Source organism: Sus scrofa, chromosome 13 (genome assembly GCF_054392235.1).
Source record: "Sus scrofa isolate SSC_HxYL_T2T_F1_AM1 chromosome 13, Sscrofa_HxYL_maternal_Yorkshire_Landrace_v2.0, whole genome shotgun sequence".
NCBI lineage: Eukaryota > Metazoa > Chordata > Mammalia > Artiodactyla > Suidae > Sus > Sus scrofa.
In genome coordinates, this window is record NC_139395.1 from 175,085,901 (window position 1) to 175,157,989 (window position 72,089).

Here is a 72,089-nt window from a genome sequence, read left to right on the forward strand (position 1 = left end):
AAAGGGGAGATCAGGCCATGAGTTCATATTTCCAGGATTGGGTGAAGCTCCTCTCCTTTCTAGTGGCCAAGTGCTGGTGAATAGGCTCCTAGGTTATCTGGAGCTTCCTGATAACTTCTCCTCTAACAGCACAGCCCCCACCAGCTCTTTGTAAAAAATCCTCACATCATTGCAGGCCTATCATGAGCCACTACTTCTGCTAAAGTGTTTTACAGTTGAGGAAGTAGCTTTTCTGACATAGGCCATATTTTTTTTGGAGCCAATGAAGGCCTGGGAGCTTCAACAATTTACCTTAATCCCTAAGAAAGATAAGCAATAGGACAGTTCATGGGAAAGTCTCCCAGAACACAGTAGTGTAGTGTATATTTTCTGCTAGAAGAGAGTCTTCCTTTACTTCTTGCTCTCCTGAAGAATAGTCAGGGATTGTGGGAATTAATTGCTGTCCCTGGCAGGTTTCTAGAGCTTGTGAGGAAAATTAACTCTCTAGCTTTCTTTCAACAAAGAAAACAAAAATGAAAAATGAAGTAAAATAAGACAAATAAATGGCAACACAAAAACACTTACAGGCCGAGACTCAAACATAAATCTGTATTGTCTCCCCTCACCTTCTTTAACCAGCCACCAGAAGACCCTTAAATGCATAACAATCATTTCTGAAACATTTGCTAATATTCCCATGCCATCCTAGCCCAGATCTCAGACCAGTCACTGCTGTGTGATCTAGGGAAGGTCACACAGACTCCACTCTTAAGTTACCACATCTGTAAAATAGAATGAGTAATGTGTTCCTCTCAAAATTACTGTGAGAAGTAACTGAGATAATGCATGAGAAAGAGTTCTGTAGGCTGTGAAGTGCATCTAGACAACATGTATTTAGTAAATCAGGTGAAGCCATATTGAAGACATTAAAATAAGTGATCAGATATTACATAGAGAATAAGGTAAATACTTAGTTATTACTTTAAAAGTGGGAAGAGGCGTAAATGAGATTAGCCAGGAAGAAGACTTCAGTCACCTACAGTTACACACCTACAGTTACACTTGCTTCCCTCCCAGTGGAAAATATAAATGTTCATGTGTGTTTACAACATAGATAGACGCCTTGGTAAAGTACTTTTCACTTTCTCTGATCAACATCAAAAATAGTGATTTTTTTGCCTTTTTTTTGGGGGGGGCAAACACTTGTCGTATGGAAGTTCCCGGGCTAGGGGTGGAATTGGAGCTGTAACCTATGCCACAGCCACAGCCATAGCAACGTGGGATCTGAGCTGCATCTGCAACCTACACAGGATCCTTAACTCACTGAGCAAGGGCAGGGATCAAACCCTCATCCTCATGGATCTTAGTCAGGTTCATTAACTGCTGAGCCATGAAGGGAACTCAAAAAATAGTGATTATTTTTAAAGGTGAGTAATTTGAGTAATATGATGGAGGAATTTAGCCGAGAAAGTGGAAAACAATTCAGTGATAATTATTTACACATATATGGAAACATTAAATACATATTTTTATATGTATGTATGTCTTATCTGGGAAGGAAATAGCATATTACTCCTCTATGTATTTTAATTCTTTTATGTATCTTGTTTCCCACCTATTGTTTAACTTTTTGATTCTCTTTATTTTTTTTTTCTTTGTGATCAAGCGTATATCACAGACCATCTCAGGTTAGCTGAGAACATTATACTCGTGACAACCTTTGAAAGAATGCCACATCAAAGATGGGCGAAAGAATCTGTTTCTTAACCTGGCTTCTCTCCTCACCTTGAGAGTCTGCCCTAGCATCCCCTACTGCTCCCACCCATAACCACTTCATCCCACTTTGAACCCAGGCCTCTTTAATATCTGTAACTCTTATCTGATTTCTCTATACTACTCAGTAACATTATTTATCTCTTTGTAAATTTAGATTTACACTTAAGTGCTCCATTTCCCCTCACACCAGCTAATATGAATAGCTAACTCTAATAGAGGATCTCCTATGTGCCAGGCACTGTTCTAATATTACACAAGTTAACTTATTCAATATTTGAAAGGATATGAGAGAGGTGCTATTATTTCCATTGAATATGTGAGAAAAACTGAAGGGTAGATGAGTGAAGTAGTTGCTCAACAGCACAGAGCCAAGTGTCCAGCCACAAGTGGTCTGGCTCCATGGCTGCAACTAAACCACTGAGTTACAGACGCTCATAGGTGCCAAGACCTTGCTGCCCAGCGCTAGTACTGTCAGTGTCTCACCATGATTTGCATTCAGTAAGGGATGGTAAATGTCTTGTGGTTTTGCTCTGTGAAAACAAATCCCATTGTTATGGAAAAATAAACAAAGGCTAGGGAACTTATGTTCCAAGAATGCTATTTTCATTGTTTTCTCCTTATCTTTCTTTTCCCATATGAAATTAAAATTTTTTTTAGATTAAGCTGACTTGTGCTGAGTTCAGAATCAAGGAATGTTAATGATATCGAGGCTTTTCTGGCACTGATTTTTTTTCTTAGTATCAGTCTGTGGTTTGGTGACATAACTAGAGAAACATGGATAGAAACTCCCTGTTATGCAACAAACCACTTCCTGTGTCTGTTTATTCATTTTTCTGCAGTATTTTCGCTAAACCATCTCTACTTATAGGGTCCTATGATTGCAGCCATCTCACTACATGGAGCATAAACATTGCAGAGTCCTGAAGAGCGTGGACTTGGTATCCAGACTTTGAGGTTGGAGTCTTGTATAAATCCTGTGTACATAATATGCACCTCATTAGAGTGGTAGAAAGGATTACCTGTGTTAATCTATATAAAGCTCTTAGGATAGTGCCACCCACATAAGCACTTTTAATAAGCAGTTTTTAAGTGTTTATTATCATTTTTAAAATCCCATAATCTCAGGAAATATACTTAATTCAGCCTTGTGCAATTAGAAACTTCAACTCAGTTCAACCCAAAGCATAATAAAGCAAAGCCTCTATCCTCATAGATAAATCAGAACTTGGATTTGAAAGGAAATCCAATTGTATGCTGCTCACATTTTTCTGTTTTTCTATTTATACCCAACAGGTGGTAATTATGATTCTTCTTGAACATTCCCAGTGATGGGGTGCTTACTACCTTTCGGGAAATTACATCCCATGATTGGATAGTTTAATTACAAATAAGCTTATACTTTATAGAGAAGAGAAATCTATCCTTCTGTAAATTCCACTCATTGCTTACAGTGATGGATCAGTGGTCTCTCATTTCCTTAGGCAGAAATGCTTCATGAATTCTTAAAACGTTTGATTCAATTTATATTTTTTTAGAAGTACATTTTTGAATTACTTGCCAAATGGAGATACAAGCTATTAGGAGCCTTCCTAAAAACTCTGTAATTCTATTTTGCTCATGCTTGCTATAGATAATTCTCAACTATCCTCTTCCTAAACCCAGGGGAGGACTTCTTCCAAGCATCGACCCCCAAACTTGGCTTTAAATAGAGCATGGGTTTTCCTGGGTCTCCAATCTTTTCAAGATAATCCATCAGGAGTGATCATTCAACTCCCAGCAGCTACAGTCCCTGAGGATTTTCCAGGACAGGTGTTCACATGCCCCAGGTTTCCTGGTAGCAGATGCTTTGGGAATCCACTGGAGCCAAGTTTTGCTGACATCAAGGCATTGAGACACTTTCCATAGTTTTGTGAACCCATGTAACTGCTGCCTACTGCAAACCCTGCCATTCCTGCACATCCTAGATGTCAGACAAAGGGCTCTGTGGCCTCAAGTTTAGGGAGAAATCCACCAAAGAAAATTTCTACTTTGGGGATAATTCCCTTCTCATGTTAATCTAGCTTTGCAGAGACTGGAGACCTGGACACTGGGAAGATTGGTAGCACTCATTCCTCAATTCAGAAAACCATCTTATATTTCCCCCACTTACCCACTCAGCTCCCCCGAGCAGGAGGTAGAGGCTGGAAGAAGTCAGTCTGAGCTTGACTAAAGTGATATCCCCTTTTATCTATCTGTCCTATAATATCTCTGAAATATATTGTTAACTAGTTTTAAAAATTATAAGTGTGCATAGTAAAAATTTTCAAGCATTTCTAATATGGGTATAAAAGATAAAATAAAAAGTATATATACCTAACCACTCTCGCCTCCAATTCCACTGCCCATTGATAAATCTCTTTAAAATTTTTGCAGAAATTTCATGCTTATATACATGTAATTAATTAGTTGGAGTATATTATAAACATATAAATATGTGTTTCACACACTTCATATTTTGGGCATTTTCCATAGCAGTATATATAGGTTGTTTCCTTCTTTTCAATGGTTCTATAACATTTTTATTAAGTTAAAAACATTTTGGCCAGTACTTTATTAATGAATGCTGAAATTCCTTTTTTTTTTCCTTGTTATTCCACAATGTGTAACTAGTAGCATCAGAAGATGGCCTGCAATGAGCTTCAGCTCTCAGTATCCATGTCCATGTCCTTTTGTATTAACTTCCCTCACTGAATTGGGCTGAACTTTGTAACATGGATATTGTGGAAATGGTGATGCATGACTTCTAGATGAAGGTCATACAAAGCATTGTGGCTTTTTTTCTCTTTCTTGGGTGGCTCATACTGGTGGAAGCCAGCTGTCATGTCATAGGGACACTCCAACAGTCCTGCTAAGAGGTCCATGGGGTTAGAAACTGAGGTCTCTTGCAACTTGTCAGCTATGAGAGTGAGTCACATTGGAACTGGATCATCCAGCCCCAGTCAGACCTTCAGATGACTGCAGCCTCCTCCCACACCCTGACTATAGCCTCATGAGTTACCCACCCAGCTAAGCTGCTCTCTAACTCCAGAGACAGACACCGCATGAGATAGTAATGTTTGCTATGATGTTAAGCTTTTAAGTTTGGGGGTAATTTCATATGCAGCAATAGATGATCTTGTTCAAACACTGCCATAATAATCATCTACATCTGATCACTTTTGTGAGTCTTTGAAAATCTATGAAACAAATTCCTAGAAGTAGAATCACAAAGCTGGAATGAATGCAAATTTTACTTTATTTACTTATTTACTTAAGGTCACACTGAAGCATATGGAAATTCCAGGACTAGAAGTTGAATCTGAGCTGCAGCTGTCGTCCTACACCACAGCCACAGCAACGCCAGATCCCAGTTGCCTCTGAGACCTATGCTGCAGTGTGTGGCAATGCCAGATCCTTAACCCACTGAGTGAGGCCAGGAATTGAACCCACATCCTCAAGAACACTATGCTGGATTCTTAACCCACTGAGCCACCATGGGAACTCTGCAAATTTGAAATTTTACTTAATAATATCATATTTAATTTAACAATGTCCCACAGTAAATGAATAGTCTTCCCCATATCTGCCCTCATTATCACATCCCACACTACATTTTTGCCACTTTATAGGTTAATTTTTTTTTTTTCTGTTTGGACTTTTAGGCATGAGGTTGGGCATTTTTTTTCATATATTTATTGGAAGTTATATTTATATTTCAGTTAACTGTCAGTTGAGGTCTTTCACTTATCTTTATATTGAATTGCTCATCTTTTCCCTATTAATTCATTAGAACTTTTTGTATAACAAGAAAATTAGCCCTTTTTATATGCGTATGTATTTTCATCCACTTTTATATTTATAGTCAACATAACTCAGAGAGTTTTTTCAGAATGGAAGATTTTCACTTTTTGTAGTAAACTGTACCTTTAAGAAATATTTTGGACTTTTATAAAAAGTTTTCTCTACCATCTCTAAAATTATTAACAGTAAAACACTCAAATTTTCTTCTGCTTCTTATTTTATTTTTTTTCCTCCTACCAGGTGACTGGAAAATTGAATCTCAAAAACCAAAAACAAAAGCCCTGATTTGTAGTATTTGCCAATTTCTGAAGTGTAAACACTCTCACCATGCCCAGTTACAATTTATCAATGTAAAATCACTGAACATAGAGTTAGGAAAAGATGGGCACGATTGCTCCTTACTGACAGTTGTGTGCCAGCTCCAGTACCTCACTGCACCAGGCATGTAATTTGACATAAGGAATGAAAGAAATCCAGCTTCTCCCCACGAATATGCGTTTTTTTCCCCCAAGTGGCAAATTCATTTTCTTCTGAACTGAAGTGCTCAGCTTGATCATATTCATATTTCCTATATATATTTGAGTCTATTTCTATTCTCTGTAGTCTCTTTCATTGATTATCTATTCCACCACACATACAATGTAATTACTAGTTTTGCAGCCTCTTATAATACCTGGCAAAGCTAGTCCTTTTATAGTTTTTTTTTTTCCCCCAGAGTTTTCCCTGGCTCTGTTCATATATACATACGTGCCCTTGATTTAGAAAGGTTTATAACTTTGCACTGGTCATTTAAAAAATTAAGCCTATAAATAGGCACAGCTGAAACTATACCAGGATCATGCTTACATGATCATGCTCCTGGCAAGACTCAGGAACGTTTTTTAGTGAACTCTTTCCCCATGAACCAATACGATAAAATACAATGGGATAAACACACTTGAACACATAACTTGGTCATATTTTGATAACATTTTTACACAGATAGTATTAATATTGACAAGACATTTTAGATGTGTGTTAGACTTTTTTGTTTATACTAAAGAAAGCAAGAAAGTTGGTCCCTTCAAAACTTCTGATTCATTTTAATGAAAATAGCCCTAGATGGCATTTTTTTTTCTTTTTTGTCTTTTTAGGGCTACATCTGCTGCATTTGGAGGTTCCCAGGCTAGGCGTCTAATCAGAGCTGTTGCTGCTGACCTACACCACAGCTCACAGCAATGCTTGATCTTTAACCCACTGAGCAGTGACAGGGATTGAACCTGCAACCTCGTGGTTCCCAGTTGGATTCGTTTCCACTGTGCCACGACGGGAACCCCCCTATATGGCACTTTTGAGTTCTTTTAAAAAATCATTTGCAAATATTTGTTATTATGAACTGGATTTTTCTCAATGCCATTAAACTAAATCAAAATTTAAACAATAGACTGGAGGAGTTCCCGTCATGGCCCAGGGGAAAAGAATCCGACTAGGAACCATTATGTTTCGGGTTCAATCCCTGGACTTGCTCAGTGGGTTAAGGATCCGGCATTGCCTTGAGCTGTGGTCATAGATGTGGCTCGGATCTCGCATTGCTGTGGCTGTGGTGTAGGCCGGCAGCTACAGCTCCGATTAGACCCCTAGCCCGGGAACCTCCATATGCTGTGAGTGTGGCCCTAGAAAAAGACAAAAAAAAAAAAAAAAAATAGACTAGATGCTGCCAGTTGAGGTAGATACTGAGATGCACATAAGACTATAACTTTCATAAAAATAGCTAAGCTTTCATGCTAATATAAATGTATATCAATTACATTCTTACTATATTATGTGTAAAAATGTAAGCTTTATTTCAATGTAGGTTTTCACCCTTAAAAATGTTTTGAATCCACTGAGCTGAGTCTTCAGCAAGGTGTGAAGATGGGTGGGGCAGAGAAAGGTGTGTCTGACTCACGAAGTTGCTTGAGTTTCTCTTAAGGTCTTTGATTTCTCAGCCATATCATCCTGTATACCTTAGGACTAAATATGCTCATCTTTTATGTTTTTTGCTTTAATTCCCCTCCATCAAAAATTAATATCACAGTAGAAATTCAGTAATTTCCAGGGGCTAGGATGAAGGGAGGGGAGAATAGGAGAGAACAGAGGATTTTTAGGGCAGTGAAACTACACTGTATGATACTGTAATGGTGGATGTATGTCATTATACAACACCTATAAACCTATAAAATATACAACACCAAGAGTGAACTCTAATATAACCTGTGATTTGTGGGTGCTAATGATGTGTAAATGTATGTTCATCAATTATAACAAATTTTCCTCTCTGGTAGAGGGTGTTGATAACATAAGGAGGGGGAGGCAGTGCACGTGTGGGGACCGGAGGTATATGGGAAATCTCTGAACCTTCCGTTCTGTTTTGCTGTGAACCTGAAACTACTCTAAAAAATGCCTGTTAAAAACAAACAACTGGTCTCAGACCCTTTGTTATACTGAAGTGTAAATGATGGATGGAAAATTAAAACTCTATCTCTTATAAAGACCTATGTTTCTTAACATGGGAAGAAGCTGTAAAACTGATGGGCTACAGCTTCAGTTCTGACTGCAGATGGACCTCAAAGTTGATGAATGTCACAGTCTTCTCATGAATCATAAGGAGAGGAGGGGAACAGAGATGAAAGGCAAAGGGAAAAACTGAAAGAGTAGGAGAATTAAGGGCACAAATCTGTGTTCTCATCTTGGCTCTATCATTTCCAGTATGAGTGATCTTGAGAACTCCCTGAGACCTGTTTTTCTCACCTGAGTAACAAACTTCATAGGAAGAGCATCCTATTCGTGTTTTAAGGAAGACGAACCAAGATAACATATGAGGACAAGCTTACTTAATTGAAAAAATACAAAAATGTTAGTTTTTAGTCACAAAGGGGGCAGATGTGCTTTTGAAACACTTGGACTCCAGATTGACAATGGGATCAGTACACCCGGATTCCATCAGTTTTATTCTCCTTTTCCATTAACTTGGCTTGATGAGTCTCAACTTTCTCATCTATAAAATTGGGATAACAATATTAACTTCTCCAGATTGTTTTAAGGATTAAAATAAATATGCTTGTAAATTATTTAGAATAGTATCCATCCTCACTCCAATCCCAGTAAGTGCTGTCCAAAAGGTTTTTGTTGTTTCCAGTGCCTTCCCAAATTCACATGAAAAGACATGAAGTGTTAAGTCTCTGAAGTTCAGCTCAACCAGCAGTCAAGTCCCATTGGCCCAGGACAGCAGAATCCCTGACTTTCCCATGACTTCTTTTAGGGCATTTATTACTTTCTGCTTCCCTCTACTCACTGTTCCCAATGCTCACTCCTCAACCTTTGCACGGGTATGTGGCTTTTGCCCTTACCACACTATTAAAATTGCACCTGTTTTAGAGGAAGTAAGCTATAAAGGGTGTTTTGGACAGTTAAAAGTAAGTGATGCATTTAGACACTTTAAAACACAGAACAACAATCAATTCTATTTTAACCTGCTATAATATACAGTTGAGACATCGGGTATTGGTGAGAAGTAGAATAATTCTGATATATTACCATTGGTAAGGTATCTTTGAAAGAGAGGTTTATTCTTCTTTTCTTCATGCTTGTATTTTCAGTTACCACCTGTCTTCCTTTCTACAAAGCTGCTGGGTTTCTCTGGGAGTGGGGACTTCTGAACCTTGCGTGTGATTGCTTCCCTCAGTTCAGTAAAGAGATCAGTCACCAAGTCACCCTTTGCTCTCCAGTGATAGCTGCCACCTCTTGTTTTCACTCGAAATGATAAAGCAAATGAGTCAGCCCCAAGGACCCTTCAAGAATGGCACGCAATGCTAGGCCAACCTCAACTTTAATTGGAGCTTAGGAGGCTTCAAAAAAAGCCTTGAGAACCCCTTCCAAAAATACAGGCATGCACCTGGCTTCCTTTCTCTCTCTCTCTCTCTCTCTCTCTCTCTATTTGCCTTACATTTGGCCTTCTGGATTTTATTTAACTTTTTAAAAACACAAAGGTATGATTTTTAGTTTGAATAAAAAAAATGATATAGTAGCCTGTGATCTTCTTCAAGGTAAGATTCTGCGTATTTATGTGTATTTAGGTGTTTTGAATAGTAGAAGAGGGCGGATGTGTTTATTCTCCTAATCATCAGTCACTTTCTAGTCAAGCAGTATAATACTAGAAAGATCTTTTTGCTTATGCTGCATTGTTGGGTTCCTTTTCTTCTTGAGATATATTTTGCTTCAATGATTATTTTCCTAAACAATGTTGTTTTCTCCTCTGTTGTTTTTCTAAAGAAATTTAAAATATCACAACAGTTTTTTTTTGTTTTAAGTCCTTGAAATAATACGTACAGTAAAATAATTGTTCAGTAATAGTAAGTAAGAAAAACAAACTATGCAACTGAGAAATTCTAAACAACACCCAAGTCCCAAATCTAAATTACTTCTTTTGAACATATTTGTACTGTTCATTTATGTGGAGGTGTTCAATTATGTGGTAAAAGGGAGAAGGATTTTTTCCTTTGACCTTTTGTTATTGCTTCTGTATGTCTGCTTTAGAAAGAAAGCAAACCAATGGCATTTTGGAAATATTTACTTATTATTGTATCCATGGGCATTCCTTCTTTTTTGCAAGTGTTCAGTGTATTGTCATCAGAAGGAGTAGAGTGATGCTATGGAGACAAGAACAATGGGCAGCCAGAGAGTGGATAAAGTTGGTGGAAAAGGAAGCTTTGATATTAGAGAAACTGGCTTAACCCAGGATAAGGATAGAAAGAGTCAACCACGAATTTGTCCAAAGTGGCCATCTTAAAAAATATAGAATTTTAATCAAGTGAATAGGTAAGACTTCAGGTGGAATGTTTATTTATGTCTGTTTCTACATTCCTTATAGTCACTCAGATCAAAGGGTTTGGATTAAGCAGCATTGTGGTTATCAAATCAACATCCACAATAAAAATGTTATTAAGACTATGAGAAATGCCATCTGGGCCAGCTTTATGATCCATCCACCCTAATTCCACCTTTTTCAGACTGATCCAGGGTTAAGATGTGCAATGACCCGGTGGTTGCCCTCAAGACAACTTCTTAATTTTAGGAAGAGCCTATAAACAATGCCAATAACAGTGCCTGGCAAATGATTGCCTTGGGAGTAGTTAATATTTGCAGAACAAATGAATGAGTCCATAAAGTCAACCATTGTATAATTATCTACATTCCCTTGAAGCTAATCTTACTTTATGTTACCACTTGTACCTGACAGTTTCTTTGTTTTAATTGCCTTATATTATCTTAAAAATTACCTATCTTGGAGTTCCCGTCATGGCGCAGTGGTTAACGAATCCGACTAGGAACCATGAGGTTGCGGGTTCCATTCCTGCCCTTGCTCAGTGGGTTAACGATCCGGCGTTGCCGTGAGCTGTGGTGTAGATTGCAGACGCGGCTCAGATCCTGCGTTGCTGTGGCTCTGGCGTAGGCTGGTGGCCACAGCTCCGATTAGACCCCTAGCCTGGGAACCTCCATATGCCGAGGGAGCGGCCCAAGAAACAGCAAAAAAAGACAAAAAAAAAAAAAAAAAAAAAAAAAAATTACCTATCTTAAGCATCAAGAAAGAATTTTCCACCAACTTTGGTATCCCAGATTTTTATTTGATTTGTCTTTAAGTCTAAGACAGAGAAGGAGGGCTAGAGCCATGTAGTTGATGTACTCCCTACCTCAGCTGAACCCGTTTCATTCAGATGTGGAAGAATTCTGGCTTCGGTCATAGACAATATTCCTGTAAGAAAACAAACTGTTTACCAGAGTATTTCAGTATGACCAGCCTGAAGGATAAATGTTCATTATTTGTGACTACTCCTTTACATGAGGGATGATACAAGATTAAGGGGAGCAGATAAGAAAAAGAAGCATGGTTTATAAGTAATGCTGGCAGAAGAGTAATTACAGGGAGTGAGCTATTACTATGTGTTAATGATTTATTACAATAGATCCTAACAAAGCTTTTATGGTATATATTCACACAATTTTGAAAGGCCTGGAGGGACGAAAAGAGGGAGGGAACAGAGGCTCATTCCTGTGGCCAACAATTTGTTGACAAGACACTCACCACCATATTTTGCAATTTACAGGAACTAGAAATGGTTGATTTGTCAACAGCTGTTGAGTGTATGTGGGAGTGAAGAGTGGAAGAGCTTTGCCTTGTTTGCTAACCCAGATTAGATGTTGCAGAGAATTTGCCTTATTCTTTTGAGTAGAAACACAATTAAGAGAATAGCTCTAACTGAGGGAGATTTTTAAATAAAGAAACACACCCGATAAAGCAGGACACAGTGTAAGAGTCTCAGATTGAAACAGCTCTGTGAGGAGACAGTAAGAGTTTGACCCTCATGGCCTCCTGAAGCAATACTGGGCATTTAAGACAGCTAAGGTGGGTTCCCTCCAGTTTTGAATCTAGGAATTTGGTCATGGGATAAGTATACTCTCAGAGTGTACCCAAAGCAAATAAATTTCATGTATTTAATTAATGAAAAACAAATAACGAATTTTAGAATTTTTTTAAAAATCTCTGGCAGAGGAGAACATTCCAAGAGAAAGGAATCACGTTAGGTTTGTATACTCACACCTATCCCACACCAAAAAATTTACATTGCTTTGAGAGTGCATTAGTTAAAAAAAAAAAAATCTCCCATCGCTTCTCAGTAGGGATACACTTTCAACAGACTGGAGACATTAAGAGAATTACATCAGAAAGTCCTTCAACTAACAAGAACTGAAATGTTTTCAAAATGCCTTGTATTGGTTTCAAGAGTATTTATTCCTCTGGCTCCCTGGCTGTGGGGTTGCTTCTCCTCTTCCTTTTGGGTATAGATATAAGCTCTGTTGTCACCCATCCCAGGCTACTGCACTCTCCTTTGTAATCACCCTTTATTAAGCTCTCGTTACATTATCCTAATTTGGGGATGCCATCTTTTTCCTCCTAGGAGTCTGATATATCACCTAATATCATGAAAGAGTATGAGGCGTCTCCACTGTAGAGTGAGAGTTTTGTAAGTAAGACAATCTGATAAATAGAGAGAGAGAGAGAGAGAGAGATTCCATTAAAGGATCAGCCAACTTGTGAGGGAGATACCAAGGTCCCAGCTTGCCTAGTGGGACCAGCTGCCTGGGAATGGCTTGGTCTGCTGTAGTTGCAAGTCTTCCTTCTCTCTTTCCATGTAGGATCATTTAATACAGTAACACTTTCCTTAGGAATCTAGCACAAAACCCCTCTCCTTTTCTTTGGTAATGTCACCATCTTTTCAGTCAGGGTTCTTCTTTCTGTTCTTCTCAAAATTAACGTACAGTATGAGATATTGCCCTCTTCTATTGTGAATTTAGAGTCAAAAGCGATAGGATTTTCAAGCTGTTAAGTGTTGTTTGAAGCCAAATAGTACAACTTCCTCCTTTCACACATAAGCAACTGAGGTTTCTGTAGCCAGCTGCAGAAGGTGCTTGTGCAAAGCCACACATCTCATGGTTATTGCCAGTGTTAGAGCCCATGAAACCCACAGCCCTGTTTTCTCCAGTCTAATCTTTCTGTCCAGAGACTTTGGACTTGACATGTGACACCACTCAGATTAGAGGCCTCGGGCAAAGACCTCTGAGGGGAGTTTTGCAGAACAAATAGAACAAATAGACAGAAGAGAAAATACAAAAAAAGGAAACTGTTTCTAACTCCTGTGGGAATTTTCTGAGGTATGCTTTGAGAAATGTGCTTTATCAGGAATCCAACTACAATCTAGCCACCAAAAATTTCTGTCATTTTTTAACAGGATGGACATTTTAAACAAAAAATCAGTATGTTAGGGTTATGCATGAGGCTGGTAGCCCAGGAAAGCAGTTCACTTCCTCCTCTGCTTTGCTTTAGTCACCCCCAGTAAAGAGGGGACCAGTGGGGCTCAGAGGCTGGAGTGTGCAGGCCTGGGCTGGACTTAAGCTTTGACCTGTTATTTACTGGAAATAATCCTGAGTGGAGCTAATAAATGTTGTAGGTTTGCTCTCATTCCTTGGATCCAGGATTATTCATCATAATTAAAATTTATTCCTTTTTTTTTTTTTTTGACTGCCCCCCCCCTGCCCCCGGCATGTGGAAATTCCCAGACCAGGGACTGAACCCAAGCTACAGCTATGACAGTGCCAGATCCTTAACTCATTGAGCCACCATGAAACTCCTTAAATTTTTTTCCTAATATAACATAGCTTATCTCAAACTCTAATAATATTTCACTTTTAGATGTGGCAACCTCAGAAGCAGAATATACTTGTGATCCCCCTTCAGTAAAAGAGATGCTTCCTTAACCATTTGAAATAAGAATTGGGAATACTGAAAGGGCTTCCCTGTCAGGTTCATTTTATTTTCTTTGTAGCTTCATTTTGTGAGGTTTTTCTGTGAGTAAGTTCTTATTAACTTCAAAAGGCAGGCCCTGAGCTTTGACAGGCTATTGGAAATGGGCAGAAAAAAGTACCAGACAAATATTTTAATAATTTGCATGTTTGGAGGGACATACTTTCATAGATGTATTAGATTTCTAGGGTTACCATAACAAAGTACTATAAACTGGGTGGCTTAGAACAATAGAAATTTACTGTCTAATAGATCTGCAGGCCAGAAGTCTGAAAGCAACATGTCAGCAGGGCCATGCTCCTTCAGAAGGCTCGAGGGAAGGATCTGCTTTGGGGCCTCTCTCCTAGTTTCTGGTAGCTTCCGGCAGCTTCTGGCATTCCTTGGCTTGGAGATGGCCATCTTCTCCCCATGTCTCTTCATGTCACATTCCCTCTGTGTATGTCTGTGTCAAAATCTCCCCCTTTTATAACTACCTCAGTCGTAGTGGAATAAAGCCCATCCTAATGACTATTTTAACTTGATTATCTTTGTAAAGACCCTGTCTTGAAATAAGGTCACATTCTAAGGTTTAAGGAGTTAAGACTTCAACATACTTTTTTTGGGGTGGGGTGGGGGGAGGGACAACTCAATTCAAATCATAGCAACACAGTCTTTGAAGCTGAATGGAATTGCTACTCAAGGTTGCTGAGCTACTCAGACCCAAACATTCTGACTGGGACTTTTCATCAGCTCATTTAGGGCCCACCTTTATTTGGTGTGCTGCCTACCATAAGTAAGGATAAAAACATGGGTTTAAAATTAGAGGTCTGGGAGTTCCCATTGTGGCTTAGCAGTAACAAATCCAACTAGTATCCATGAGGATGAGGGTTTGATCCCTGGCCTTATTCAGTGGGTTAAATATCCTGCATTGTGGTACGCAGATTGGATCTGGCATTGCTGTGGCTGTGGCGTAGGCCAGCAATTGCAGCACCAATTTGACCCCTAGCCTGGGAACTTCCAATATGCAGTTGTGGGTATGGCCCTAAAAAGACAAAAAACAAAAAACAAAAAAACAAACAAAAAAAGACAAGTGGTCTTGGAGTTCCCACTGTGATGCAATGGGATCGGCATTATTTTGGCAGCACTGGGTTGCAAGTTCAACCCCCAGCCTAGCATTGTGGGTCAAGGATCTTGGGTTGCCACAGCTGCAGCTTAGGTGGAGACTTCGGCTCAGATCTGATCCCTGGCCCAGGAACTCCATATGCCATATTTGGCCAAATGTGAAAAAACAAAAAAAATAAAATTAATGGTTTTGAGGTATGGGCTGGTGGGGCTTGCTGTGTTCTTTCTGCCCTTTCTGAGTTTCATGTGCAAATGAGATACTGCTCAAAATGACAATGATGTGCTTGTCTTGTACTCTAAGTCATTTTAAGATTGTGATTTCAGGCAGAGATGTAAGAGTTGAAAAATCAAAAAATGAAAATGATTGCAAGTTTTTGGAAATTAGGTTAAAAAATAGACAACTAGAGTTTTATAATTATTATATACTTTTTTTTTTTTTTTTTTTGGTGGAAGTTCCTGGGCCAGGGATCAAACCTGTACCACAATAGGGACAATGCTAAATACTTAACCCACTGAACCACCAAGAAACTCCCAGTACTCATTATATTCTTATTCAAAGTTCCTAATAATGTGAATTTTTTAGAAGTTAAACATCCTCCTTTCTTTAAAAACAAAAGATAAAGATATTCCTAATTATATATCTTCTAATTATATGAAAATGATGTTCAACATTTCATAAAAAGTTTCATATGGCTAAAATACAAGAGGATACAAAAATTATAGTATTATTTAAGGATTCTGGAGGTGTTTTGATTCAGTTAACCATATTTAAATGTATAGAAAATTTTTCTTTTTTATGCCTGTAAAATCAGAAACACATGGATTTGCAAAATGATACATATCTCAATGTAATTAAAACTGTTTGCTGTTTTGCAATTATCACCCAGCAGCCTTGGTACTCTTGCTTATATTGCTATTAATGCTGACATCAGTACTACTAATAACAACAGCTGATATTTATTGAGCACATAGGTTGTGCCAGACACTGTTCCAAGTGCTTTGTCATGTTTTGACTGATTTTACTTCACAACTCAGTGAGGTAAATACCATTATCTATAATTAAAGAAACCAAAGCCTCAAGTTACACAGTAAGTGGCAAGGCCAGAATTCACATCTGGACTCAGAGCTCTCAGTCTTATCACTAAAACAAAACAAAACAAAACAAAACAAAACAAAACAAAACAAAAAGCTTCTTGTGGAGAACATTCCAAAGCCAGTGCCATAGAACATCAAAGTTATTAAAAGCTCCTAAAAAAAAGAAAAAAAGGAAAATGCTTATGCAGCTAAGTATATTTGGGCATTACTGCTATGTAAACCCATAACGTATGCTATATTAAACATTGTAAGAATTTTCCCAGCAAAGAAACCTATAAAATAGAATGTAAGATTGAAATTTCAACTAGGCATCCAAGATAAAGTTAATGCAAAAGTCCCAGGTGAGTTGCTAAGTCACCATATGCAGACTGTAAAATCTTAGATCTTTTCAAAGAATGGAGAAGTTTTGTAAGATCTTCTTGGGAGAGACTAGTAGCTACGTTGTGGGACCCTGACTTTTTTCACTTGGGAAATTTCCTACCTCCTACACCAAGCCCAATAAGCAAGGGCCGAAGTGGGACTGACTGCTGGAGGAGCTTAGTGTATATCCCATATGTTGGGGACACTGCAGACTGGAATCAATTCCCTCCTAGGAAGTGTGGACGCAAAAGTTGGCTCATCATCAATTTGGTGGCCGATCTAGAGCCTAACTATGTGGGGGCAAGGATGATTCATTGCTTCCCATGGGCCAATGGTGGGCAACAGGGAGTGATAGCTGCTATGGAGTCTCTCAGCTGATGGTCTAGAGGGTAAAGGGAGGTGGACATCCTGAGGAACTGAGAAATATCACTCAAGTCTTGAGAGTCACTACTAGAGAGGTCCCCTATGATGGAATGTTCAAAGAACCTTTAAAATCAACCCATATGAGTCACATTCACCATCTCCTATGCCCAAAGAACATGCAGTCATTCAACAAAGTAAGGGCTTTAAATCCCCTTACCTTTTCTCCCTGTTCTCACCTAGGGTTGCTAAATAAAATACAAGGTCTTCAGTTAAGTTTGAATTTCTGAAGAACAATGGACACTTTTTATTTAAAGTATACCACATACAATATTTGAGACATGCTTATATTAAAAATTATTTGCTCTGCTTCTGAAATTCAAATTTAACTATGCACTCCATATTTTCATCTATTAAATCTGGCAAACTTACCCTACCCCATCTTTCCCTAAGGAGCTGGCAAGTAGGTGAATAGTGAGGGGAGGAAAAGAACAGAAGTTATTATATTTTCTGAGTTAATGCTTTGTTTTTGAGATTTAAAGCTCTTTCCAAAAAATAAGTGGAGAAGTCAACAGACTTGTCAGGGTCTTCAGGCTGGGGGCAGAGGATGATTGCTCTAGTGTATAAATTAGAAAATGATTAGATGAGAATAAAAAATGAAAATTATGTTTTGAGTATACCACAAATCTTCTTTGTTAGACAATCCAGGTGTATTTTATATGACTTGTTTATGGAGCTATTCCTCTCCAGGACCATAATAACTATTAACTTTGTTAGGGTTTTGCCATGGGGCTGAAAGTGGGTTCAAGTTTTACCAAAATCCATGATCTCTGTGAGAAGGAGTGAATAGATGACTGTGTGGGAGTGGGAACAGAGTGTGTGAATGGATGCTGGTTTAAGCAACAAATGTCCAGGGCAGCTGGAAATATAAGTTTCTCTAATTGCCTTCATGCAGGGCCGGTGCTCAGAACTATATAACCACATACATCCTCATGGGCATTAACCATTCTGAAAGCACACTGCAGTTGGCACAGGAGCTTGGCTCCAAAAGTCCTCCTGCTTACAAAGTGTTAATCCTTTAGATTATTGATTTTAAAGGGTCCAGGATCTCCTAATGAAGGTGACAGAGGCCACAATATGTGGGCATTCAGAGGACTCAGGGCAGTGGCTAATTCCCAGATGGAAGAGAAATCTATCACTACCTTAACAAGGTTTATAATTGTACCCATCTGTATCAGCTCAATGATTTTTAAGACACAAAAGACTTTTGCTTCTGAATGATTCTTTTTTTTTTTTTTGTCTTTTTTTTGTTTTTTTTTTTTTTTTTTTTTGTTGCTATTTCTTGGGCCGCTCCCGCGGCATATGGAGGTTCCCAGGCTAGGGGTCGAATCGGAGCCACAGCAACGCGGGATCCGAGCCGCGTCTGCAACCTACACCACAGCTCACGACAACGCCGGATGGTTAACCCATTGAGCAAGGGCAGGGACCGAACCCACAACCTCATGGTTCCTGGTCGGATTCGTTAACCACTGCGCCACGACGGGAACTCCTGCTTCTGAATGATTCTTCGCTTAATTTCCTCATTTGAAAAACGAGTGGGTTGAAGTAGATGATTTTTCAGTTCCTTTGATAGAAATATATCTGAAAGAAACAAAACCACTAATTTGAAAAGATACACAAGGAGTTCCCACTGTGCCACAACGTGCTAATAATTTGGCTTTTCTCTGAGGAGGTACTAGTTCTATCCCTGGCCCAGTGCAGTGGGTTAAGGATCTGTCATTGGTGCAGCTATGGCATAAGTCGCAGGTCCATCTTAGGTTCAATTCCTGGTGTGGAAATTTCCATATGCGTTGGGTGCAGCTAGAAACGAAAAAGAAAAGAAAAAAAGAAAGACACATGAATACCAATGTTCATAGTAGCATTATTTACAATAGCCAGGCTATGGAAGCAACTTAAGTGTCCATCAACAAATGAATGAGTAAATAAGGGATGGTATATATGCACAAGAGAATACTGCTCAGCCATAAAAAAAATTTTGCCATTTGCAGCAACATAGATGGATTTGGAGGGTATCATGCAAGTAAAACAAGTTAGAGAAAGACAAATACTGTATTATGTCACCTATATGTGGAATCAAAAAAATATACAGCAAACTAGTAAATATGACAAAAATGAAGCAGACCCACAGATATAGAGAACAAAGTAACAGTTACCTGTGGGGAGAGGAAAGAGGGGACAATATAGGGGTAAAAGGGGAAAAAAAGGGGTTATTATGGGATTATATGAAATCATGAGTGTAAAACCTTTGAAAATTGTAAAGCACTGTAGGAGAATTTAGAGGGCCTTTAATTCAGTTTTTTTTTTTTTTAAAGTAGCACTGTTTTGACCTTAATGGAAAGCAGAGAGGCACAAAAAAAGAAATGGCTAAAGAAAAATTAGAGTTAAGATGGAAGCCATACATTCAGGTAGAGATAATTCAGTGGCTGAAATAATCCATTCTCAGAAGCTGCTGTTGGCAGGGTTGCCTAGTGGTGCTGGAAGGATAGGGAGTGGGTAGTGGCCAGGAGGTCATTTTCCTCTTCCTCTGGTCAGTGTCCTCACAGGGCAGAGCTGAAGTGAAGTTAGAGAACACAAATTTTTCTCCCAGGCTTCCCCTGCCTCCTCTAACTTTCCCTGAGAAGCCTTCTCATTGTCTTAAATTCTCAGCTGGGCTGGTGGTCACCTTAGATTTGAAAAACAAACAAAAATCACACACAGGGGAGGAAGTTTTTCCTAAAATAAATGGAAAATCAGTAACAATGATGATGCTGTCTTCTATCTCCCACTGCCTTTCTTGTCCCTCTGCCAACCCTACCCCCTTCCCCCAGTTAATTTTTCCAAAGGGCAGTGTTGTAGGCATCAGAATTATATGGAAGGGGGAAGCATATTATATCCAATTCTTATATATTTTTTTCTACATAGAGACATAGATAAAATGTGATATTTTTTATTTTTGATCTGTCTGATGGAGCATTTTAAATATTTGCAGGTCTATATTTGTAGATTTTTCTGCACTTTAAGTCACCAAAAATGTCAAACCAAGAAAGACTTTGACTTCAAAGAGATAATTTCTTGCCTGTAGCTAGCATTTTCTCCTTTCAGAGCAAAACTGTGGCTTGGTAGATCCTTAGGTCCTTCCCTCCATCTTTATGTATAAATTCTTGTAAAGTTATAGGTAACAGATATCTGTGTTAATTAACCTAGCTGAAAAGCTTTACTTACAGAGACTTCTAAGGAAAGGCAGAGTCACAGGAATAAGGATTGATCATCTCATCCCTTTAATGTTGCTTTCTGATGTAGCTCTTGCTAGTGCTAAGTAATAAATGTTTTATAATGCTTCAAATAAAAATAGTTCTCAAACACAATTTATAAAATTTGCTGTGCTCTGAGGCTAAAATAAATTTATTAACTATTAATGAGGATGCTGATTCTTTGTGCCTGCATGTTTGCATATGTATAAATGCCCAATGTATAATGTTATATGTAGTTTATATTACATATACCCCCAAAACAGCTTAATAAACCTTTAAATTATTTTAAATTAAATTACTTTAAATTAAAATCTGTTTAAACATATATATGTATATATTTTGCCTATGCATACAGGATTAATAAAGTTTATAAAAACAAAACGAATATCCCACTTGCATGACCTACCTCAACAATCCCAAGGAAAAAAGTGTTATTCTCATTTAATAAGTGAGAAAACCAAAGCAGAGAATGTCAACAACTCGTTCAAGGTCACACAGACGTTACTAGTGGTTTGTTGTTACGGTTTCCACTGAAAATTTTTCCGATTTTAAAGCCTTTATATTTCCCACTACATCACACTCACTCTACGTTTTTCACTCCATTATTTTAAGGCATTCTTCGTTTAAATTTTCCAGGAAAGTGGGAGAAAGTTTGGAAATAGTGAAAAGGTGCAAATAGATAACTCTAACAATAGCTACAAATTTACTCATCACTATGGTACAATGATTTATTACCTAAGACATCATTGAGGACTTAAGCTAGCTATTCAAGGTAGTTCTCAGAGAGGCACACTTTTACAATTCCCTACTGAATATATAAAATTTAGCAATACCAAAATACACAAAATGCTTGTTATTCAGTTGTATAACATGCTCCATTTTGACACGTCCAAAAGAAAACATTTCCCCCCAAAATTCTCAACCCCTCAGAAAATGTATGTTCTTTAGGGGAAAAAAAAAAAAAGCTTTTCTTAATGTGTTAGTTCCAGTTTGCAGAGAAACAGATCCCAAGACAGGAGTAGGAAAGAGGTTTATTGAGGGATGGAGCTGGAGTGGGTGGGGAGAGACCTTCTGACTGAGATGGGGGTCTGCCCTCTGTAGAAAAAGAATGGGAAGGACGATGGATTGGGTAGATTTTTCCCACAGATATGTTTATGGATTAAATTGAGTCTGACAGTGTGTGTGAATCACTTAACAGCTCCTTTGTGCTAAATGAATACTCAATAAACATAGAATTCATTCTTAATCTCCATTTTAAAAAGTCATTGCACTGAAAATTGTAGATGTTTATTACAAGCCCCCCCCCCCCCCCCCCGCATTTTCTTGGTAACAGATCTTCACTGTTACAATGGAACATTGACGTCAAGCTAGTGGTTCTCCTTTCTAGAAAGCTTAGTAAACAATCTTCAGACATCCTAGAAACAGGAAAACTTCCTAGGTAAAGCCGAGTGAAAGAGAAAAAGATTAAAGTCGACATTCATCCTGTATGGCTGCTCAAATAAAAAATTCCTTACTTCTATTTTAGAAAAATTTCTTGGAAATATTTGCAGTTTTCCAGAAATATCATATAATTTGCAAATATTTTAGAATAGAGCATTTGGATTAATGGGCAAGACTCATAGCCAACTATTATCCTATCCAACCAATTCTAACTTGCACTTAATTGAAAAGTTGAAGTATTTAAAAATAAGATTAAAAATTGCATCTACATATACAAACTAGCCAGACATTGGATTTAGTGGCTAAGTCAATTTAGTAAAAGTAAATTGGAATCTTTGAACCAAACATTTGAAATGAGAAAAAAATATGATTTAAGTTTAACTTGATAAAGTTTGCCCAAAATTAAATAATTCCAAAGTTATGGGTATTAAATTTAAAATTGAAAATGACATTTTAAAAATTCCTATTTTGACTTTAGAGGAAGAGGCACCTAAATATGTGAAATGTTAATATGTATTTTATGCCACATGTGACATTTATTCCAGCATCCTTCATTTTAAAGTCTAAAAACATACATATTCATAATAGGAAGTGTAAAATATCCATAAAAATGTAAAGAAAAATAAATTAAAATCAAAAGTGATTTGTCCTTGTTTCTAACTACCTAAAAAACCCTATTGTTAACATTTTAATGTACGTCCTGAATAAAGCAAGCCAAGGTAATTATTTTTTTGATTTAAAAAATAAATAACAGGTTTAATACTCAAATAGCATGCTCTCTTATTCTTAAAAATTATATTTCTTTTTCTCTTTGATTGTGGGCCAGTAATCATTAACCATATTATCTTTTACTTGATAACATTTTTTTTTTTCTTTTTTGACCGTTCTTAAGCAAATGGAAGGTCCTGGGCCAGGGATAAAATGTGAGCCACTGCCGTGACCTAAGCTATTGTTGCAGCAATGCCAGATCCTTAACCCACTGAGCCACATGAGGATCTCCTTAACTTCCTAACATCCTTAACTCCGCCTAAAAATACTGAATGGAAAATATTACTTCTTTTTTAAAGTAAATTTAAATGAACTTTTTACTTTATGTTTGTGGCAGTTTATAATGTTCCTAAATCTAAGAAACTTCTGTTTCTGAAAACTACATTTGGGAGTCTCTACTGAAATTAGGAATTCATTTATACAAATATGCCTTAGGAAAAGTGTGAACAAAATTCCTGAAAGACCAGAACACTGGCTACTGAATGTCTTCTGTATATAGACCTGTGCAGCTTCTTGGCATAACAAGTAGCATTTAATAAGAAGGGTAGTGAAACTTTAAACTTCTGAGACCTGTTTAGTCTGCATAGTGCACAGGCACATAGTCTATTAGAGTGTGAGCTTTGGCATTAGATTTGCTTTTTTTTCTCTTCACAGTATATTCTATGCAATATAGAACTAGCAAAATTTTAAAGTATAAAGAAAATGACGCTGTGATTCTTAACTAGTAGGTATATGCTTTTAAAAGAATGTTTTCCTGTGAGAGCCACTGTCTGACACTATCCTTTAATGTGGGGCTGGGTGTGAGGGGGAGTAAAATAGATAGATAACTGTCCATTTTTTCTCTTTCACTCGCTCTCTTTTTTTTTTTTTTTCCGCGGTACCCGAATAATTCAGAAGTTCCTTGGCCAGGGATTGAACTCATGATACAGCAGTGACCCCAGCCATAGCAGTGACAATGCCAGATGCTTAATTGTGTGCACCGCTAGGGAATTCTGACAATTGTCCATATCTAACATGCAGGATATATTTGATTTTCTAGAGAAGGATTTTTAGTGACCATTAGATGGAAGATGCTATTTTTGCTAGGTCACACTTAAGAGATCATGGGAAACATGTTACAAGAAAATATTTTGAAAAAAATGTATTTTGAATAAAATGGACTTCCTCCTCTTCAAGTAATTTGAGTCATGAACAGGGAAAGGGTCCGATGATTTGAGATATTTGCATTGGAAAAAATAAGAAATATAGTTTGAATATAAGATATTATTATATGGAGAGAATAAAAAAAACAAGGGAAGGTTGTGATGTTAACAGAGGCTATTAAAGAGTCTCGGAATCAGAGAAAAAAATATGGCAACATGGAAAAAGCATGAGCTTTGGGATTGTGTAGGCCTAGGTTTAATTGAAATGAGGTTTCATTTTTAGTTCAGTCTGTTAAGAATTATGTGAAATTTGATTTCTTTGAATTCTATTGTCTTCATCTCCAAGATGGAGTTGTTTCTCAACTATTACTTATCAAACTCTTAATCTGTACCAATGACTTTTGCAAACAATGCTGCAATAAAAGTGCATGTATGTATATCTTTGCACATGGCCATAATTACATTCCAGGGTAAAATCCTAGAAGTAAAATTCTTTTTCATAGACGTTTCTAAATATCCTCTAGAAAGATTAATCAAATTATAGTCAATAGTCCAAGAAGTCTTGCCCCCACTCCACATCTCTAATCCTGGTCAGCCTCGGCATTTAATGTTTAAATCTTTGCCAATTTAATTCATAAAATTATATTTTATTATTTTAATTTGCCATCTCTGAAGCTAAATATTTATCATGCTAAATATTTTCACAAGTTTATTGGCTGTATTTTTTCTATATTTGAATTACGTAAGTGAAATGACCGTAATTTAAAATCCTTAAGACTGTATGATATGCAGTTGTGCATTGACTTTTTCTCAATACTTTACTAATTTAAAACTATTTTTTATTAACGCACACAAGTCAGGTCTGCATTGCATGAAGAGTAGCCATTTCTACCTACCTTCGACTCCTCTGAATCTGTATTTTTTTTTGTTTTAAACATGAAACCACATGCCAAGTTTCGTTTCTCATTTACCACTTCTCCACCTGAGTTGTCAGTTTTACTTTTGGTCTAAACAGAGGGTAAGAGAGAGGGCATTTCATTAAATCACTGTCTTTGGGCAAGGTTATAGTAGTGTTATCTATTTGCATATCTTTTTTAGTTTGTTTGAAAATAAATTTAAACCTACTATTCAGATGTGTTCTTGTGTTTAAAATAAATTTTATACCTAAAAATCTTTAAAGACAATAAAACTATTTTCATTTGGGGATGCCAGTGATGGGGGAGTGCACATTTCTTTAAGGAAACATGACCATATTTAGAAAATAACCATATCAAAATGATAGCTACAGGAAGTGACTTTTATATGGACTACTATGGACTTTTCCCCTAAACATTGGAAAAGATCAAAGTTATTTGAATCACAATTTCCTTTTTTATATAGCAAGCTCTTCTTGGGTGGCAGTACACTATTCTTTGATTAAAGAAGTAACTAAGGACTTGTAAACTCCATGAGGAAACAAATTCTACTTCTATTTCTTGAAATCCTACAGTCTAGTAGTGCTCTCTTTCTCTCTCTCTCTCTATACTTACACACACACACACACACACACACACACACACAGACACATATGGTAGGGAATGGGCTACTTGTTCAGTCTTTTAATAGGAAATTTTAATCCATTTATGTTTTTATTGTAATTGTTGATATGTTTATTTTTATATATGCCATTTTATTTTGTATTTCCCATTTACTTAATTTTTTCTTTGCTTTATTTTCTCCTTTCTTACATTCCATCAAGTACTTTTGACTGAATATTAGCAACAAGCTTCAATAGATGCTTATCAGCTGGGTTTGTATATCATGTATTTGTATATTTGTGTGTGCCTGTGTGTGTGAGACAGAGATAGAGATGGAGATGCAAGGGTTGTGGGGAGAGGCAGAGAGAGAGAAGTTTTATGAGTGGGTGACAGCAATATGCCTGCTTTGGGAACCATCTGTTATAATGAGGAACTCATCATTTGACATCAGCTTTTAATAATAAATTTATGGCTGTCATATTGCATTGTGTAAAACAAACACTTTTCATTCACAGTTTGATGTTTGAGATATTGACTATTTTCAAGAAACTCCACAGGTCTAGGCGTAAAAGGTATAAAATTAAACCACTGACCTATGATGTGGTGAGTAACAGCTGACCCCACTAGCAGATCAGGACAAACACCTAGGGTTGACATTTCAATTCTGTTTTATTTTCTACATATCATGCAGTATCTCTGAGGAGGTTAAACTTTACTAAATTTGTATGGAGTAAATTATAAGCTATACTGGAATTTGTAGATTTAGAGATTTGTGAAAATTTTGCAATGCACAGTTCTTAGTTACTCTCTATATAAGGAAAAGAGCAGAGTCAGAGTTCCTGTCGTGGCACAGCGGAAACAAATCTGACTAGGAACCATGAGGTTGGGGGTTCGATCCCTGGCCTTGCTCAGTGAGTTAAGGATCCGGCATTGCCATGGGCTGTGATGTAGGTCGCAGACATGGCTTGGATCCCAAGTTGCTGTGGCTCTGGTGTAGGCCGGTGGCTACAGCTCTGATTAGACCCCTAGCCTAGGAAGCTCCATATGCCACGGGTGCAACCCTAAAAAAATAAGACAAAAAACAAACAAACAAAATAAATAAGGAAAAGAACAGAGTAGTTTGCTGAAGACTCTGCCACAGAACATTTTTTAACTGACCAAATGAATTCTGTTACATTTATAGTTGTACAATGATCATCACAACCCAGTTTTATAGCATTTCCATCCCAAATCCCCAGCCCACCCCCTCCACCCCCCAACATGTCTGCTTTGGAAAGCATAAGTTTTTCAAAGTCACGTAACATTTTTTTAATAATTAAAAACTGTTTTTAGTCACATAATTTTTTATGCATAAAATTTTATTCTAAGAACATCACAAGAATAGCTATATCTTCTGCTAACATAAAGTATTTCAGCAAGAAGAGCATTTTATATTTCTTTTTGAACTAATACTAATAAGGAAGTGAAAACTTAATCAGAATTTATAGGAGCTAAAAGATAAAAATATTAAATTTCCCATCAATGTTAACATGAAGAGCTCATAGATAAAGACTAACCCTTGTTAATATAGGAGTGATAGTAAGCTAGCTAATTATTAAATCTCCTTAATTAGATAATAAGAAAATCACTGAATGATTTCAGACTGAAGATATCATTTAATTGGTTTGTAGAACATTATAAAAGTTATATAAACATTATATCATAAATCCTTTAAATGGGCCACTTGCCTAAATTAACCACAATTCACTTAATTACATGTGGCCAACTCAAAAAAAAAAAATTCCACTGTAATTTTAAAGTGCCTTTAGATCTTAGAAATTTGGTACTCATACATATAAACCAAGATTTTTTTTAGTTTAAAAATAATCTGCCAATTTTACCTCCCTCCTTTCACTTTAGAATACATGGACATTTCATGTGAGTTTATATTTCATGGTGATTTAACTTATAAGAACTTTTACTTTATTATTTGTTTGGCATATTGGATATTTATTTATTTATTTATTTATTTATTTATTTATTTATTTTTGTCTTTTTGCTATTTCTTGGGCCGCTCCCGCGGCATATGGAGTTTCCCAGGCTAGGGGCCGAATCGGAGCTGTAGCTGCCAGCCTATGCCAGAGCCACAGCAACTCAGGATCCGAGCCGCGTCTGCGACCTACACCACAGCTCACGGCAACGCCGGATCGTTAACCCACTGAGCAAGGGCAGGGATCGAACCCGCAACCTCATGGTTCCTAGTCGGATTCGTTAACCACTGCGCCACGACCGGAACTCCTGGCATATTGGATATTTAAAGTAGGATTTTTTTTTTTTTAATGCTGTAGGTTAATCAACAACTTATGAAATTCCCACTTATCAAATACATTTAGGAAATGTAGCCCTATTAGGAAAATGATAAAGATAACAAGAGACAAGAGTAACTCAGCCAAAGGTGGATTTTTGCATTGGCAATTTTATGTATTTATTTATTTAGGGCCACGCCCATGGCATAGGTAAGTTCCCAGGCTAGGGGTGGAATCAGAGCTGTAGCTGCTAGCCTACACCACAGCTACAGCAAGGCCAGATCCTAGCCAAGTCTGCCACCTACATCATAGCTCACTGCATCTGCAATTTGAAGTCAAGTTGCTGGAAGTGTTTTTCTCTGTACACTTACATGTAATGTCTAGTCATACTTGCCCACTCCAAAATTGATAAAAACAAAGAATGGTGACTCAAAGAAAAGAACTTAAAATAAGAACAGGCATTTGCAAGGGACAATCCAATCCATACCGGCCTCTGTGGAAAGCAAAATCCAGTAACCATATACAAATCTGGTAATTAGAATTATCCTCCTGGTTTTTCTCCAGATGGCACTTCTCTCTCCCATGGGGCTGGAGGCATCATCTTGCTAACAGGCTACATCAGTGGCTCATTTAGAAATAAATTTACAATTCTTTTACAAGTGTTTGACTTTTGTGAATGAGCCCTGTAGGAAAACTTATAGTTCTGAGCGGCATGCCCATCTGACAAGTCATTTCTCACTTCTGAGATCACTTGGGGAAATAGAGAATGATATGAGGAGTTAAGATGAATCAGAGGAAGATTTCTTTTACTCAGCTTCCCATCACACTGTGCTTTTCTGCATCTATTTAAAAATTAACTTGTGACCCGTAGTAACCGAATCCTCTCAGTCACGCACATAGCTTCCTTTAAGACTGTTATTCTCACTCAGAGGTGATTTTTACCTGTTAGAGTGGACAAACTGCGGGACTCTCAGGACTATCAGGTTAGTTTTCATCTTTCTACATGGCCAAAATGGAGTGAATGTGTGTTTGTGACTATGTGTGCCTTAATTTTGAAATTAATTACAAGTTATCAGACAACTTCTTACCCAGGCTTTAATGGAGAGTTTTCTGTGGTTAAGCTCTCAGAGTAACAAACCAACTAATCACATTTTGAATGTTTTTCTATCAGAGTAATGCTATCTGTATTATTATGCTTGTTTTTTCTTCCATAATTGGCACCTTATGAATATAAAGTATGCTAAGATTTTCTTAAGGCACACAAGTAGCTTATCTATTTAAAGTATTAAAAACTACAACACTATATTTTTCTTCAATGTTATTTTAAATATACCCAGAAAAAAATAAAAGGGATGAAACAGAAGTAAGATAGATTCTAATATTTGTTAAAGGAGAATGATTGTCGTTTGATATTCTAGTTTCAGAATTTTGACATAATGTTCAATAATTAATGATAGAAACTCAATAGTTTTACATAACTTTTTACTCAATATTTAAAAAACCTTTACTTGTATTTATTAGTCTTATGATATCCTTGAGAATTCTGTAGACATACATATTACCAACAACACTTATGTATGAAAGATTAAAACATGTTTGATGTCCCAACATTAATGGTGAAGCTAATAACTCAGGTTTTCTCATTTCCCAACAAATACCTTAGCTGATTGTGCTGTTTTTTAGAGCTAGCATTTATCAAAGGCAATGACTTTGTGATTAGTTATAGTGCTTTTGTTGATTTGTTTTAAAAAGGTGAATGCTTTCTACTTTTTGTATTTCTTAAAATTTAAACTTTGGAGATCTATTTAATTATTTTGAGTTTGCTTTTGAAGTTTTCCAAGAAACTTTATTTCTTATGATTTACAGTCTTTTTTCCTCTATATCTATAATTTGTTAAAAGGCTGTTAGAAGATCAGTACTAATTGATATGCTAATAGAAATTAATACAACATAGAAGAATGCTTATATAAGGAAATTATATTTTATTTAATAAAAGTTTAAGAGAAATTAACAAATTAACCAATTTATAAAACCAAAAACTTCTAAATAAACTATAATATGAGAAGATGTCCAATATTTGAGATTTCCCTTAACATCAAAGATACATAGGATAAGCTTTAATTACCTAGTCTCTGATAAGATTCTAAGCTTTCTCTGATTTTCAAATGTATTATTTCAAAGTAGAATAGTACTTCATTTGAGTCCACAGTGAGAGTAAAAACATAACCCACTTTATCTTGAATTGAAAGATATTTATAATAGTAAGTTTGCTGCTGCGAAGCCTTCTGTGGTTTCTTCTAATTTCATTTTTTACTTCAAATTCTTTAAAAGGAACATAATTACAAATCGACTTGGTAAATTCTGAATTCTGGAAAGTCTCTGGGTTTGGAAAAATGAATATAAAATACGAGTAGCTCTTTGTTATGGATTTTTCACTTCAGCTGAATACAGAGCATTCTGCCTTACTATCTTATTGGATCAAATCTTGAAATTACATACATCAAGCAAATAATGCTATAAGGAACGTGTAGTACTAACATTAATTAAATTACAAAATAATAATCTGTAGAGGTTATAGTTAAGCATTTTATGACCTTCAATTACAGTAGTAGTAACATTTTTATTTGATAATTAGATAGCTAGGTAATTAAAAACATGTAATTAGAGCAAAGTCCTATCTTAATTTATAAAGGCAATACAAACAAAAGGATAGGAAAACCTCACTGAGAAATTGTTACTCCACCATTATCATGAGACCCATTTTTACCAATATATCTTATAAGGAAAATAAGTCAAATATTGTCTTAGGCTTTCTTGTTAAAATACTCTTAAAGACAAAGTGATAAAGTTAAGTCCCAAATCAGAAACACAATACAAAATAATTTTATCCCCATGAGCTTTCACCAGTCCAGTGTCATTGTGAATGGTGTAGGGTGAAAGACAATGTTGGAAGATGGTATAGAATCACCATACAAACCTTTAAAGGTTAAGGCCAGAACCTCACTTCATTACTCAGAAACAATTAATTACTGAGCACAGGTATATTACATTATTTACTACTTGCATTGTCACCACATTTCTCACCAGATATAAATAGGCAGAATCCTTTGTATGTCGTCCAATTTGGGGTGTATAAAGGATGATGTGACTTCCGGTTCCTGAGGGAGGAAAAGGCTTCAACATGAATTAACAACCATGAAGAAAGGATCTGGTCCAAGCAGGAGACTTTATCTCAGAGTTCAAGGACACTTAAGAGTTGTATTTTGCCTGGTGAACTTGATTGGCAAGGATCACATAAAGTCTCTCAGCTAAAGGAAACCAACTTATGGCCTAATTATATCCACAGACATAGGGACTTTCTATTCATTTCTTTAAAATTTAACTCTTCCTTGTATTTATGAAGCAATATGAATACCTCACTTCTCTCTTTGTCACTGACACAAATTAACTCTCTAATCCACCAAGAGAGCTTGAAATGTCACTGTCTCTTTTAGAGCGACACAGACCTCTTCCTCCTTCTGGCAAAATCTTCCCCCTGAATGAAGTTGGAGAGAGCCTTGGTGAGGTCTGATGTCTCAGTGCTGCTCCCAAAGTCATAGTTCTTCAGACATGGGCACAGACAGTGCACAATGGCCCGGCGGATGTAGCTGTCAAAAATATAGTAAATGAAAGGGTTGACACAGCTATTGGCAAATGCCAAAGGCCCACTCACCTCCATGCCCCATTGGAGAAACGCTGAAGAAAAGTGGAGTTCTTGCTGCAACCCAGAGACAATGGCCAGGAGCTTGAAAGTATTAAAAGGCAGCCAGGAGAAGACAAAGGCTGCCACGACAATAAAGATGATCTTTATGGACTTCCTCAGCTTTTTGTTATGCCTTCCTGACTGCTGGTAACGGACACACAGCTTCCTTGTGATGCAACAATAGCAGGTCACCATGCTCACCAAAGGTGCAAAAAAGGTAAAAATTAAAGCCACCAGGGCCCAAGTCAGTTTAATTGAAGTGGCCTTCTTCTCTGCACAGTATGGCTTACCATCAATCAGGGTAAGCTCCCTGGATAGAAGAGTAGGCAACCCCAGGAGGCAGGAGATAAACCAAACACTGGCACAAACTCCATACGCACAGTCTCTCCTTCTGAGTTTCCTGGATATGGCTGGGCACACGATGGCCAGGTAGCGATCAACACTCATGCAGGTGAGTAGGAAGACACTGCAGTGCATGTTGACTGAGATCACGTAGGAGCTGCCTTTGCATAGGAAAGAGCCTGTCCTCCACAATCCTAAAGATCTTTCTTTATCCACCCAGACAGGCAACGTGATGAGGAAGATAAAGTCAGAGGCAGCCAGGTTGATGATAAAGATGTCGATCAGTCTTTGGCTGCCCCGTTTGAAATGCAGTGCGCTCATGAGGATGAGGTTTCCCAACACTCCAATCAGGAACACAGCTGTGTAAAAGATGGGCAGGAAGACTGATGTATAAGGAAGATGGGAGGGGGCCTCCTCAATATCAGGATTTTCGCTTGTAATGTAGGAATAATCCAAATACACTGAGGTTGCTTCTGGGTCCATCACTGTTTCCATCAGGTGCCAAATCTGGTAAGTTTCCTTACCTAGGAAGTTTTTGTATGAATTTTAGAAATTGCAAGGCAGCTTCTTTTATACTGTGCCCACCTCTTCTCCCTGCCCCACCTCCTGCCTTAAAAGATCTTCGGACAAGTATAAAAACAAAGATTAAAAAAATACAGTTTCTACCAATCCTCAGAAAGGGCCTACAAGGAAACACCACCCTGATTGGTGTTGGGTGGTTGTGGTTATGGTTTTCTTTATTTGCATTTGCCCAGGAAACTGAGGTGCTTTTTGACTTCTTTCTTCAAGATATTCATTTTTTTTTCTTTAAATCCAGAAATTAGGAACTGAATTCACTTTTTCTCCCTTACTTAAAAATATCTTTGATTTTTTTAAAATTGAGAATCCTTTTGATTTAGCCTCCTGTTTCACATACAGGGTAATGTTTTAATTTTAGAATTTTAAGGTGGTAACATCGAAGATACTGTTTTCATTTACATCATTGGTGAAATGTGAAGAAAATAGTCTTCCACTGCATAAATAGTAAATTGAAAATTTACCAAATCTTACCAGTCTGTATCTATGGCAAACATAATGATTCTGACTGGGGTATTAGTTTCTTCCCATTTATTTGGCTCTTTCAGTTCATATATAATTGATCCTGTCTCATTCAGTAAGTTTTTTAAAATATTCAAAATGCTGGGACATCTTGTGCTTTTATTATTATTTAAAGTTTTTTTTGGAGTTCTCACTGTGGCTCAACGATAACGAACCCGACTAATATCCGTGAGGGTGCAGGTTCGATCCCTGGCCTTGCTCAGTGGGTTAAGGATCCGGCGTTGCTGTGAGCTGTTGTGCAGACCAGCAGTTGAAGCTCCAATTTGACTCCTAGCCTGGGAACCTCCATGTGCTGTAAGTGTGGCCCTAAAAAGCAAAAGAAAAAAAAATTTTTTTTCACTACAATTAGCACAACACTTTACACATTGTTGGTATTTTGGAAACACTGCTTTGAGTTGATTAGGAAGACTCTTGTTTTTGTGATCTGATATAATGTAGCAAGGATGACTTCATTGGGGTTTAACTATAGGCATTGTTGTTACTTACGTAGCTTCCAAACATAGGCTTAAAAATCACACACAGCGATTTTTCCACTGTTATCTGTTATTATAATTCAACCAATGAAGTTCCCTTTTGTTGGCGTTAACATCTTTGAGTAGGAAATTTTTCTCCCTACTAACCTTCAAATAATCCTTCATCGGTCTCTAGATCCCCTCGGATCTTCTCTTCTTTACATTTTACTGTGATAGCAGTGAAGTTTTTATTTATTTTATTTATTTATTTATTTTTTTTAGCTTTTGAGCTATGTTTTTAAGTTCCTCCATACATCAGTGAACTTCACTTTGTGAATTAGTGACTTGACAACAGATAAAGCTGCATTAAGTGACCTTACAATTGTGGCAGTATAGGCACATAAAAGGGAGATTTGTGGTTCTTTCAAAACACTTGATAAACAGGCCAGGATCCAAAGGAGTCCAGGAGTTCCTGTTGTGGCTTGGCAATAATGAATCCAACCAGTATCCATGAAAACTCTGGTTCAATCCCTGACCTTGTGCAGTGGGTTAAAGGAGCTGGCGTTGCTGTGGCTGTGGCTTAAGCTTCCATGTGCCACAGGTGCAGGCCTAAAAAGACAAAAAAAAAAAAATAAATAAATAAAATAAAAACCCAAAAAACAAAACAAAACCAAAAAACAAATCTTCCCAAACTCCAAGGAGGTCTATCATATTTTTTCTCTCTTCTGTTCCATTTTATTAAAGAAGACCATAGTAAAATATAGAAAATTCTGAAACTGTCTCCTTTTCTTTCAACTGCTTACTGGCCAAAATGGTTCAAGGCTTGCCACACACTTCTGTTCTTCTCTCTTTCCTTCCATTTCATTTCACTGTCAAAATTATAGATTCAGGTTGATATTACTTTTGCATAGATGCAAATATAATTGTTAAACATTCGAAGTCCTTTCTGTTGAAGTTTATTTATTCCATAATTAATATATTGAAAAGAACAATCCTGCCTTCTGTGCTCCCTCCGTCTTCTTCCTGATGTGTTCCATTGTCAGCCTAGTCTCAGGCATGTGAGTCTAGGTCAGAGGAGGATGAAGGTCCCCTGAGCTGGGGCAGCCCCAGAAAGTCACTTGGGGGTTGATTTATGGGCCTGGGTCTGCCTTCTTTTGTGTCCTTGGCTGCTCTGTATTGTTTCCAGAGAAGGTGGAGAAGGCCGTATCTTTCACTGAGTACAGGCTGCGGAGGAGATAAACCAATTAACTTTTTGACATTTCTGGGATACAAATCTTTCCCAAACTAGATAAACCTTAAATATTTAATAGAATAATTCATTTCGTCAAATAGCTTGAAGTAGGACAATATCTGCTTGAAAAGGATTGAAGGGGTAAATGTAAAATATTGAAATGTTTGGATACTATATATATATATATATATATATGTGCATATGTATTAAAGAAATGCTTATATGTATTTAAATTTGCTTTATATTTATGCTTTAATTGTATTATTTGAATTTTGCATTCAGCAACCACAAGTTTGTGTAATATTTGAAAAGATAAGGTTGAGTCCAGGTCTAAAACATTAAAAAAAATTAGATGTGTCTTAAGAATTCTACATAAAAGTATTATAAAATGGAAGAATTCATGCTCACACTCGTAGGTGTTCTTTCAGCGTTGTAAAGTGGTTGGGCAGCTGATGAAAACTATCTAAAATAAATCTGACTTCCTCAGTAAACTCTGAAGCAAAAATAATTTGCTTATCATATATAGTCACTTTGAATTATGGTACTTAGTGGTAGAATGCTGCAAAATAAGAATACCCATCGTGGATCAACAGTATCTTGAGACCCACGTTAGAAATGTTTTGAGCCCAAAAAAGGAATAAATATCATAGTACTGGTCTTTTAATAAGTCAGAGAGTACAAAGCTATTACAAGACAGAACCCACAATCAAAACTGACTAGATAAATTAGGGAAGGTCATATTTCTAAATAAGCTTGGAGCAATAATTATTTTTAACTTTGACTGCTCTTTGAAATAAAATGAGGAAACTAACAGTAAAATAAAAAATTGTACATACACCAAAACTCAAAAACAACACTGGATACCATAAGCATATGAAAAGGCAGTATGAACAGGGTGTTGACCAAAAAAAAAAAAAAAAAAGGTAAGCTGTAAATAGCAGTAACTGAACTATAGCACACATCACCTCTTTAGAATTGTTTTACTAGAAAAAAAAAAAAATTAAACTTTCTTCCCTCATCCCTGGTAAAGATCATTGCTTTCATCTTGTGTTCTCTGAGACTTTTTACCATACTGCTTATAAAATACTTATTACCTCTCTTTACATGGTAAGTTGTTTTGGTGTCTGACCTCCTGAGCTGATCATGAGCAACTTGAAAACAGAGATCACCCATTGTCTTTCTGTCAGCCTCCAGCTTATAGTAGTTACCCAACTAAAGTCTTTTTTTGTCCTCTTAAAGCCAGTGTGGCTGCCAGACTACACTATTCATGTCAGAGTCACCTGGGGTGCCTACTAAATTCTAGTTTTCTGAACCTGGTCCCAGTCTGTCGAATCAGAGCCATTAGGAGTGGAGTCTAGGGCTTTATGTTTAACGAGCACTGAAGGTGATCTTTACACACTAAAGTTTAGAATCACTATTCTAAGGTATTCATCTTAACCAACTTTATACATTATTGTTATTATTTCAGTTAACTTTTTAAAAAATTTATGCTTTGTTATTATTTCAGCTAACTTTTAAAAAATCACCATTTGAATGTCTTAGAAGTCTTCTGGCCTGGATCTCGGAAAATTTTAGGAATTAATTTACACCTCAGGACTTTCTGTTATTCTGTATTCAATTCCTGAAATATGTTCAGAATTGGCTCAAATGTTGAAAACGGGTAGAGAGTAAGTTGACCACTGAAGCATCTGCTCAGGTGGCTATATTGTCATCAGACAGCCATAGATGTGAGTTACAGTCTGCTTCACAGGTGGACTGAAAGTTCTGTGTGAATACAGCCACCCCCCACTGGCATTACAACATATTACTTCTGTTTCTTCCCTATCAACCCCTGTGGTCCCAACATATTAGTTCTGTTTCTTCCCTACCAGCCCCTCTATCATGTATTAAATAGGATTCACCAGATTATGTAGCATATAGCACTGTAAAAAGAAATCTCTGTTCATATATGCTCTACTGATATGTCCCAGAATAAATGGCCAAAATCATGAAGCAAACTATTTGTTTTTCATAAATCTTGTCAGACAGGGTGATTTTATATTCATTTGTTAGAAACGCTCTCTTGTCCATATCTTATTTGAGCATCATAAAATGTATAGCTATTTAAATTATTTAAATTGCCCAGTTTAAGAGATCTATTTACACTCTAAGAGTTAGTGATTTTTTTTTTTTATTCTGATAGTTACCTGGAAAGTTTAGTGCAATACAATGTAATATATCATGCCAAATTAAGTGGCATCCTTTTGCTGCTTTTAGGGTCCTCCTCTACTTCATTTATTGGATTATTTCCCTTGGCACCCCATATTTACATAAACAGCAGTGATGTTATGATTCTAGGCATGTATACTTTAGGTTTATTCATAAACATTGATTTAATCTGGATTTAGGTTGTGTACAGCAAAAATTCTATTTATTTACATTGGTGTCCTAGTACCCAGCACAGTGTCTGGCATACATTAGATAGATAGTCAATAAATGTTTGTAGATCTGAACTGAATTATGCTTGAATTTTGAGTCATTTCCAATGAATACAGACTTTTCATAAACTTCATGGACACCTTCCATTTTTCATTATAACTGTTTATTGTTGAAACAGCCAAGGTCTGAGTTGCTGATCTTTTCTAATCAGAATGCATTGAGTCTTCCTCCTTTTTCTTTGTTCTGCATTTCCCACTCCCTCTGCATTCTTGGATATTGTGTAGGCTGAAGGTGTAAGATACATGAATTCTCCAGTGAAACTTCAATTCTGTGGATCTATGACAATCATATTTTGGAGCTATGTTATTCTCCTTTCAGCAGAATTATGAATCATAATATTTTAGAGCTTTAAGTGACATTAGTGGTCATCCAGTAAGTCACTTTACTAATGAGGACACTGGGGCCCAGAAAGTTGTAATTTACTGAAGATCCACATTGATGATTTTGAAATCAAGGACAATTTAAATTTAAATTTCTCATCTACATATGGTCCATTCTCTGTCCTTCAGAAGCATGGACATCCACTGCAGCTCTGTGTAATGTTTGACAGGAATTACTGAAAGGAAAGAGCCATTTTAGATGAACTTTTCTATTTGCTTTGTCCTTGATTAATTTAGCCATTGTTCTACAAGAAATTGTTACAAGGAAATTCAAAGAATGATATGATTTTTTAAGGATAGCTGGTGACTGGAACCCAGAACATGCATCTATTTCTACTTTCACCCTTTCTGCATGCCAAAGTTCATAAGGAAAACAACCAGGATAAAATTATATGAGAAAAAGATAATGGGGATATATATTGCTTAATATAATTTTTAATTCCTTAAAAAGTACAATTAAAAATAATATTTAACTATCTTAGGGAGTCTGGTATTGAAGGGAATGCTCGCATAAAGAGTTTTGTAAGCATACAATATAAACAAGTTATAATAAATGCATATCTATATTTTTAGTTTATTGGGTTTATTTACAGTGCAGTGTAATTACAACACCTTCTTGCTGAAACTAGGATGATCTTTAATCAAACTAAGCCAGAGGTCTAATTCAACTTTGCTTTTAAATCTGAATTTAATGGACTTTACCTTGTTGCACTAAATAATCTTCAATATTTATGAAAATATGTCAGGCCAGCTACTCTTTTCCAAACAGTGCAGTAAGAAATGGCAATAGAAATTTAATTAATTTATTAAGGACTTATTTTGCCTATCTACGCAATGAGCAAGCACAAATACAAGACAGAAACCCCCAAGACGTAGAGATAAATAAGAAATACAGTGTTTGGTGGTAGTGGGCGTCGCGAGGTGGTTCAAGTGCCCTGTGCTGAATGGGAAGGATGGTCACAACTTCAAACATACAGACACTCCCAGGGCTATACTACATGGGTGACCGAAATGTGTCTTGTATTTTTCAGGCATTCTGCAGACTTGATGGATAAAAGCATCACCCTCCTTTGCAGGTCTTGCCAGAAACATCAGCCTCCTGAATTATGAAGACACATGTAAGCTATGAGCAGAGCTAACAAAAGATGCCTGGAATCTGGTCCTGGCAAGTCTTTCCTAGTCATCAGGCATTTAGTCCAGAGATTCATTAAGTCTCCTGAAGTGAGCAGGGACCCTTACCTCCAATAGCAGCTTATTCCTAGCTTCCAGGAAGAATTAAGAGCTTTGAAAGGGCGTTGTTTTTTCTTTTTTTTTTTTTAAAGACCATACTCAAAGATTACAGGTCTTGAACAAAATATTTACAAATAATAATTTAACAATTGTTTACTATGCCCCAGGGCCTGTGATGGGTATTATACATATTTTCTCATTTAATCCTCACAATGATCATGTGGTATAGGTACTATTGTCAACCTCATATTTTGGAGAAAAGAAAACAGATTTAAAGAAGTTAAATAAATTGTCTAATGTCACCTCAATATTCAAGCTTGAAGTGTTATTCCCTGGTCTCAATTCTCTTGTCCGTGAACTGAGGTGGTGTCTTCCTCTTCCTTTTCTAAACTTCTCTTTAACCTGGATGTATTGTAACTTCACTAGAGATATAGTTCTGAAGGTAGGGAATTTCTAGAGAAGGTCAATGTATATAGCCATTTCCTTGTGAATAAATGCATGGAGGGGTTCTAAATGCAAATTAACAATTTACTGTGCACTGCTACCATTTTCTCTGGTTGGTTCCTCTGACAATTCTCCTCTGGCAAGGTATTCTACATGAAAATCCAGTCATATTTGAATATTATATTCTATTACCTTATTTTACTTATGTGTTAGATATGAATAGCAGTTCAACTTAGGCAAAAGAAATATAGCTAAAGATAGAGAAACAGATAGCTATGTCTTCAGTCTGTCAGGGTGGTAGAAATTTAGTATCAGCCTGGGGCTCCCACCTTTCTCCTGTTCTGTAGCTAAATTTGAAGGCATTTGAGGGGTGAAGTAGGGTTTGACAGCACCTCTGGTCCTTGAGTTGGCCGTCTCTGTAGGTACCTGTTGAGAAACCTATCATTGCTGGTCTCATGCCACATTCATGGGTCTATACACATCACTACAGAGATGTCCCTGCTTTCTGTCTGTGAATTTATATGCAATACTTGAAGGCTCATTTTGTTTTCTCTGAGCCATAAAGTCATTTGCAGTCTCTCAGGTTGTGCATGATTCTTTCTGCTTAAGGCAATGTTCTCAAAAATTCAGTCTTTTTCATACTATATAAACAATTTTTTATTCACTTTTTTTGACATATCTGGGACTCTCAGCATTAACTTAATGTTTTTCTTTAACTAACTGTAATTAATTTTAAAAGGATGCTTTACTACAATAGAAAATATCACTTGCCATAAAGAGAAAGCAGCCAACAAACAAAAATTGTATGAAACCCAAAGGATGCCATTACATGCTAGTTGGATACTGTCTGTCAGATTACATCCTTCTTAGTCTAAACTTAAGCAATAAAATCAGAAAGACTATCTGGTGCAATGAGAGCGAGGTTGTGAGAGAGTAAGTCAATGGGTTATCATCTCAAAAGTATAATCTCATTGCTGTTCACAAGTAGGGTAGTGGTGAGGAAAACACAAGATTGGAAAATCCGACTCATAAAGTCACAACTAATGAGTATCAGTGACCAGGCAGGTCGCCTTACTTGGTGGACGTTCGTTCCTTCCTCAGTAAAAAATAAGAATCCAACAGCCCAGACCTCCCTTTCGCGCACCGACTGCCCCTCCGGAGCCAAACTACACCTCCCACAATTCGCCGCGCGCGGCGCCGGGAATGCCGTCCGCTGCCTCTCGCTGCTTTTCCTCTGTCCCTCCTACAACTCCCACAAGCCCCCTCGGCTCTGTGGCCAGGCCCAGCCCGGGGTGGAGGCGGAGGCGGAGGCGCGGGAGTTATGGAGGGGGCGGGCTCTGCAGGGAAGTGCGTCAGAAGAGGCGTGGGGAGAGTAGGGTTCTGTGGTTTGAGCTTGAGGGTGAAGCTGGCGGAGCAGGAGGATGGGCGGTGAGTGAGCGGGGCCGGCGTCGCTCGGCAGGGGTCGCGTAGCTGTTGGACGTTTCCAGCCGTTTGAAAAGGGGCCCCCTACCCGGGCGCGGCCGGGGTGTGCGGGTTCTGAGCGGGGGGCTGTTGCGGGGCTTTTCCCTCGGCCGAGCGGTCTGGGGAAGGGCCTGCCCCGGTCACTGAGGCCCCTGGCTGGACCGCGCAGGGCTGCCCGGCCGTAGCTCTGGCTAGTCTCGACCCCCCGCCCGGCCACGAGGTGCGTCCCGCGAGGTGACAGCGCTAGGCGTCCGGCCTGGGCGAACTGCCGCTCCGGTGCCCGGGACCTTTTAAGGTCATTTGAGAGCACAAGGATGAAAAAGGATTAAAAAAGAATAAAAATACAAACCCAACCTCTGGAGTTAAAGTTAATTATTGTAATTGCTCTGGTCTCTCCTGAGTCACTTGCCATTTTTCAAACTCAGCAGCCCCAGTTTGCGAGCCTGTTTTCGTACTCCTTTTAAAGGTGTTTGGTGCGGTCATGGTATATACTTGCAGTATTTGACTCAGCTTGATCCGGCTTGAGTCATTTTACTGCGGCCATTTACTACTGCCGTTGAGCCCTGTCCACGCCTTTGGAGTGCTTGTATTTTGCCCGATTCTGGGTTTTCTTTCTGGCTGAGGAGGAATCATTTAGTTTGCAGATGAGGAGGTTCAAAAGTATAAAGAATGAGGACGGTAGATAGGAGTGAAGACTTAGGCAGCGTTAAGGAGCTTGGTTTAGCTTTAATGGATTAGGGGCAGATTGATATCTAGCATTATTATATATTATTATTCTCTTTTCTATTTCTTGCGCCTGAAACAACCTTCTCTCTGGCTTAACAAGCGTTTTCAACTGTCTTCTGAATAGCTCTCTACTCTTAACCTTGTTTTGGAAGGTTTCCCTAATCAGAGGAAACTGGGAGGAGCCGATTTCCTCTGCTTCCTTTTCTGTTGGCGGACTTGCGTACAGAGAGATGGGACCGAGGCTTATTGCCAGGAAGCAGTGTTTATTTGTGCCTGCACCGGCTCAGGATTCATATCCAACGGCTGAGCCGAGAGCGCAGGGGGGCGTAGCTTTATATACCCTTCATTAGTTGCCCCTTTACATTTTAGCCCCTTTGTCTTCCTTATGGGGTAACATACATTTGATTAGATGGTCTATGCTACAGAGTTACGCATGCGCACACAGATGCTGATGATTCCACGTTGCCTTCCCTTTGTTCTGGGGGGGCCCTAACCACATTTCCTCTGCCCTTTTCACACCCAGACTCAGAACAGTTAATGCTCTGCAGTCTTTCCTTAACCATTTATGCTAGGTACATTGCTGACTCTGGGCATGTCTGTTGTTTGTATCTGTAATGTGTATGTCCATTTCAGTGTTGTCTGTTTTAGTGTGCAGGTGATAGACTAGAGAACAAGACCTCTGTCTCCGTAGCATCCTGGGTATGTGAGCATTCAATAAGTACTTTCATGATAATGAGTTTTGTTTTGAACTTAAGAACATGCTTGCTTCTTCCTCTTTTTTTTTTTTTTTAAATTCATTGATGATTATACATTACTTTAAACAGCTTTGGGATGGGAAATAGGGTAAAGGGTGATTTTGAAATAATTCCTTTCAAAACCTGTATTTGTTCTTGAAGTCTAACTTTTCTTTCTTCCACTTGTAAACAGAGCAGTCTGAATGCCAGAATGGATAACCGTTTTGCCACAGCATTTGTAATCGCTTGTGTACTTAGCCTCATTTCAACCATCTACATGGCAGCCTCAATTGGCACAGACTTCTGGTATGAGTATCGAAGTCCAGTTCAAGAAAATTCCAGCGATTTGAACAAAAGCATCTGGAACGACTTTGCTAGTGATGAGGCAGATGAAAAGACTTATAATGATGCACTTTTTCGATACAATGGCACAGTGGGATTGTGGAGACGGTGTATCACTATACCCCAAAACACATACTGGTATAACCCACCAGGTATAGAAAGGCCAGGTATTTCTCTTATTTTCATCTTTGTCCCCTTTACTTATTCAGTAATAGAGAAAGTGATGTGATGATGGTCTCAGTTGTGTATAAGCAGGTTTGTGTGTTCTCCCCCACCCCCCAAAAAATAAGTCTTATGTGTCTCTTCTTGTCACCTTCTCTCCCCAACTTCCATGAATTACCATAGTACTCATTAGTATTGGCTGGATGAGTAACTGTTCTTATCTTGGGAAAACCATTTTAAGTTTTGTACTTATTTACCCACTCATTAAAATCTTTTTATTCTCCCATGTCTTGAGAAAATAATTGGAAAAGTACATTGGGAGATTTTAAATACTTGGTAAGTGGTAAAAGGACTAGTATTCAAATAACACATTAATTGATAATCCTTTTATATGTAGTTGTGTTTTAGTAGATACTAACATTTGCCTACTAAATCTTAGAGGATCTCATTTGACCAACTCTGTGTCTAAATCTGCATATTTGAGACTGTTTTACAATAATCTTGATAAAAATATAGGTTAAAAATATGTATTACAGAAGTCAAAAAAATTTAAGAAACTGCCTCTCAGGTTTATTTTGTAATAAGCATTCTTAACAGTTAAATTTTTTAATTTCCAGTTACTAATATGGAAGCTTTAGAGCTCTTTGTAAGGGGTAGCTTTATAGTTTTTTTTTTTTTCTATTTTTGATTACTTTTATTGACCTCTTGGTAGGAAGCACTGTATTCAAATCGCAGCACAACAGGCTTGAGTTACTATACCTCAGAAGGTTGATAGTTGTGATTTTATATGGAAGAAAGGAAGTAGTTTGGAAAGAGGTGAAAACTGGTTAAATTTTATTTAAAATGTTCAATTCTATTTGTGAGAGCATAGGAGCACTTGATATTTGAGTCTTAGCAATTATTTATCATTTAGTCAACAGATATTTGTTGTATACTTTCATGTTCCAGGGCCTAGGAGCTTGAAGTTCATAAGGGAGAGAAAAAAAAAAATCCCTACTCCTGGGAGCTAACATTCTAATAAGGGCTGACAGGCGATAAACAGAATAAATAATTATGTAGTAGAAGATAACATGTACTATGAAAAACAGCAAAATAAAGATGATTTGGAAATACATAAGGAAGGGGGCCTTGGTAGGCATTAGTTACATTATTCACTAGGCAGAATAGGCTTTAAGAAGATACCACTTGAGTAAGGATAATATAGGTAAGGGAGTTGACCATATGGGTCACTGTGGAGGTGGTGAGAATCATTTGGGTGGAAGGAACAACTACTGCAAAGGCCCTGTGGTGGGAGCATGCCTGAAATATTTACAAACTAGCAAAGAATTCCTTGGGCTGAAACAGAGTGGGGTACACTATCAGAGACTATCAGAGGCGTATTCTGATAGTGGAAGTGAGGCAAGTTGTGTGGGATTCTCTAGGCATGATGAGGACTTTAATTTTTACTCTGAGTGAGTTGGAGCCGTTGGAAGGGTTTGTGCAGAGGGAAGATAATCTGGTCATCTAGACGGATGTGTTGGAAACAGACAGGTGACTGGCAAAGACAGAAGCAAGGAGACTTAGGAGGCTGTTTTACCAGTTCAGATGAGAGATGATTAAGACTCAGATGGGGTGGTGGTACTGAGCAGTGCCTGGATTCTAGATATATTTTGAAGGTAGAGCCTCTCGGATTTCCTGCTGGAGTGCATGTGGGCAAGACTGATTAAAGTTTCTGCTCTGAGGAATGAGAAGGATGGAATTGTCATAATCTGAGATGAGGAACATGGCTGATGGAGTAAGTTTGGGGGAAAGTTTCTATTTATTTTAATCTTTGTCCCCTCCTTTTTCCTAGTCTTTTTACATATCTATTCTAATTGATTTTACTGCTCCTACTTTTTTTTTCTCTTCCTTGTACCCATGTTTTAAGCCTGCTACTGAGAACCATTCGTCCGTCCATTGGGCAGTGGAGAATCCTGTGTCACTCAGGGTCAAAGAGGTTGCTGTCTCCCCTGAGAATATTTTTCCATATCATTTTTTATTTCAGCAAATAACTAATGAAAGATTTTTGTTAAATGTTTAAAATTAAAACAAGCAATCATTGTTTTTCTTGTTCCAGAGTCACATGATATGGTCACAAAATGCATGAGTTTCACGCTAACTGAGCAGTTCATGGAGAAATTTGTTGATCCCGGAAACCACAATAGTGGAATTGATCTGCTTCGGACCTGTGAGTACTTTGAATTCTGCAAGACAACTGGGGAAAAAAGAAAATAATTTTATTTGCCTTTTGTTAAACTCTGATTTTGGAACAAGATGGCAGTGTACACTGTGTTAACTTGAAATAAGTTCTCCAACATTATCTTCCAAACTCTGTTCTGTTGATAACATATTTTCTAAGTTAGATACACACTTAACAAATTTCAGATATGAAGTTGAGCAGCTAATATGTTGGGAGACAAAATCCAGACTCTCCAAAAGATGTTATTAATGGGCCCATTTAAAGAGGAAATTTAGTAGGGAAAAATAATACATTTCTGTATTTGAGTTAAACACTTCATTTATCTGAGTTCAGATAAGGATATGTGAAAAAAGTTAACCACAAGCTTTATATATGTGAGTCAGCTAAGTGTCAGGCTTGCCAAAAGTGTTGGTCTAGTCTTAGGCAGTAGTAGCAAAAGTTCAGATGTCAAAACATTGAAAATATTTATTAGGAGTATTCTATTCATTGATGGTCAGGGTGCCTGGGAAATACTGTCTTCAGATTTGGACCTAGTTTCTAGGCTGTAGGCAGTCACTGGAACTTGCCTAGAAGAATGACCACATCATGAGAGGGAACATTGAATAAATAACAAATGCTTAGTTATGTATTGGGAATGCGAAGGAAGAAATTTATTACTAACAGAGTTTAAAGGGAAGTTAGAGAAAAGATTTCTCTGCAGTTCCAGAAAGGAAAACTAGCATTATAAAGGTAAAATTTGATTTGGAGTTGATACTACTCTGTTGCAATAATTAAAATAATATAAAAATATAAGGGATGCTTTGTAAAGTCATCAGCTTTTTCCCATGTTGTTAAAGGAATTTATGCTAATTAAAAGTGCCATTTATTGAGTGCCTGGTGTATACCAGATCCTTTGCTTTGTTCTTTATGTATATTGTTTTAACAAGTCTTTTATAATCACTAGTCATTTACTTAGTTTAGTCCTGCCTTGAGATCCTCTAAGGACTTAGATTTGTTTGTATGTAGAGCCAGAATGTTTTGCTTCAAATCTGGTTCTACCACTTACTGTGTTATCTTGTATAAGGTATTTATACTTCTTCAGTTTCCTCATTTGTAAAATGGAGATAATAGTATTAGTACCTACTTCTATTGGGAGGATTAATACACAAAACCTGTGTAGAACAGTGTATGACACATAGTAAGCCCTCACTAACACTTAACTGTTAGTGTCCTTTTACTTTTATCAGGACGAAGTTAGCATCATTTTAAACAATGTGCTTTAGGAGAAAAACCTCAATATTTTTTTTTTTTTTTTTCAGTTCAATGTGTCCTTGAAACTTCTTTAATATACATATAATAGTTTATAGCCCTTAATCCCCTATCCCTACTGTGACCCCCTCCCCACATTTCTGCAGAAAAATCAGCTGATAGTCTGATGGGGGGGTCCCTTATGTGTGATTCTTTGTTTATCTCTTACTGACTTTAGAATTCTCTCTTTGCTTCCACTTTTACCATTTTAATTACGATATGTCTTGGTGTGGGTTTCTTTTTATTTATTTTCTTTGGAACCCTCTGTGCTTCCTGTATGTGGATATCTGTTTCCTTCTTCAGGTTCAGGAAACGCTTAGTCATAATTTCATCAAATATGTTTTTGACTCCTTTCTTTCTTCTTCTTTTTTTTTTTTTTTGGAAAAGGGAAAAACCTCAATATTAAAGTACCTCTGACTTTTTGAGAAGAGTTCTCATTAGAATATGAAATAATTGTCATTGCGAGAAAACTGAAATTATGGTGACTTTTTTTTCCCTTTTTCTCTTTTTAAAAATCAGATCTTTGGCGTTGCCAGTTCCTTTTACCTTTTGTTAGTCTAGGTTTGATGTGCTTTGGAGCTTTGATTGGACTTTGTGCTTGTATTTGCCGGAGCTTATATCCCACCATTGCCACAGGCATTCTCCATCTTCTTGCAGGTGGGTCTTGTCATCATACTTAGTTTTATCTACTTCTTGTCTCCTTGGGGATCACATATTACTGCCCTGTCATGTTGCCTGGAAAGGTATTATCATGCTCTTATCTAGCTGTTTTGTTTTCTAAATTTTCCTCCAAGGTCTGTGTACACTGGGCTCAGTGAGTTGTTACGTTGCTGGAATTGAACTACTCCACCAGAAACTAGAGCTGCCTGAGAATGTGTCCGGTGAATTCGGATGGTCCTTCTGCCTGGCATGTGTCTCTGCTCCCTTACAGTTCATGGCTTCTGCTCTCTTCATCTGGGCTGCTCATACCAACCGGAAGGAGTACACCTTAATGAAGGCATATCGCGTGGCGTGAGTGGGAAGCTGCCCGCTCTACAACTGCCATCTTTATGATTTTTGATATTAATATTTCCCTTATCTCCCCCAGTTGCTTTTAATTTAACTTTTTTTGTGGATATACCATTTTATCCTGAAAACCCATTTTATTTATTCATACAGATGGTTGTTTCTTAATACCACTAAAACTTACATGGAACCTGTGAGTGATTCCATCTTTCAGACAAACTAATCTAGGTTCAGAGTCCAGACAGAAAAAAATGGGTAGACTCTTGGCATAAATTTGTGAAAGAAAATTAGTAGTAGAGGAGGTTGACCAAAACAAGTTATGCTGATGTCTGTTAGACTTTTCAGTAAAGTTACTGTATTTGTTCAACTGGAAACACTAATTTCTTTGGGAAACTTCTTTTTCATAGTCAAAACTTATATTCACTTTGCCGTAGTAGGTAGCCAGTCAGCCAGAGGTATTAGTGCTATTTTAAGGACTTAGGCTATCTAAAATAGGGAAATTATCTAAAATCTTTTCCCTAAATATTGGCATATAGGTTCATCTGAGGTGAAATATGGCAGTTGTTTATCTACACTGTGTCTGTTTACAAGAAAGGAAGTGTTTACATGGAATTTTAACTTCGTAAACTGCAAGAATTCCAGTTCAGCCAGGCAAGAGGATTAACCTTATTTTACTTTTTTTTTTTTTACACTCTCCTTAATATGTCAGTAGGATTTTCAATATCACCAAATCATTTTGGATTTTTGTTCCTTCCCTCCTCGCACACCAGGCTTATTAAAAGAGTGCTTTCTTTTTAACACTACGTTGGGGTCACAGTAAAATTCTCCAACTGCCATCTATTTATTTCACCTAAGTACCGTAAAGAAAGTTCCAACATAATGACCCTCTGGAGCTAGGAAAACTACCACAAGACTTAAAGCATTGGCTGGTCATTAACTTCCAGCTGTGGTCTTTATTTCTTGTGGTGAAATGAAGTGCCTTTCCTTGCCTAATCCCTCCCTGGTGTGTATCAACATGATTTAATGTCTTCTAATTCAGTCATTTTTTTATAAACATGTCTATAAACATTGAAGTTTAAAAAATCTTATTTATTTATTCCATTACTGTAGTACTTGACAGATTTTGAAAAAAAATGTAACTTAGTAATTTCTTACAAAATTCTAAATCTGTCTTTTTTTAAAAAATAAAAAATGAGAAGAGACTCAGAATTGTGTATAGTGTCTGAGTTGATTAAATCTCCATACTTTAGGATAAAGAAATACAGGATTCTGAATGAGGATTTCTGTGGAACATGTGTTGTTGGGTTATAGGCTTATCTTTATATCCAGTGTTTGGGTCTCTGTTTTACCTTCCAGAAAATGTGGGAACCTCTTAGGAACCTTTTAACCCCATTAGAAAATAAGAGACTCGTTATCTCATGTGTCAAAGTTTTAAAACGTGTTTTCAAAGTAATTTTGTGATGATTATGTATCATACTTAATGTGGCTGGTTTTTCATATAGTCATTTAATGGCTGTGGATGTTTATGTTCTACATTAATGAAGTAATCAAGTCACTTCTGACTTAACAATAAAGCCAGTATTACTCTGCAGCCCATTATTGCCTATGCCATGGCTGTCTACCTCTTCCTAATTCTTGAAGTTTCATTGCCTTTTACCACCTTTTGTGGAAGGTAGAAAAGTTAAGTGAACAAATCCAACACACTTTTGGGAATGGGATTTTTAAATTATTGACCAACGTGACATTTTTGTTATTTATTTTTTTTTGTCTTTTTAGGGCTACACCCACGGCATATGGAGGTTACCAGGCTCGGGGTCGAATCAGAGGTGTAGCCACTGGCCTACACCACAGCCACAGCAATGCCGGATCCTTAACTCACTGAGCGAGGCCAGGGATCAAACCTGTGTCCTCACAGATCCTAGTTAGATTCGTTTCTGCTGAGCCACAACAGGAACTCCAACATTTTTGGATTTGAATGTTATTAATTTTAAATGGTGTCCCTGTCTCTTGTTACCCTAGAGTTATCTGTGATTGTCACTCTAACTCCTGTCTTTAATGTGTACCAAGAAAGCTCAGTCAGAATCAGACTTGTCAGCCTCAGGAGTAGCATCTTTAAATATGGAAAGCTAACCTGGTGCTGTATATGTGTTGTAGTTTAAGCACATTTCAGAGTAGCTGAGGTCATTCTCTCCTGCAAAGCCTTTTTTCTTTGAAATATGTAGGCCCAGATTGTTTTATTTGATGTGTAAATATTACAGTTTTACAGATGTCTAATGATTCTATTCAGATGGAACCATATGAAGTTACTGATATTTGACTCTTTTTATTTTTGCTTCACCCATGGCGTATGGAAGTTCCTGTGCCAGGGATTGAACCCGAGCCACAGCAGCAACCCAAGCTACTGCAGTGATAACGCTGGATCCTTAATCTGCTGCACAAGACAATTCCAATGACTTGACCATTTTTGATTAAAATAATACATAAAATCAGTGGCAAGTAAAATCCCGTTAATCTCTTCATCTACTCTTTGAAAGCAACCAAGTTAAAAAAAAATAATTTTCACATTTTTGGGAACATGAGTTGTGGCAATTTAAGAAACATGTTTTAAAATCTTAATTTCATGGTCCCTGATGTCATTACATGATGTGAATAAATGCCTTATATATCCTTTTTAGCAAAACTCATTTCAGAAAATTTCTTAGGGGTAGCCATAAACACAGCAAGAGTTGACAAAATAAGAGGCAGAGGAGTTCCCATAGTGGCTCAGTGGTTAACAAACCCGACTAGCATCCATTAGGATGTGGGTTTGATTCCCCACCCCGCTCAGTGGATTAAGGATCCAGTGTTGCCATGAGCTGTTTTATAGGTCCCAGACCCAGTGGATCTGGCATTGCTGTGGCTCTAGCATAGACAGGTGGCTACAGCTCCTATTGGACCCTTGTAGCCTGGGAACCTCCACATGCTGTGGGTGTGGCCCTAAAAAGCCAAAAAAAATAAAAAAAATAATAAAAGAGACAGAATCTATTTGTTCAGTTAATGCAGTGTGCCTACTATCTAGGTCATGCTACACTAGGGTTTCAAGAATTTAATAATGTATGTGGCTAGAGTTGACAAGTGACAGATGAGCTGATATGGTGACCCCTGTGAGAAGAACGAGATGACCATACAACAAATCAATGCAGAATTTGCTTTTTTTCTATTCCTAAAACACTGCCAAATTTCATACTAGCACTGTTAAAACTTATATAGTATAGATCCAGTCATCTTCAATTGACAAAAATAGTGTGAGGGCATTTAAAAATTTAATCCTTATGTAAGCATTCACCATAAATGAAAATGACCTGTTGAATTAACTTGATTTTGCCAGTTTAAACACTTTGAAAAGTTTCCCAGCAGCTAAAGGAGCAGGTAATAGATGAAGTTCTGAAGATGCAAATTGTTATTTCACAGGCTATACCCAGATCTGTCCTGGCACAGATGGATGGGGTCTCTTGTCCTTTCAGCCCTCTACTCATAAGGGAGTATGATTCATACTTTGAAAAGAGAAAAAACAAGGAAATACATCTAGATATAGGAATTATTCTGCTCATCAGATGTTCTAAAATACTATTATAGTGAGAAATATATTTACCTCGGATTAAACTGTATGGTAAATGCTGGTGTCCTGCAAGTTCTAAATTGCAAAAAGAGTAAATTAGAATAATTATTTGCTCTGTAGAAGAAGAGTCATTTAAATCCTCTTCAATGTTAAAATTTCTGTTAGCAAAATAAATGCATTACTTGACATATTAATGTTTGCATACTTTGAGGAAACGTCTGTAAAGGAAGGCCCAATTTATATTACTTTCTATTTCTGCAGAATTTTTTAAATTGAAATGTGGTTGATTTACAATGTGTTAGTTTCAGGTGTATACTAAAGTGATTCAGTTATATATGTATATATATTTTTTCAGATTCTTTCCCTTTGTAGGTTATTGCAAAATATCGAATATAGTTCCCTGTTCTGTGCAGCTGGTCCTTGTTGGTTATCTGTTTTATGTATAGTAGTGTGGATATGTTAATCCTAACCTAGTTTATTCTCCCCCACCCCCACCCAGAGTCCCCTTTGGTAACCAAAAATTTGTTTTCTGTGTGAGTCTGTTTCTGTTTGGTATACATTCATTTATATCATTTTTGGGCAGACTTTTTAAAAGATGAAATAAGGAGAGAGATAATTCTCTTTCTGTTTTGTCTTCACCTTTTAAAATATCTGAGTTACGGGGTACTGCACACTTTTCATCTTCTGACTCAGTGTCTCAGGATGTGAACTTTACCTCAACTCTCCTATAGTTGTCTAGCTTCTATTCTTGTTTTTTCTCTGCTCAGCTTATATGGTCATTGGGATGTTCATAAGCAGCTTTGAGTCTCTTGTTCTCATATTCTCCCTTCCTTCATAGTCCATGGTCTTATTCTCTCAGCAAGACTGTGCTATCCAGTTTTCTTATCCTCAATCTCAAGATTCCAAGGAGGGTCGCTCAAAACTATTAAACCATTCCTTTTAAGAAATTACTGTTTGACTTTAGCTGCTTGGTGATTAACCACCTCTGACTTGATTTTTTTTTTTTTTTAACCCCATAGCACACATTGTTGGATGCCTGTATTCTTCCTCAACTTCCATGCATTGAGTTTATGTTCTCCTTAAGGAGGCAATATTGAAACGAACTCTTCCAGTCTCTCCAGCACTTACATGCTTCTCCCTACAAAAGAAAAAAAAAAAAGTATATTTTCTGGAGAGATTGCTAGGAGCATGGCATCCACGAAAAGCAGCAACATGTATGGTGGTTAAATATCCAGGTCAGGAGACAAAAATACTAAATCTGTAATCCCAGGCCTGTCACTTAGCTTTTCTAAGTCCTATTTTTTCCATCTGTGAAATGCTATGATTACCATACCTGCCTCACAAGTTGTAATGAGGATTATGTAAATTGCTTAGCATGAAGTAGCCACTCAAAAATGCTTATGAAAAATAAATAAATAAAAGGAGTTCCCATCATGGCTCAGTGGTTAACGAACCCAGTTAGTATCCATGAGGACACGGGTTCAATCCCTGGCCTTGCTCTGTGGGTTAAGGATCCAGTGTCGCTGTGGCTGTGATGTAGGCCAGCACCTATAGCTCCGATTCAGCCCCTAGCCTGGGAACCTCCGTATGCTCAGATGTGGCCCTAAAGACGAAAAAAAAAAAAAAACTTATGACTGGCTGCATTAAGAGTAGATGGGGTTACCCACAGTGGTCTGGTCACACACTACAGGGTGGTTCTTAGCCTACCTTGCACATTGAAATTTTCTGGAGAACTTTAAAAAATACTTGTGCCCTAGAGCTTCTGATTTAGTTGGTCTGGGGTGTGACCACGTTGTTACGATTTTTTAAACCTTTTCAAGTGAGTCCAGTGGATAGCTGTATTTGAAAACTGTATTTTGAGGCTATAAATAGGATTTGAAAAGCAATAAATAGGATTCTCTCAGCAGATTGTTAGAAAGAGACAGAGGGCTATGTAGAGTAAATAGACCTGGCATGGTGCCTGTCTTCTAGAAGCTATTTCTTTCCTGTGCTTTCAAGAACTCTTCTGCTGATGCCTGGCTCTTTGAGATGCATCCCCATTCATCACACCACTGCTGGCTGGAGACATCTGAAAAGTCGGTCTGCACACCCAAGGCACTCAAGTGGCTGGCCCTAAGGTTCAGATTTGGGAGGAGGTAATAGGAAGCCTCATTTGTTTTGGCTTCAACTCCAAATTACTTTCTTTAATTTAGTACTTTCAGGGACTCTGTAGTGTGGGGTGATTGGACCTCCATAAAGAAAGTGAATACTTGATCCTTTGTGCTTATCAGTTCATTGCATTCCTTCTCTTTTGATTAGAACTGGAAAGGACAGAGGTAGGAGTGAATGACATTAACATCTGCACGAGGCGGAAATGCTTGAGAATGGACATATAAAACAAGAATGAAATAGTATTTGCCTTGATAGGTTGTTGTGAGGGTTCAGTACAAAGGTACATGAATCCTGGACCATAGGAGCTCTGATATGTTAGGTTTTATTTGGAGACCAGTGCAGCACAAGGGGAGGAGTCAGCATTTGCTGGGCCTGTGTGGTAAGGCTGTGGTTTGTGCAGGAGTTAGGGCTGCTGTGGCTTGTCCTGTGGCTGCACTCCAGCAGGGATTAGGACTGGAGCTGTGCTACATTATCAGGGAGAGTCTAGTTTCCAGTTAAGGTTCATTTCAAAATAAACAGTGCAGACATGTTCTTTAACCAATCTTTCATCTCAAGGTGGAAGCATTTTTTTTTAATTGTGTTTTTATACTTTCTCCCAAATAGATCTGCACCAGTGTGGAATTTCTGTTCTTTCAATGATTTTTCTAAGGATGGGTTGGTGATTTAAGATTAGCTCTATTAAAAATCTGTCTTTATCTTGTTTAAATTGGATCCAGGTCCACAGAGGGAATAGGAGAAACTTGGATTCCTGTGGTTTGTTCTCAGGCTCCTGAAATGAACTATTACCACATGTAATACGATTTGGTTTGGATGATTCATCTTAAGTGCTGAGGGTGACGGTGGATTTCAGGGACGCACACCATAGGGTCAATCACTGGGTATTATTCATGAGCACTCATAGTAAGTTGCAGAGTAGCACGCTTCTGGCCCTCTTCTTAAAAGGGCATTCAAAGGTATGAAAGATGAGAAATTATCTAAATATCTAGAAAGAGTTCTAAGGATTTATTTAAGGGCAGCAGAATCCAATTTTATTGACAGAACTATCCAACATCACCTTTGGCAGTGGTCTCCCTCTCTCCCCACGTGAAGTAAGATGACTGAAGAAAGGAAAGGGAGGGAAAGGCCTTGAGTCTTTGGAGCGTTCTGTGACCTCTCCCCCCCCCCACCATAGAAGGTAGGCAGGGACTTCCCCAGGTCCGTGATTTCCTTCTAGGTGAAGAGGTAGAGCTACACTCTAGTTAACTCAGGACTTTCACATCTCAGTCACGGCTTTGGATTTAGACATATTTGCTTGTAATCCCAGCTCTTCTTTTTACTACTTGGGAAACTTTGGGAAAATTTTATTACTTCTTAGATCTCAATGGAATAATAACCCACTTTTCATGTTTGTTGTGAAGCGTAAATAATATAGTACATGCAAAACAGCCCAGTGTCCAGTGCATCTTAAGCTTTCAATAAATGGTAATAATTATCTGCAGATGATTTCAGATCTCCAGCCTTGCCTTTTCCCCTGTGCTTTAGGGCTGAATTTCTGTCTTCAAGACAGTTCCATTTGAGTATTTTCATGCTACCTAAAACTTACTATGTTTAGATTTGAACTCATCTTCCTTCTCATCATTTTTCTAATTCCCATGTTCTTTATGTTTCTCCCATTAGCTACACTTTCAGTGGCAATGTCATCTTTGATACCTCCTTTGCCTTTATTAGGAGCAAGTACAGTTTTTTTTTGTTTTTTTTTTTGTTATTATTGTTGTTGTTGTTGTTGCTATTTCTTGGACCGCTCCCGCGGCATATGGAGGTTCCCAGGCTAGGGGTTGAATCGGAGCTGTAGCCACTGGCCTACGCCAGAGCCACAGCAACGCGGCATCCGAGCCGCGTCTGCAACCTACACCACAGCTCACGGCAACGCCGGATCGCTAACCCACTGAGCAAGGGCAGGGATCGAACCTGCAACCTCATGGTTCCTAGTCGGATTCGTTAACCACTGCGCCACAACGGGAACTGCACAAGTACAGTTTTGTGTGGCTACCCAAGTTGTCCTATGACCTCGGGGCTATGGGTGGCCCATGCACATTGCTGCGTTTCTCTAATATATAGCACAAAATGAACCTTTCACCACAGAAAAGAAAATCATGGGCATCATCCTTTTGAGCGATTAAAATCTCTATTAAGGGCCACTTGGGGAGTTTCTCAGAGACTTCCCCTTTGCAGGCTTTCAGACTGCGGTTCTTATAACATGTGAAATCAATGTCTCTCCTTCAGTGATCTGTTTACCACTGCCCGGTAAGTGCCTGGCTTCCTGGCAGGCTGATTCCTCTCTGTTTGGGGTCATAGTAATCTCAGGTTGTTCAGGAGTTCTCTTTTACTAGCACCCCAGGTCAGCCCCTTCTGCAGGGAAGATATTTAGTCACCAGGAAACAAGAATAGCTAAGGGGATACCTGGATGGTTGGAATGCAGGTCTCTCCCACCTCAACCTGGGGTCTTGCCACTTTTCCCTTCTGCCCCATCTGGCCAAGCCCTTGCAGCTTTTAACTTTTCAAGGGTGAGTCAGGAATTCTTCCATATGTTTCTCAAGTCCAGGGTGCATAGGTCAGACCTTCTTAGTAAAGCCCCTTTTGGATGACTAAACAGAGTGAGGGGGAGGCAAGCCCTATCCACCATACTGTGTGGGACTAGGGGAAAACCCAGAGCCCTCCGCATATCCCTCCAGAAATGTCTGTCTCTTAATTCTCCAAATTCTGGGTAGATTCCCCAAGGCACTTAGAGACCCTGGAGGGGAATGATGAGCTAAAAGTCACAAGATCTGTTTTTAGAGCACCCCCCTGAAAATCCTGCAGGAGGTCTAACATATATGGGGTCCACATCCACAGTGTGGAGCTTCTCATACAACTAAACTGAGGTAACAAGATAATTAGAGTTAAGTTCTATTAAACACTATTAAATTATAATAATTTGGGGAGTTCCCTTGAGGCTCAGTGGATTAAGGATCAAGGATAGTCCCTGCTGTGGCTCAGGTTTGATCCCTGGCCCAGGAATTTTGTATGTCTTGGGTGCTGCTAAAAGAAAAAAAAAAATTGTCATAATTTTTTTTTTTTAGGCCCGCATCCATGGCATATGGAGGTTCCCAGGCTAGGGGTCGAATTGGAGCTACAGCTGCCAGCCTGCATCACAACCACAGCAACACGGGATCCAAGCCTAATCTGTGATCTACACCACAGCTCACAGCAATGCTGAATCTTTAACTCACTGAGCAAGGCCAGGGATTGAACCTGCAACCACATTGTTCCTAGTCAGATTCATTTCTGCTGTGCCACAAGGGGAACTTCAAAAAATTGTAACAATTTTTAACATCTTCTTTCCTTGGACTATTTAAAACTCAGCAGAAATCTTGTCTGACTTAGCTCATAATACACAGTGCTTAGTACATTGCCTAGTTTATAATAAAATGCTCAATAAGTATTTACTGAATTATACATAAGTGAATTTCATACCGTTCTTAAAATATATGAACTAATCTTGTAAGTCTGGTTACCCATAATACTCATTTTTCAGATGTGAGTACACAGATGTACACACAATTATGAAATTTTGACTCATTGTTGCCTCCCATCAGTCCTCAAATGAGAGTTATGTTTTTGATGTATATTTCCTCAGAAGGAGAGTAAAAAAAATCCATCTCAAAAATTAGTATTTCATCTAAGTAGGACTATGTATTTAATATGATTAGTTAAATGGAAGAAAAAATTGAGAGGGAGAAGCATTGTGAAGAATGAAGTTCTATTTAGTCAGTATTAGTCATTTATGTTAGTCAATTTATATTAGTCAAATATATTTAATATTTGTCAATTTATATACTATAAATAGCCTATACATATCATTTTCTTTCTTTTTCTGGCTTTGCCTGCAACATGCAGAAGTTCCCAGGCCGGGGACTGAATCCCCATCACATCAGTGACAATGCCAGATCCTTAACCTGCTGAGCCACCAGGGAACTCCTTTCTTTCATTTTTTTAATGTCCTGCATTAGATACATTTCTAAGGAGAAGGTTGTGTCTGTGTAATTCTTTTTACTCTGTGCCACTCTTTTATTTCCCACATTAAGAGGATGTAACTTCAGTACATCCCTGATGATGACAGGAAGAGAGATGACCTACTTTATGGGAGGGGATGAGGAGGAGCTAGTGGAGAGCAGAACAAAGGAGGACAACCCTCAGGTGCTAAGGAAATTATGCCAAAGTTGTCATCTCTTTGGTATTCATTGCTTGCCTGTGCAAGAATTCTTGTCATGAGAAATTTCAGCCTTACCTTGTTTCTTATGGCAATTTGAGACTAAGAGAGCACTCAGGTGATGTGTTCGTTGGAGAATCACACTGCAGCTCAGCCAGTATAACACTGAGAAGATAACTTGTTTCAGGGCCCTTCTCCCTCCCAGGTCTGGCGCTGATTCTTCCCGAGCTGCCTGGCATTCTCAGGCTGCCCCTAGCCTTCCAGGAACCACTTTTAGGGCATAATCTGGCCTTTGGTATGTGAAAGTAATTGCTTCTACAATTGTGCTTCATTCCTCTGGGCTGTTTTGTGCTGAATAGCTGGTCAAATAGTGGTTGAATTGATTTATGCTACTGATATCAAGTCACACCTTTCAGGTAAGTTATTCCCATTTTAACACCTTGATTTTCAAGATCTTAATCCCAATTTTTTGCTTCCTGTCCTTCTTCCTTCCTGCCTTTCTCTCTTTTTCTTTCTCTCTCTTTCTTTCTTTTCTTTCTCTCTTTCCTTCTCTCTCTCTCTCTTTTTTTTTTTTTTTTTTTTGCTTTTTAGGGCTGCAGCTGCAGCATATGGAAGTTTCCAGGCTAGGGTCAAATGGGAGCTGCAGCTGCCGGCCACAGCCACAGCCACACCAATGCCAGATCTGAGTTGCGTCTTTGACCTACACCACAGCTCATAACAACACTGGATCCTTTAACCCAATGAGCGAGGCCAGGGATCGAACCCACATCCTCATGGATTCTAGCTGTGTTTGTTACCGCTGAGCCACAATGGGAACTGTCTTTCTCTTTTAATATAGTTTGTGAGCACCTCGGCTGGTGCCAGGCATTGCAACAGGCCTTGGGCCTGCAGACTGCACCTCTACTTTCATGGCAGTCATGTGGAACAGACTACCACTAAACTCTGGAAGCGTGATACATTTCACTTTTGAATCCATGAACAAATCCCTAATCATTCAACTGTGCTCTTACTTGTTCATCTGGCAGGAAAGATAAAATCTATTCACACAGTTTGTCTCAACATTCTAATGGTGGAAGATGTTGTTGCTATGGAGATGAAGAAATATTTTGACTAGGAGAATAGTTTGGAGCCTCTCAAATTACTTTTCATTACCTACACAGAGCTAGTCTCTACATAGCTGTCTTCCAGGCATGACTAAACCAATTTGTCCTGTCCCGTTTTCCGTAACTGTAATAATTTCAAGCAACACTTTTAGTCTATGTTACAGATTTATTGCAAACATTCTAACTGCATATCCCTCTCTGTTTTGTAGGTGACATACCAGTAAGCTTAGATACCTCTGCTTAGATGCCCTAACCTGCCCATCAGAGTGTCACAGGTTGTGTTCCCTCTCTGGTTTTATGAAGAATTAGTTCCACACAGATGCATATCTATCCATGAAATTGTATTTTAAAAAATTCCAGTAATTTTTCCTATGAATAGAAAATTTTGAATTTTATTTCAATTTTACTTTATTTCATATGTATTCTTTTATCCTCACCTTCTAAAGAGAGTATCAAAGAAAATATCTGTAAGTGATCTCAGTTCAATGTAATGACACATTTCTCTAAAATTAGCATACTAGGAGTTCCCGTCGTGGCGCAGTGGTTAACGAATCTGACTAGGAACCATGAGGTTGCGGGTTCGATCCCTGCCCTTGCTCAGTGGGTTGGGGATCCAGCGTTGCTGTGAGCTGTGGAGTAGGTCGCAGATGTGGCTTGGATCCCGCGTTGCTGTGGCCCTGGCGTAGGCTGGCAGCTACAGCTCCGATTCAACCCCTAGCCTGGGAACCTCCATATGCCGCGGGAGCGGCCCTAGAAAAGGCAAAAAGACAAAAAAAAAAATAAATAAATAAAATTAGCATACTAATTTGATAATATACTCTTTCCCATGGTAACATTTGGCTTTCTTTCCTTTATAAAAGGGAATTTATTTTCTTGTTAACACATTAAACTAGTTTTTGTTATGTTCCCTGAGATTGATAATGATTCACCAACAAAAACATGATTAAAATAAAAGTGATGAAGATAATTTAAGTAAAATATTAAGTTCATATTTAATAAAGGGATAAATACTTGCTTAAAATGAATTATATTGACACTTGTTCTATGATATTTATATCGAGTTCATACCTAAACTCCTACTGAATAAAACAATTTCTGTTTAATTTAATTTAATTCAATTTAATTTTATTTTTTGCTTTTTAAGGCCACACCTGTGGCATATGGAAGTTCCCAGACTAGGGGTTGAATCAGAGCTGCAGCTGCTGGCCTACGCTACAGCCACAGCAATGCGGGATCTGAGCCACGTCTGAGATCTAGACCACAGCTCACAGCATCGCCGGATCCTTAACCCACTGAGCGAGGCCAAGGATTGAACCTGCATCCTCATAGTTACTAGTTGGGTTTGTTAATGCTGAGTCACAATGGGAACTCTCTAAAACAATTTTTAAAAGGAAGTTTACAGCTCAATAGTCATCTACTGTATAAGATTTTCTTTTTAAAAGCTGAATTAATATATTGAGTTTAGTTTTTGTTTTTTTTTGCTTTTTTAATAATCCTATGTATATTATATATATGACTATATAAATTAATCAATGAATTAATAAATTATCCTATCTTGGCCTTTTTGCTCATTTCTCTTTTTTTTAAACATTTTTACTATAAAGGGTGGCATGAAACAGTGAGAAATTGTTTAAATTGGTATAGTTTATAGTTTATAGTATCAAGTTGGTAATTGTTTTTACTACTAGTGTTGAAATAATGACATATTGGGAGAGACAGTATTTTGTAACACAAGTTACACATTCATATGTTAAAAGAGGGCAGGCAGGTGAAGTAAAAAGAACTAATTGTTGCCAGATCTTCCAGTTTTTTAAGAAACATTAAATTTTGTTTTTATACATATTCTCCTAATTTTTATATCTTGGAAATTAATTTTTTAAAAGTACTGTCTGTCCTGCACTACGTGGGCTAAACTCTGTGCAGCCCCCTGGATGATCTTTTGTGACTTCTTATGTGATAGTTGAAAATGTGGGTTTTATAGTTAGGCTGGTGTTCAGACTACAGATAATACTGCGGGACTCTGAGCCAGAGACTTGGAAAGACTAGGCTTCATACTTATCACATGGGGAAAATAACTGTACCTCTCTCATAGTATTTCAGCTTGTTAGGGTCATGGAAGTTAGAGGACATCTGAGGACCTCAAAATCTGAAGAGCTAAACTCACTTGGAGTTCACTGCTTTGCTTTTTGTTTTGCAACAGCCACCCTACATTTATCTAGGGGAAAACCAATTTTATGAATAAGCGAGTTAAGCAATCCTTAACATTCTCCCTTCAAACCCAGCCCTTGTCCTACCCTCAGCCCTGCCTACCATCTTCCTCTACTCTTCCTAAACTCTTATAAATTGTATAAGCTGTGCCAGCCAACACAGTATATCTCATACCATGTGCTCCTCTCAGTGTGATGTTGACACTCTTCCCATCGAGGAGTCTACATCCCCTTCCCTTACATGTGAGTAAAGTGTAGTGACTGCCTGAAAGATTGAAGTAAGGCAGAAGTGCCATTTTGTGACTTCCAACTCTGGGCCTTTAAAATGTCACGTACTTCTTCCCTGCTCTCTTGGTACATTCTTGGAACCCAGTAGCTGCATATGCTACAAGTAAAGCCAGGTGTATCTGTTTCTTGGGGCTGCCATAACGAAGAACCACAGAAGAGTAGCTCAAACAGCAGAAAGTTATCTCATAGACCTGGAGGCTAGAGGTTTGAGTTCAAGGTGTTGGCAGGGTCACACTCCCTCTGTAATCTAAACGAAAGAATCATTCCTTGCCTTTTCCTGTCTCCTGGTGTCTTGCTAGCACTCCTTGACATTGCTTGGCTTGGATGTATCACTCTAATCCTCCATCTTCAGGCATTCCGCCGAGTCTCTCTGCACTGACTTCCCTCTGCATGTCTGTATCCATGTCTTCTTTCTATAGAGGCCAGTAGTCATATTGGATTAGGGCCTACACCACTGACTTCAATTTTTTTTAAATTAATTAATTTTTTGCTTTTTAGGGCCGCATCTGCAGTATGGAAGTTCCCAGGCTAGGGCTCAAATTGGAGCTGCAGCTGCAGGCCTAGGCCACAGTCACAGTAATCCTGGACTGAGCTGCATCTGTGACCTACACCAGAGCTCATAGCAATGCTGGTTCCTTAACCCACTGAGTGGAGCCAGGGATCAAACCTGCATCCTCGTGAATACTAGTTAGATTTATAACCTGATGAGCCACACTGGAACTCCCTAATGACTTCATTTTAACTTAATTACTTCTGTAAAGATCCTATATGTAAAAAAGGTCACATTTTGAGGTACCAGGGATATCTTTTAGGGGACATAATTCACCCCAAACACCAGATCACTCATGTTGGCTTCAACCCCATCTGACAGCCAGCATCTTTGTGACTGCAATTACATGATAAATACTGAGCAAGAACTTACCTAGGTTAGCACAGCCAACCCTCAAGCCATGGGAGGGTATAACAGAGTGGTTGTTGTTTTAAGTCATGGAGTCTTGGGACCATACAACAATAAATAACTGGGGTGTGAGTCACAGTGAAATGGTGAAGTTTTGTCCCCCACAGTGACCCAGTATACCCTGTGGTTACAAATATCTCTTATGACCTGTGGCTGCATCGGGCCAGTTCTACTTCTTGTCTAGGCATGCTCTGGCATTTTTCAAAATCTTACTATTTTTAGATGCCTACAGGCTCATTTCTCACTTTTGCCAACAATTCCTGCATTCTTTGTATGTAGCAATTATTATGTACCTTTTCTTTAGGTCCTCCTTGGCATTTATATGCATATTCTCTGGTCATTTCTTGTAATAGTATACTTTTCTCAAGGAATTTCTGTTATTTTTGAGGGACGTAGAGGCCAAAATAATCTTGGAATTTTAAATGGAACTAACATCTTCTTCCTCAAAAATGCTAATTTAATTTTCTACATAAACACTGAAAGTAGAAAGGAGCAAAAGTTTCAACCTTTTGTTATAATGTTAGCAATGTTTTAAAGTGTATCTTATTTTTATCAAAGTAGTTTGTATGCATAATTTTGGAAATCAGATAATTTTCTTTTTTTTTTTTAATTTTATTTTCCCACTGTACAGCAAGGGGGTCAGGTTATCCTTAGATGTATACATTGCAATTACAGTTTTTTCCCCACCCTTTCTTCTGTTGCAACATGAGTATCTAGACATAGTTCTCAATGCTATTCAGCAGGATCTCCTTGTAAATCTATTCTAGGTTGTGTCTGATAAGCCCAAGCTCCCGATCCCTCCCACTCCCTCCCCCTCCCATCAGGCAACCACAAGTCTCTTCTCCAAGTCCATGATTTTCTTTTCTGAGGAGATGTTCATTTGTGCTGGATATTAGATTCCAGTTATAAGTGATATCATATGGTATTTGTCTTTGTCTTTCTGGCTCATTTCACTCAGTGTGAGAGTCTCTAGTTCCATCCATGTTGCTGCAAATGGCATTATGTCATCCTTTTCTATGGCTGAATAGTATTACATTGTGTATATATACCACCTCTTCCGAATCCAATCATCTGTCGATGGACGTTTGGGTTGTTTCCATGTCCTGGCTATTGTGAATAGTGCTGCAATGAACATGCGGGTGCAAGTGTCTCTTTTAAGTAGAGCTTTGTCCGGATAGATGCCCAAGAGTGGGATTGCGGGGTCATATGGAAGTTCTATGTATAGATTTCTAAGGTATCTCCAAACTGTTCTCCATAGTGGCTGTACCAGTTGACATTGCCACCAGCAGTGCAGGAGGGTTCCCTTTTCTCCACAGCCCCTCTAGCACTTGTTATTTGTGGATTTATTAATGATGGCCATTCTGACTGGTGTGAGGGGTATCTCATGGTAGTTTTGATTTGCATTTCTCTTATAATCAGCGATGTTGAGCATTTTTTCATGTGTTTGTTGGCCATCTGTATATCATCTTTGGAGAAATGTCTATTCAGGTCTTTTGCCCATTTTTCCATTGATTGATTGGTTTTTTTGCTGTTGAGTTGTATAAGTTGCTTATATATTCTAGAGATTAAGCCCTTGTTGGTTGCATCATTTGAAACTATTTTCTCCCATTGTGTAAGTTGTCTTTTTGTTTTCTTTTTGGTTTCCTTTGCTGTGCAAAAGCTTGTCAGTTTGATGAGGTCCCATGGGTTTATTTTTGCTCTAATTTCTATTGCTTTGGGAGACTGCCCTGAGAAAATATTCATGATGTTGATGTCAGAGAGTGTTTTGCGTATGTTTTCTTCTAGGAGTTTGATGGTGTCCTGTCGTATGTTTAAGTCTTTCAGCCATTTGGAGTTTATTTTTGTGCATGGTGTGAGGGTGTGTTCTAGTTTCATTGCTTTGCATGCAGCTGTCCTGGTTTCCCAGCAATGCTTGCTGAATAGACTTTCTTTTCCCCATTTTATGTTCTTGCTTCCCTTGTCAAAGATTAATTGACCATAGGTGTCAGGGTTAATTTCCAGATTCTCTATTCTGTTCCATTGGTCTGTCTGTCTGTTTTGATACCAGTACCACACTGTCTTAATGACTGTGGCTTTGTAGTATTTCTTGAAGTCTGGGAGAGAGATGCCTCCTGCTTGGTTTTTGTTTCTCAGGATTGCTTTGGCGATTCTGGGTCTTTTGTTGTTCCATATAAATGTTTGGATTGTTTGTTCTAGTTCTGTGAAAAATGTCATGGGTAATTTGATAGGGATTGCATTGAATCTGTTGATTGCTTTGGGTAGTATGGCCATTTTTACAATATTGATTTTTCCAATCCAGGAACATGGAATATCTTTCCATTTCTTTACATCTTCTTTGATTTCTTTGATTAAAGTTTTATAGTTCTCGGCATATAGGTCCTTTACCTCTTTGGTCAGGTGTATTCTGAGGTATTTGATTTTGTGAGGTACAATTTTAAAAGGTATCATATTTTTGTATTCCTTTTCTAATGTTTCATTGCTGGTATACAGAAATGCAACTGACTTCTGAATGTTAATCTTATATCCTGCCACTTTGCTGAATTTATTAATCAGTTCAAGGAGTTTTAGGGTTGAGTCCTTAGGGTTTTCTAGGTATAGTATCATGTCATCTGCATACAGTGACAGTTTGATCTCTTCTCTTCCTATATGGATGCCTTTTATTTCTTTTGTTTGTCTAATTGCTGTGGCTAAGACTTCCAAAACGATGTTGAAGAACAGTGGTGAGAGTGAGCATCCCTGTCTTATTCCAGATTTGAGTGAGAAGGCTTTCAGTTTTTCCCCATTGAGTATTATATTTGCTGTGGGTTTGTCATAAATGGCTTTGATTATATTCAGGAATGTTCCCTTATACACACTTTGGCGAGGGTCTTGATCATGAATGGATGTTGAACTTTGTCAAATGCTTTTTCTGCATCTGTTGAGATGATCATATGATTTTTGACTTTTTTTTTGTTAATGTGGTGTATGATGCTGATTGATTTGCGTATGTTGAACCATCCTTATGAACCTGGGATGAACCCAACCTGGTCATGGTGTATAATTTTTTTGGTATGTTGTTGGATTTTGTTGGCTAAGATTTTGTTGAGAATTTTTACATCTATATTCATCAACGATATTGGCCAATAGTTTTCTTTTTTGGTGGTATCTCTGTCTGGTTTTGGAATGAAGGTGATGGTGGCCTCATAGAATGTCTTTGGGAGTATTCCTTCTTCTTCAACCTTTTGAAAGAGTTTAAGGAGGATGGGCACCAATTCCTCTTTATATGTTTGATAAAATTCACCTGTGAAGCCATCTGGTCCTGGAATTTTATTTGTAGGGAGTAAAATCAGATAATTTTAAATGCTTAAAATGAAAAACAGTATCTATACCTTCACCCCAATTTTACCCTCCCAAATCCTCAACAATTTTCAGCTCTCCTAACATTTTTTTCTTGATTTTCTTTCTTATTTCTAAGCAATGTGCTTTACTGCTATTTCGTAGTTTCTATAGCTGTTTCTATAGAGGAATATATAGCCCTCTCACTATACCACAGTCCTCCTCAAAGAATACTCTTTCACTCCCCTTACCCTCTCAGTTTGTTTATACCAGTGGTCATTATTTCTATTCCTATGAATGTGTATTTATAGCTCATAGCTACACTATGTAATGCACTATGATTTCACATTTTTCATAATACAAAAAAACTCCCCTTAGGTTAATAAGGGCTTTTTCCTTTCATTTTTGAGTCAAAATTATTTGTCTGAAGTATAAATATTTGTTTACTTTTATTTTTTTGGAATAAATTTGGCATATAAGTTTTAAGATGTAGTGTGTTACTTAGATACATTTATATATTGTATAAATGTGTGTTACTTAGATACATTTATATATTGTATGTGTCAATCTCACATTCTTTTTTCCCTGAATCAAACTTTGAAAATCCAGACAGACTAGATTGAGATAGCCTCACTTTTGAAGACTGTTCCAAAGTAAAAATTTGTTCTATGAAAGTAGATTTGGGAAGCATTTATAATGATTTAAGAGTTAAGTATTACCCTAGAAATGTGGATTCAGTGAACTGAGGAAAAAAGGAAAATTGGAGTAATTGGTGTTTGCTGAGATGGGACTCTGTTACTTAAATTCCCAAGGTTGTCCTGGGAATGATAGGGAGACAATCAAATGTCCATAGAAGTTTGGAGATCTATGGGCAAAGAGACCTTCTGGAGGCACTCTTAAAAATTTTCAAAATCCTGTGACATAACCCATATAGTGGTCATCAGAAGTGCAAAAGTAGAATCCTTCAATTTTCCTTCAGCTAGGTACTGGGATATAGCAGTAATGAAAATACTTGTTTTTCCATCTTCTTAAATATCCTAGAGCAGGAGGTCAGAAGAATTTACTCATAAATTAGCAAAGAAATAAAGAGCAAGAGAGACTGAGCCTTATAAACTTGACAAGTAGAGGATTCAGCTGAAACATGCTTTCATGTTTACCCTGGGGACCAGACATGAATGCAGAAACCAAAACTGATGGTGGTATGAAGAGATAACAAGAAGCTCAGAGGATCAAACATCTTAGAATGTTTGCCTCTTAATGGGCACCTGTCTTCAATGCCTTTTCAGGCAAGTACCTACACAGCCAAAATTGTGTAGATGTAGCAAGAAAGAATAGAGTGGGAGTGGGCGAAACCTAAACTGATGGGGTTTCAATTTGGAACAACCAAGGAAATCTTGAAATATCTCGATTGTAAATCATGAAATGTCTGATTATATGGGACGAGCTAGGTTAGATTGTATGGAGCTTACATATAGAAACTAAGTAGTTATAATTTTGTATTCATGAGTTAGGGCATTGGAGTTACCACACCTGCATTCCTACTGCTTTTCTGAATATGCTCAACATACTGATTTTCCATGTAAATTCAGCTTTCGATAGATGTTGAGGCTGGATCATAGCTGCAAACTGACAGTTGCCTTCTAGGAATTTAGATGTGATCTCAGAGCATCAGAAGAAGTGGTGGAAGGGGGAAATTTTGTTTTACTTGATAAGATCCTTTTTGGATAAGAAGTTAGTCATTCAAATCATGGCAATATTCCATTTTCTATGAAGATGGGAAACCTGGTGTTTTGATAACTGATATATCCCAGTAGGTAGAGCAGTGCTTCCATAAGGCAGGCTCTCAATAGATCTATGTTGAATAAATAACTGGACAGTCATCCTTTCATTATGTCACATTAAGATCATGTAGTTCTACCTGCATTCCACAACTTCAGGTTTTGCAATAATGAGAAGAAAAAAATATTTTAGATAAGCTCTATCCACTGTTCAACAAGCATAACTTTCATCATGTCTGCATATAATCTGATAGTATCCCCATTGCTGAGCCTCTTCCTCACCTCTCAGGACGCTGGCTAGAGAAGTCTAGCTTAGCTCACTGACAATAATCATTTCAGACCCCAAATGAGGTTTGACTGCTTGTCTGGAACTTCATGTTATGGCATCTTTATGCTTGTACATCTGGGAATAAATAAATATTAAGATGACTACTCTTGAAAATTGGCATTCCATCTTGAATTATTCAACAGCATAAGAACTTCAACTTGGAAATACAATATTCACTTTTACTTTGCACCTTTACTTCCTCACTACATCTCTTTTAACTACAATGTCCCTCAAAATGCTATTGGAACCGATTCCTCAAAATTCACTTGCTGCAACTCTGACACTCATGGTTGTAAGTGATTTCATTGGTTGAAGGTTCACATACTCTTAAACCCTTTTAGCTTAACTGAAGCACTCATGCTCCAAGCTGTTAATGTGGGCTGGCTCTTAATGTTTAATAGAGTTATCCTTTCTATTTGTAACAACTAATTTGTTATTTGTCTTCCTTTTTTTCTCAGCCTGATCATTTTTCCATTCTATTTCTGCAGCTTTATTGTCAAACACAAAATCCCTGACTTTCTCAAGTGACAACTCATTAGGTTTATTCCATTATATCCAACTTTCTGAAATTGAGTCTGTGTTTGTACATTCTATCTATTGCCCCAATAGAATGTACATTCACACTTAGCATTATACCCTCATCAGATGCCACGGATATTAGCCTTCTGAATAGTTTCTTTTTTCCTTCCTTCCTTCCTTCCTTCCTTCCTTCCTTCCTTCCATCCCTCCCTCTCTCCCTCTCTCCCTCTCTTTATTTCATTTCTTCCTTTTTATTTTTTTCCTTCCCTACCCTTTTTAAAAATTAAAGTATAGCTATCAACAAAATAGAAACAGACTCACTGACACAGAGAACAGACTTGTAGATGTCAGTCTGACAATTTAAAAACTTTTTTTTCAGTTTTATTGAGATACAATTTTTGCTTTTCTATTGAGGGCTGATAATCCCTGATGATGACGCAATCCATGATCTTGGCAACACACTGTGTTGTTTCTTGAATTAATTCAAAATTTGATTTTGATTTTTGTCATTTTGAATCATGATTTGATACAGTTTACATCTTCCTGTATATTTTCTCCCTTACAAATTGCTGCCTAAATTAATGGCATTATGATGCATTTTAATATTTTACATGTATGTATGTAGTTTGTACATTTTCTCTGTGTAATTTCACTTGGAAAATTTTTCTGAATTTAAATCATTAAGCTGAAGTAAATATCATTTGTTTCAAAGTTTTTGCGATTTTTTTTCCTTCAGAATTTTTCCTAAGACAGTTATTACTTCCTTATTTCTTAGGCTATAAATAAAAGGATTTAGTAAAGGAACTACTTCTGTAAACAAAATAGCAGCTGCTATATCTTTATCCCCTTCTTCAAGCAAATTTGGTCTAATATACATGAAAATAAGAGATCCATAGAATAATGAGACTGACAGAAAGTGGGATGCACAGGTGGAAAAGGCTTTGATCCTTCCCTCTTTGGATTTCATTCTGAAAATAGTAAAGAGAATATAGAGATAAGATATTAAGACACTACCTATTGTAGAGACTTGAATTGAGCCTGCAAAGATAAGTAGTACCAGTTCATTGACATAAGGGTCAACACAAGAGAGCCTGTACAAAGGAAGAATATCACAGTAAAGGTGGTTGATGTGATTAGAGCCACAGAAAGTTAACCTAAATAGAAGCCCGACATGAATCATGGAATGCAGGTTTCCAGCTATGTGGGCTGCTGTGGTCATCTGAACACAGAGTTTCTTTGACATCATGGTGTGGTACTGCAGTGGGTTGCAGATGGCCACATAGCGATCATAGGCCATTGCTGCCAGAAGAAAGCAGTCTGCTGTCTCAACAGTGCAAATAAAATAAAATTGTGCCATGCATTCATAGAGGGAAACCATTCTGTTTTCAGAAAACAAGTTCCCTAACATGTTAGGAGTAATGGCAGAGGCACAGCAAGAATCCACAAGAGCAAGGTTGCCTAGAAGTATGTACATTGGAGTGTGCAGACGATGCTCTTTTGCAATTATTATCATCAGGCCAAGGTTCCCCACCATGGTGATCAGATAGATGGCAAAGAATACCACAAACAGAAGGGTCTTCAGCTCTGGGTGATCAGTAAATCCCACGAGGATAAACTCATTGTTTATGGTCTGATTTCCTTTAGCCATTCCTGACTTCTCTGTTGAGACAAGAATCGTAGAGAAGTGAGGTACTAATTTATAATACATCCAATTCAACTCTGAGCTCTCCCTGGCCCAAAAGGACAAGGAGCATCTCCCATAATGCTTTCACAAGTCACATGGATTTTGTTGCATACCCATTTCTAGGGGAGCATCAATCTCCAGGAGCTCTTACCTTTAAGCTAGTTATTTAACATTTTCCCAGCGTATTGTCAAGACAAACATTTGATAAGATGCATAAAGATGGCTTTTGAGGTCTTGAAAGGAACATTCAGTGCAGAAGGCTTATCTGTGTGCTGATAGGTGTCAGCAATTTGTGTAAGTATTCCCAAGTAATTTCAATGACTGTGTCTGTACAGATTAACAGTGTTGTTTGAAAGACTATTTTTGTGCACCCATGTACATAGAAGCATTATTCAAGATAGCTAGAAGTGGAAGCAACTCAACTTTCCTCTGATGGATGGATGAATGATCAAAATGTGGTATAGACATTTTGATGGAATATTAATCATCCTTAAAAGGGGAATAAAATTCTCACACATGTTAAAATATGGATGAAACAATGATGTGCTAAGTGAAATAAAATAGACACAGAAGGACAAATATTGTTATTCCACTTAACATATTAAAGTAGTCAAACTCATACAGATAGCAAGTAAAATGTGGTTGTCCAGGAAGGAAGGAATGGAGAGTATTATATAATGGGTACAGAATTTCAGTTTGGGAAGATGAAAAGTTCCTGGAGTTGGGTAGTGTTGGTTATACAACAATATAAATTTACCTAGTGCCAGTGTACTGTATATACTTAAATATAGTTAGAATGATACATTTTATGTTACGTATTTTTCTACTGTAAAAAATTTCAAGACTATTATCATGGTATTTATATCCTTTATGCATGCAATATAAAAGTGCCTATATCTGCATGTGCATAAAGAAATCTAAAGAAATTTAAATGCTATCAAAAGAAACTGAAGCATTCCTGAGAGTTAAAATTTGATAAATTCAATTTATAACTCTGTCAAAAACATCATGAGTAACATCAAATATCACAGTTAATATGACATAATTTCTATAGTTTTGTTCTATAAAGAACTTCTACAATCAGTAAGAATATCCCTGAAAAATAAAGAACAGGAACAGAAAAATCTCAAAAATAATTCAATTTTTTAAACAAATTAAAATGTTTGACTTCATTGATAATCAGAGAAACATAGTTTGAAGTGGTGAGGAAGGCATATTTATTTTGCTTACCAAAATAACAAGGTTTAAAAGCGTCGTCTGAAATACAGTAAAATGGGAACCTAATTGCCTTTGTGGCCAAAGTATTAGCTGGTTGAGTCATTGGAAAATAACTTGGTAATAGATTAAGGAAACTCTTAAATGTTCAGACCTCTGACTGGTTAGAGTTAATGTTCAGTACATATAAAATACTACTACATATAAAATATTTAACCAACAAGGACCTACTGTATAGCACAGAGAATAATACTCAACATTTTATAGTAACCTATAAGGGAAAAGATTCTGAAAAATAACATATATATATATTATATAGGCAATTAGGTTCCCATTTTACTGTATTTCAGATGATGCTTTTATATGTAATTATCACATTTATTAAGCTTTAAGTATATTTTTTCTATCTTCATGGACTTTTAAAAATTGAAGTATAGTTGATTTATAATGTGTTAATTTCTACAGTACTGCAAAGTGATTTAATTATATATATATATATATATATATATATACATATATATATATCCTTTTTTATATTTTTTCCTCTATGGCTTATCAAAGGATATTGAATAGCTTTCAGTATATATTTAAACCTTAATCATCTATCCCTTAGATTTTTCCTTATAGCCTGAGAGTTCTAATCTATTGGGAATTGCTTTATTTCAATCTGCCTTCATTTATTTTAGTTAATTAAAGAATACTTTATTCATTAATTTGTTACTTATTAAATGCCTGCTCTGTGTTATATATTTTCTTAGAAGATTACTTAATTCTTCTGGACATTTCCACATTGATAATTTTCTGGATATTCGTTAACCATAACTGCAGTCTATATTACTGGAATAGAGAAAAAACATTTTGGGGAGACGATCTCATTCTTTTTGGCCTCATGAAGCTGTTTACTCACTTTTAAACTCAGTCTATTTGTGGTGGATACCTTTAAAAACAATATTAGAAATGAATATTTGAAATCTATATAATCTGAATTATTTTTTCACTAAATGCCTTACTCTTGGTGACCTGACATATAAAAAATAAACATTTTAGGGAGTTCCCGTTGTGGCTCAGCAGGTTACAAACCTGATTCTGGTTGCATCCCTGGCCTGGCTCAGTGGGTTAGGGATCTGGCATTGTGAAGTGTGGTGTAGGTCTCAGATGAGGCTCAGATCTGGCATTGCCATGGATGTGGTATAGGCTGGCAGCTACAGCTCCGATTCAACCCCTAGCCTGGGAACTTCCATATGTTGCAGGTGTGACCCTAAAACAAACAAAGAGAACATTTTATATCTACATAATTTGAATATGTTTTTTCATTAAGTGCCTTACACTTGACAACGTGAAGTCACCTAACAGTTTTCCTTCAGTTTTCCCAGTTGATGATAATTAATCAGACAGAAATGAGTTTTACATTGATATTTTATTTCTCTAAAAATCAAAAAATAAACTGAAAATCTCCCTAAAATTACATCAGCAGTTTAAAAGCATGATTTAAAAGTATATTCCTTCCTCATGTAATTTCTTTAATAGGGAATATCTGACACAAACGTTTTAAATACCATTTCATTGCATAGGCTAAAATTCCATTTCATCTGTGAAGCTGTAAGTTATATGGCAAACCATATTATTAGAAGAAGTTCCAAAAACTTCTGTTATTACTGTAAAAGTATGCTTTTACTTATTTATTTTTGGCTAAATTTAGGTTTTTTTTCCCTTAAATTCAGAAGTAATGCAAATGAATTATAGTCATTTGTTCAGATCTTATACAATGGACCTTGGGGTAGAGGAAGGATTTTAAGGAATGTAAAAAATTTAAAAATAAGAATTGTAAGGAAAAAACCTTAAAGAACTTAAATAAATATTTCTATAGGTTAATATTTCTACCAAAAAAATTAAATGCTTTATCACCTGTATTTCCCAGTAAGAGTTTTTATAAAGGTTAGTTGATTACCTGATGATGGTTTTTAAAGTAGATGTAGTAATAAAACTCTATCTTCTTGATTTTTATGGGGAGTATTTCTACCATCAAGTTAATGATAATATTTATGTCATATGGTTCAAATGTTTTAAATAATTCTA

General features: G+C 37.4%; 2 protein-coding genes and 1 pseudogene across 9 annotated transcripts; 1 reads left to right on the plus strand and 2 right to left on the minus strand.

Annotated features, from left to right (window-relative positions):
* Positions 1 to 29,274: 29,274 nt before the first annotated feature.
* On the minus strand, positions 29,275 to 39,977 carry GPR15 (G protein-coupled receptor 15). The gene is made up of 2 exons (XM_021070686.2): positions 39,782 to 39,977; positions 29,275 to 34,167 (listed from the first exon to the last, which is right to left on the minus strand). Exon 2 carries the CDS (start codon positions 31,886 to 31,888, stop codon positions 30,800 to 30,802), a length of 1,089 nt encoding a protein of 362 aa, XP_020926345.1. The 5' UTR covers positions 31,889 to 34,167; positions 39,782 to 39,977; the 3' UTR covers positions 29,275 to 30,799.
* Positions 39,978 to 40,084: 107 nt separating this feature from the next.
* On the plus strand, positions 40,085 to 47,850 carry CLDND1 (claudin domain containing 1). Of its 7 annotated transcripts, none has more exons than XM_084986557.1 (6): positions 40,096 to 40,134; positions 41,527 to 41,592; positions 41,821 to 42,136; positions 44,227 to 44,337; positions 46,156 to 46,293; positions 46,431 to 47,850. In XM_084986557.1, exons 3-6 carry the CDS (start codon positions 41,839 to 41,841, stop codon positions 46,649 to 46,651), a joined length of 768 nt encoding a protein of 255 aa, XP_084842683.1. In that variant the 5' UTR covers positions 40,096 to 40,134; positions 41,527 to 41,592; positions 41,821 to 41,838; the 3' UTR covers positions 46,652 to 47,850.
* A 12,814-nt stretch (positions 47,851 to 60,664) lies between these two features.
* LOC110256444 (olfactory receptor 5K1-like) lies at positions 60,665 to 68,831 on the minus strand (annotated as a pseudogene). Its single transcript, XR_014824964.1, has one exon. The product of XR_014824964.1 is annotated as an olfactory receptor 5K1-like (transcript).
* Positions 68,832 to 72,089: the final 3,258 nt, after the last annotated feature.

Excerpts from the sequence above, each read along its gene's own strand:
- GPR15 (XM_021070686.2), bottom strand. The coding sequence starts at position 31,888 with ATGGAAACAGTGATGGACCCAGAAGCAACCTCAGTGTATTTGGATTAT.
- CLDND1 (XM_005670262.4), top strand. Across the intron at positions 41,593-41,820 it reads CTGTCTCCGTAGCATCCTGG|AGCAGTCTGAATGCCAGAAT; the intron begins GTATGTGAGCAT and ends ACTTGTAAACAG. Across the intron at positions 46,294-46,430 it reads CATTCTCCATCTTCTTGCAG|GTCTGTGTACACTGGGCTCA; the intron begins GTGGGTCTTGTC and ends TTTTCCTCCAAG.